Raw genomic sequence first — 59,482 nt, forward strand, 5'->3', positions numbered from 1 at the left:
TATCAGGCAATTAAGTATAAGTATATATGAACTTACTATAATATCAATATGTTCAATAAATCCAGCAATAATGTTTGTTGATCAAGATGAATCCAACGAAAAATGTGCTCTCTGTCGTCCTAGTTCAAAACCGGTTATGTTGATATAAGTCACTGATCAGTTTCCGGTAATGCGCATGAAGTTTTTCCGTACGGATTCACTGTCGTTGTCAAAATTCGGAATATATTCCTGGTTTCTACTTCGTCGCTGATGAAAGCTTCCAAATACGTTGGGCGCCAATGTAAAAGCCGGTTTCTTGAGGCTTTTAGTAAATGATAACTAAACTTCTGAATAGGGTTCTGTAACTTTTATTTCAGACTAACGAAGTTCAATAATGGTAATGTAAATAAAGCCCTGTAAAATATAAATGTACTTATAAATTACAGAAAGATAAATCTGTTTACTAAGTAATAATAATTAAAACTAATGTTCGTAATTCATTATCATGCAAACTTATTTAGCTGCATACATATGTATCTGATCACAAAAATATATAATGTGGATACCATAGCAATTACTTGTCTCAATTACAATTATACCAATTCGACTTTAAGTTAATGTATTACATGTTCTCATATGCTGTCTCATACCAAAGTCTATTAAATAATACTTGTGTTGGTAATCTAAACTACACAAAATGTAAGCTGCATGCTTGTTAAATCAAAAAGCAACTAATCACAAAAGTAACAATAAAAGCAAAGCAAATATAAAAAAACTAAAGCTAAGCGAAACAAGAATACAAATACACTTAGCTTACCTCACATATCGTGCAAGTGGCACATTTCCATATAAACCATATTACACACTACATCTTTAATACAGTAAGGTTTAAATATACCTGTATAACAAAAATGTTTATTATAAATCTTTGTTAAGCAATGTTTATTGTTTATAGTAAAAATCAATATTAACCTAGATATCTATTTTTAGTTCTTATATCGATTTACTTTAATTCGATTAACCTTTAAACATTACAACATTCTTTCGGTCCACTCGACACTCGCATTCATTCAAGTTATATGTAAACTTTATCTACAAATCATTATACCAGATTTAATAGGCTATTGAAGTATTATTTTATATGATCGTAAAATTCAACTCTTCTTATGTTTTAATATATATTTACGTTCTCTTTTGTTATGAAATTTAGCTCTCGTTCTCGACATTCAATCTCAACATGCATACGTGTAAAATATGAACTATAGGACAGTTATTGCAAAGTTAATAAAGAAAGATATAGGACTGACCTTATTTATGAAACTCCAAATCACAGAATTGTTATTGTAAAGATTGTTATTTGCAAACAGGTAAAAAATATAGGTGTTGACCACAAGATGTCTTCCCATAAGATATCGAACAAAAGAATTAAACCGCCAAAAGTACTGACCAATAGAAGAAATGTCTGAAAGCGCTCAAATCAACCGTGAAAATAAAGTAATAACTACAATGAAATCAGACTTAACCATTGCATAAGAATAGAATTCGTCCGTCAATAGTCCATGTCAATAAGTAAAAATAGAATAACACATAATACTAATCCTTAATTACAGAATGTAATTAATAAGCTAACAATATAACTTTATTCAAATATGTACTAATATCAATTATTAAGAATATAAAAATATACAAAATACATAAAATAACAGGCTATCACACTTACATCCACGTTAAATATAAGGACAATGGGCGGTGGATAATTATCATACTTGCAACTACACCACATCATATAAATAACTACTTTTCATTATCTGAATACCAGAAATAATGCAGTTTTTTTATTTTGTTTTCCAAAAGCCACTCAAATAAATTAAAAACGCAGAATAAAACACAATGTCGGCAAATTATGTATGTAACAACGTATTAGATTTGAGAGAGTGAAATTTATGTATCACTAAAAGATATATAAATATCCGGGTTTTCGATATCCCAAACTAGTCAAAACATTAAATAAATTTTATCATCGGTATAAGGAAATAATTCGTAAATATAACTCAACATGCAGAAATCTAATACGTTCGGGTATTTCACATCTAATTTTTTATGGTAATATTCTTTACAAAAGACAAAAATGTCAGTATTCACCTCAAAAGCTTACAAAACCTTTAAGCAGACTTATTAAGAAGGAATATAGTTACGATACTGTTGTCAGGTCATTAAAGATTGCATATTTTGGCTTTAATATTTATTCACTTATAGGGTCTTTGCATCGGAACTAAACACATTTATTTAAAAAAAACATGACACGGGTATTGTTCTTCTCATATATGTTATGATGGTATGATACTAAACCGGGAGATTGTGTCTGATATTCATATGATGAAGACATAATCTTTCAATCAGTTTAATTGAGGTCTAGAGCTGGCATGTCAGTTAACTGCTATAGTGCCTAACAAGATTTTGTGAGGTAGACGAAATTGACTTTAAAACGATCGTATTGACTTTTGATGTCCAAAAATAGGCAGATCGGACATATTTTGACTTCATATACCTACTACTTAAGTTTGGGAGTTATTGTAATTAACATATTCCAATGAGACTGAATAATGCTTTTTTTTTGTTATGATAACTAATAACTTTACCTGCCGTAGCTGTGCGTAAAATGTATTTCGTCATTTCTCTTAAGAAAATGACTTGTTTAATGGAACAAAACGTCTTATTTGTAAACTTTCCCTTTTATCTCCACAATAGGCTTTTAAAAAATAATCTATCAACTGTGTAGTCGGAAAATTTTGTGAAAATAGAAGAAGTGGCAATTCTTACCTTTCATACCTTAACTTTCATTGATAAAACATAATATTGACTCGTCCAGTGTCCAGTTTGAAGGTCATTTTAGTTACCGTACACATACATGCACGTTCTTATTATCAATAGTCATGTATGAAAAGCATAAACAAGTTTGAAGGTAAACTAATTACAAGTTAATCCAATCAAATTGCGTACGAATTAATAACAATGACCAGTCCACATCATAAAAAATATTAGGGGTAAACTGGGTAGGGAGAAAATGTCAGATATTTTAAGTTCATTATTTTGCAATAACGAATAAAAATTTGTAAACCAAAAGATTTGCTATAATTCCATAAACATGTCGTTCTGTATTGGTATAGTTTTTGGATCTTTTATTTGCGTATTTAAGGCTGTAGAAAGTTTGGGCTTCAAAAGTCAACATAATTATTGACTTTATACAGAAAATTCGCCTTTTTAAAACATTGAATGTTTCAAAAATAATACGCGACAACAAAGTAAAATCATTTTTTAAAACACTGCAAAAATAATCATACAGATTGATGCAGTGGTATTGTCATAAATTGCGTTGGAGTGAACAGTGGTACAGCAAACGTCGAATTCCCTCACACAATGTTATCACACACTATAGTAGTCTGTTGTTATTTATGTATTATTGTCATTTTATTTATTTTCTTTTGTTACCTCTTCTGAAATCGGACTCTGACTCGGACTTCTCTTGAACTGAATTTTGATGTGCGTATTGTAATGTTTTAACTTTTCTACATTGGCTAGATGTATAGGGGGAGGGTCGAGATCTCATAAACATGTTTAACCCCGCCGCAATCTTGCGCCTGTCCCAAGTCAGGGGCCTTTGGCCTTTGTTAGTCTTGTATGATTTTTAATCGTGATAGAATCAATGGTGCTAATTTACTAATAACGTTCAAATCACTAAATCATATTTGTTAATCGGAATGATAAAACAAATATGGCTTATAACTTGATACGTGCGTTTCTTATACATAATACGCATCAGTGACGCTCAGATCAAAACAGTCAGAAAGTTGAACAAGTAAAAAATTGAAGAGCAATGAGGACCCAAATTCCAAAAAGGTGTGCCAAATACAGTTAAGGGACTCTTTAAACTGATACACTCGAAGCTCGAATGTCAGACAGTTCACAAAAAATGTACCTCTTTTTGGAAAATCTTGATTGATTTTAGTCTTGATCGCACGATGTGTACAGAATCAACATGATCAAGACGACATATTTCATTTTTTTTTTTCTATTTTCCTGATTTATTTTTAATTTTGGTATGCCAGGAATAAAATGCATCTGTCTCAAAATGATTTACGGCTCTGAAGGCTGACTTCATGCAGGAACTTCTTAGGAAGAAAGATAAGAAGTTAGCAATATCCTTTAACTCCACTTTTCGCTATGATGATGTTCTTTCACTAAATAATTCAAAATTTGGTGACTATGTGGAACGCATCTATCCAATCGAGCTAGAGATAAAGGATACTACAGATACAGTTAAGTCGGCCTCATATCTTGACTTGCATCTAGATATTGACACTGAGGGTCGGTTGAAAACAAAACTTTACGACAAAAGAGATGATTTTAGTTTTCCAATTGTGAACTTTCCATTTCTAAGTAGCAACATTCCAGCAGCACCTGCATACGGGGTAAATATCTCCCAATTGATACGATATTCCCGTGCTTGCATTTCCTATCATGATTTTCGTGATAGAGGGTTGCTGCTCACAAGGAAGCTATTAAACCAAGAGTTCGAAATGGTGAAGTTGAAATCATCCCTTCGTAAATTTTACGGACGCCATCACGAGTTGGTTGACCGTTATGCAATAACCGTTTCACAAATGATATCGGACATGTTCATTACGTCGTAACTACAATCCCCTTCCCTTTCATGAATGTGACCTACCGAATTAGAATATTTACCGGATTTGTTATCACATAAGCAATACGACGGGTGCCACATGTGGAGCAGGATCTGTTTACCCTTCCGGAGCACCTGAGATCACCCCTAGTTTTTTGGTGGGGTTCGTGTTGTTTATTCTTTGGTTTTCTATGTTGTGTCGTGTGTGCTGTTGTTTGTTTGTCTTTTTCGTTTTTAGCCATGGCGTTGTTTTGGATTTATGAGTTTGACTGTCCCTTTGGTATCTTTCGTCCCTCTTTTATGTGTGTATACTGAGAACAATCACACAAATACATGAGACTTTTGTTTTTTGAATTTGCTAATGAAACCTATAAATTTGACTCTTTACTTTCCATCTTTCTTGGATCAGATCCCATATAATTGCAATGATATGTAGAGAAAACCGTGGATGACCAATTCTTCTTTTTTTCCCTAAAAATTCAAACTTTTTTTTTTTCAAATTTGATTTTTTTTCTTTTATTTTGCTCTATCATTATTTTTTTTTTCTACTACAAAATTTTACTATAGAAATAAAACAAAATATAGACAAACTAGTTTACAGCAGAAAACTCCAACTGTTTTTAAGAATTTGTAATTGTAGAATTGTTAAAATCAACTTAATTATAATTATCTGACAATGTATTATCTGCATTATAAAGAATAATCTATATACCTTTGTATATTATCATGATTATGCATTATGTGTTTTGATCAAATAAAATAAATATAAAAAAATGATGGAAACTCTGACCAAATTGTATTCTCTGGTATTTCATATCCCTGACAGCGACTGGTGAAACATACCATATGGGAGTCCATCATTTTATGCTTACTGAATTATCTGGTAGTGCATATGCCTGAAAAGGTACTGATGGAACATAGCTAATTGGAGTTTATAATTTCATGGCTGCTGGATCCTCTGGTATTACAAATCCCTGACAAGCTACTGATTGTAGTCCATTATTCTTTTGATTGTTGAAATTTAAAAATTGAACGACAAATATATGTGACGTATAAAATTTTCTGACGTCAGATACGTGAATCAATGAATGTGTTTGTAAATAGATGTTTTTGTGTTCTGTTTAAATGTTCCTTTTAAAATTGTTACACGATGATGACTGCTGTACCCATATTTTGACTATTTTATTTATTATGTCTGTTAGTTCACGCATCATTGTAAATATAACGGAATTTGAGTCATCAAAATGAGAGGTTTAGCGCTTTAAAACCAGGTTTAATTCAACATTTTCTACATTTGAAAATGCCTGTACCAAGTTAGGAATATGACAGTTCTTGTCCATTCGTTTTTGATGTGTTTTGTCATTTGATTTTGCCATGTGATTATGGACTTTCCGATTGGGTTATCTTCTGAGTTCAGTATTTTTGTGATTTTACTTTTTATGCATGGCTGCTGGATACAGGATTTTTTCAATAAAATGCTGAAATATGCATTAAAGTATTAATGCATTGCGAAAAACAAATATTTCATCAAATAAATGTAAGTCAGATATTCTTGTAAATATCCTTTTCATATCGGATACAAATTCTTTTGACATTTTGTAGTCAAAGCGTTATAAATAAAGGCAACAGTAGTATACCGCTGTTCAAAACTCATTAATCCATGGACAAAAACAAAAACGGGGTAACAAACTAAAACCGAGGGAAACGCATTAAATATAAGAGGAGAACAACGACACAACACGGGTCCTACTTAAATACGCCCGGGAGCGCCCGGGTGAAGAAAAAGCGCCCGGGGAAAAAAGCGCCCGGGGAAAAGAAAAGGCGCCCGGGGAAAATATAAAAAATATTTCATTGGCACGAGACAATTTTGTGTCGATGAAATAAGTTATGAACATTGGTTTTTTTTTAATTTTAGACAAGTATTTTGAAAATTCAAATAATAGACATTTGTAATAAAGCACAAAAACAAGTATGAATGTTTCAATTTTAACAATAATGTATGAATACTGTTTCGAGAGACAGACAATACTGGATCACAGTTTATGCGGAAGATTTATAAAATGTAAGACATCAAAAGACATGTTTTTCAAAAACGATATCAAAATGAAAAATGTAAAAAAACAACTTAAATTTCACTGAAAAATATTAATTGAAACAAAATTAAAAGAGTTGCACATAATAAATCAGCAAATAAAGCAGTACTATACATGTACCGTAGTTAAAACAAGGGACAAAGAGCAGGAGTTTGGTTTAAATTTAAAACTTAGCATTAAAACCCTGATAAGCAAATCCATTGAAACAGTTTAAGTTTTATACTCATGAAGTATATATATAAAAAGATATAATAAATCTGTATCAGTATCTGCATAAAAAGTGTTCACCATGCATGCAGTTGCGAAAATATAACACCTCGAACACTGATTATTTTTAAATAACAAAATATACGTTTTAATCGAGGACAATACCGTTCATGATTCTTGTAAATACTCTTATTTATATTTATTTACTTACTTATATACCATTTTGAAATCAAAATGTAAAAGTGCAACAACACAGTCACTTTAGATGTAGCATCGTATATATCCCCATTTATATTAAGGAAAAAACAAGCAATGATTATTTTTTCAGGAAAAAAAATATTGTTACAAAATATTATTATATTATAATTTTCTTCTCCGGGCGCTAATTTTCCTTCTCCGGGCGCTGTTTCTTTTCCCCCGGCGCTTTTTCTATTCCCGGGCGCTCTCGGGCGCTTTTCAGTAGGACCGCACAACACTAAAATGTAACACACACAGAAACGGACCAAACATCAGACAAAATCCCACGAGAATAACAAATATAACATCAAAACCAAATACATGAATTTGGGATAGACAAGTACCGTGACACGTCTTATCGCAATAGAAATTACACTAAAAAATAAGAGAAAACAAACGTATACTGAGGTACTACACAGGCGTCAATAATGAAGTAAATGCGGTGGCGTCATTATTGAGGAATGGGTAATACGAATGAAGTAAAGTGGATGGCGTCATTATGGAGGAAAGGGTAATACGAATGAAGTAAAGTGGATGGCGTCATTATGGAGGAATGGGTAATACGAATGAAGTAAAGTGGATGGCGTCATTATGGAGGAAAGGGTAATACGAATGAAGTAAAGTGGATGGCGTCATTATGGAGGAAAGGGTAATACCAAGGATTTGTAAAGTGGATGGCGTCATTATGGAGGAAAGGGTAATACGAATGAAGTAAAGTGGATGGCGTCATTATGGAGGAAAGTGTAATACGAATGAAGTAAAGTGGATGGCGTCATTATGGAGGAAAGGGTAATACGAATGAAGTAAAGTGGATGGCGTCATTATGGAGGAAAGGGTAATACCAAGGATTTGTAAAGTGGATGGCGTCATTATGGAGGAAAGGGTAATACGAATGAAGTAAAGTGGATGGCGTCATTATGGAGGAAAGTGTAATACGAATGAAGTAAAGTGGATGGCGTCATTATGGAGGAAAGGGTAATACGAATGAAGTAAAGTGGATGGCGTCATTATGGAGGAAAGGGTAATACGAATGAAGTAAAGTGGATGGCGTCATTATGGAGGAAAGGGTAATACGAATGAAGTAAAGTGGATGGCGTCATTATTGAGGAAAGGGTAATACGAATGAAGTAAAGTGGATGGCGTCATTATGGAGGAATGGGTAATACGAATGAAGTAAAGTGGATGGCGTCATTATGGAGGAATGGGTAATACGAATGAAGTAAAGTGGATGGCGTCATTATGAAGGAAAGGGTAATACGAATGAAGTAAAGTGGATGGCGTCATTATGGAGGAAAGGGTAATACCAAGGATTTGTATAGTCTTATACGAATTTATATTACTCAGTGGGTTTTACCGATTCAGTTTATGTACGAGTCTGCACCAACAACATTTAACTATGAAGCTTTGTATGTTTTGGATTTTCTAATAGTTCTCGTATGTGAGGCCATTGCATTTTGAGTATACCAAAGTATATAATATATTGGAGTTCGGTATTTCTGTATTTTTACTATTTTTTCTTAAAATGTGCTGTACGAAGTCATGAATATGGCAGTTGTTATCAAATAATTTGTTTCTATGTTTATAGACTTTGTTTTTGTTTTACACATAGGTATTCCTGTTGTTCCTTGTTTTCCTCTTATAATTGTTGTTCCCCTCGGTTTTAGTTTATGACCCGATGGATTAATGACTTTTAAACACCGGTATACTACTGTTGTATTTATTTAGCACACTATAGGAAATGGTGATTTGGAATGCATATTTGCTTCAATTTGTGCGTGGATATTGCATGAAGCCAATGTGACGTCCTGTATAAGCAATAATCTAAGAGCAGATTGCTTTGAGGGATACGATTGCCATTGTTTTCATTGATACATGTATTAGTATCATTTTCAAAAATAATTCAACTGCACGTGTAAAATGTTCGTAAAATTTAATTTACGCAATTTGAATAGTTATTCAACTTTTAAAAAAAAAGCCAATCATCAATATAAGTGTATGAACAATGTAATTATTATGTTTTATTTTTGTACTATCAATTCCAAATTTACTTTCAACAGCAGTCACTGCGAGTGAGAGAATGTATTTCACTTCGAACCTATCACCTATTTTCCTACGTGAATTCTAGGTTAATTTTTCTCGACGTATCGTTTGACGAAAGTTACTTACGGAAGGGAGACAACTAGGCGATAATACGGAAGACTCCATTTTGGCTGAAGGGGTGTTCTAGTTAAACCTTTACGTTGTGTACTACATTTATTTTAATTTAAATGATGCATATGATTTAAATTATGCAACAACAATAACCCTCAATAGCAGACAGACAATAGAAAGGATCTGGTGAGTTTCAAATTAATCAATGAAGTGGGGAATCCAGAGCAACCATTCAATATGATACCCCTACAAGTCAAGACAACCATACGTATGCGCACACTTACGTAAACAAACCCTGTACTTGTGATTTGTTATTTTGTAGCAAGGAGTCTAATTAAACGACCTCCATTTCTTTTTGGAAGTACAATATCAAATATCAGTTTCATAACGGTGACATATAAGAAAACTCCACTTCTGTTATGAAAGAAATAGATTTATAGATCGGAATTCAGAGAACTCTCGCATTTTATCAAAACTGGGGAATTCTGTCTGACGTATTTCTAAAGGAGTAGGTCCGGTAAAGACCGATTTTGGCCTCAAATTTCAGGTTCATCTGACGAAAGATTTTAACCACTTTTTAAACACTTAAGTAGATATAGGAAGATGTGGTGTGAGTGCCAATGAGACAACTCTCCATACAAATAACAATTTAAAAAGTAAACCATTATAGGTTAAAGTACGGCCTTCAACACGGAGCCTTGGCTCACACCGAACAACAAGCTATAAAGGGCCCCAAAATTACTAGTGTAAAACCATTCAAACGGGAAAACCAACGGTCTAATCTATATAAACAAAACGAGAAACGAGAAACACGTATATATTACATAAACAAACGACAACTACTGTACATCAGATTCCTGACTTAGGACAGGTGCAAACATTTGCAGCGGGATTAAACGTTTTAATGGATCCAAACCTTCTCCCTTTTTCTGAAACAATAGCATAACATCACAACAAAGAAAAACATACGATAAAATATCAATTGGCAGACTTAACTCAATCAAAAAACGTATGATTAAACAATGAACGAATAAATTTGATCTGCGATATCTGAATACAAATGCAGAGTTAATTAAATATTAGAGAAAACATTCATGACCAAAAAGCTAACAAACAAATTCAAACATAGGACATGACTGAGAAATATTTAACCAATCAATGTTCACTTTAGAAAAAAACCGGTTTTTTTATAATCTAGTTTATACAAATGTTGTAAGAATAAGTGTGTCTATTTCATTTGATTCGATTAGTTTATGTGAAAGATTTTAACTTATTTAGTCATTAAAAACGATCCGATGCAAGCCTAAATATGAAAAATCTACCAAATATGCCAAAAAATGTCACTTTTCAGATGGTTTTTGTCAAAAATGAAAGTGGCCGCATCCGTGTTCATCCTCAACCTTTATATATGTTATGTATAATCATAAAGTACAACTTACATTTCAATATTAAGGATGAACACGAAAGCGGCCACTTTCGTTTTACACGAAAACCGTCCAAAATTAAACTAAAATGCTAGAATTGTGAAGATTTCAGTAATTTAGCATGACTTAATGGTGCTAGTACCCGATTTATGTGCATTGTATTATCAAAAACAGCCCATATTTATGTAGCAGTAGCATTCTACTGTCCAATAAATAAATTAAAGTTTACATTTTAACAATTTTGTAAAACTGCTATATTTTGGGGCCAAAAAGGGGTCTTACTGGACCTACTCCTTTATAAAAACTCTTAATATAAATACTGCTTAATTCTGATATTCCGTGTTGTTAAAACACGCATACAAGTCAAGGGAAATATTGAAGCATGAAGATTATGAGAAGAACCTTATAGGACAGTTGTTTAAATTCAATTCTTTTGTTTTTATACCAATTAAAGCAAGACAATCTCAAGAATCTGAGATGTTTTTTGATGTTTAGAATGAAATAGTTGACGTGAGGGCATGACTCTGAGTCAATGGTATAAGTCTATAGATTGCTTAAAAGCAATTGTATCCTTAAAAGCAATCGTATCCCAAAAATTCTCTAGAGAAGCTTTTGATTTTGACATTTGATGGGACTTTTCATGTTGAATTTTCCTCAGAGTACAGTATTTAATGTGATTTTTACTTTTTATTGACTTGCAGACATTGTCTTTGAACAACAACTTTAAACCCAACTAGCTGGAAGATCTGTCAAACGGTTATCTGAGTATCTGGTCAGGTATTGTAATTGTTAGATATGACTACATTAGCATATAGAATTCATTAACCTTCTCTCATCGAGAAGTAAACAAATGCTAAAAACAGGTTGGCATTTGGCAGTATAAAATGTGTAAATGTGGTCAGATTGGGAAAGGTAGATCCAATTCCTTGTGTATGGAGAGTGCCAGGGTGTCTGCATGTTAGCATATATTTGCAATCACTCTTTGAATTGTTTTAAAATACACTTGTTTTATAAGAAGCTGTAAAAAAGCTGGAACTACAGCTCTTTTGTTATTCTTTGCAAAACTAGAATCTAGATAATGAATGATTGGTAATCTTTTGATTGATAACTGGAGACTGTTCCATGCACATTGAAGAAAAGAACAAATTGACAATAAGTTGCGTTAGAAGACAATAACAATCAAAACCAAGGAGTAAACAAAGACTCACAAAACCAAAGGACATTTACATCAACAGTTATAAATAATAATTGAGAAACAACACGAACTCCACTAAAAACTGGGAGTGAAATCAGGTGCTCCGGAAGGGTAAGCATTTCCTGCAACGTATACGGCAAGTTTATAATCATAATTCTGGTTCACTGCTTGATTGGAGATGTTTACGGATTGTTATATTTAAATGTTGACAGATCAAACAAGTTTAATACTTTAGCAGTTACTCACTTAAGGTTGAACAGAGAAACAGACAGTATTACCAAAACCTAAATTTAATCAAAGAACCTTGTAAGTAAAGTAAAATTCAGATGATTCTAGGTACACTGACATAAACAACTTAAAATCATTGTATACTAAGAAAATAGCTGCCCAATTGCTTTCTGAAAAAGGTATTGCTTAGTTAACATGAACAACAATTAATATATAAAACGAATCTAAGGAAAGACAGTTTAATAACACACTATCTAGTATAAGGATATTAGTTTACTTAAAATCTTTGCTCACAAAATATATAAATTGTATTGGTAAAGGTGCCTATAAAATATGTCATGTTAAATTAAAAGATCAAAATCAAATCATTCCAAAAACACAGATGCACAATAGTATGTAACAAAAGTTGTTGACACATCTAATGAAAGATTGGACTGATTAGCATCAGACAGACAGACTTCCAAATAAACAAGTTGATGTCAGTTAATAACCAATTCACTGATGACTATTTCAAAGGTATACCAAATGTTGGACTCCTGAAACTAATATACACATCTTTTATGGTTTTCAAAGTCAGAAGCAATGCTGTTTTTATTGAGAAAAATATATATATACAGAATTAAATGATAACTAATATAATGCAAGTAAAGGAAAGAAAAGAATCAGTCATAAACAACTTTACTACTTTTTTTCTTCATCTGTTGCAATTAACAAGTTATATTCCTAAGTATGTAATATTTGCCACTTGACACTAATCAGTCATCATTCAATCAATTATATTTGCAAAAAGGCTGATAATTGAAAGTACAATTATTGATTAATTCAGAAATTTTAGTGAAAGCTAAAAATCACTATATACAAATCAATATTCATGGTATATCTTTGAATCAATCAAAATAAAAACAAAGTAATGTCATCAAAAATTCTTAACCTACATACAAATTTTTTGTCATCAAACATACAATGTCATCTCTGATGATTCATTCATTCAATGACTCCCATGTCCACAACTGTAATTAATCTTTCACATGATCTACATGGCACATCATATCCATTCATACCCACAAAAATAAACAACAAAGGACTAGACATTACACAAATTACTTATAATAACATGCTGTAGTTTGATGTTCCATTTAAAATGCTACTCCAATTAAAAATCCCCCTGCAAAACCTCCAGCTAAAAACATATTCTTCTGTAGAAATCTCTTGGCCTGTCAAATAAAGAAGGAATAGACTGATTAAGATATACTTATTAGTCAGATATAAATGTTATCAGAATTACAATAACCATATTTATCACTATTTTACGAACATTTTCCTTTGATCTTGCTGACTAATAATTTCCTTTCTCAGCACAATAGAGGGATGTAAAAAATTATTGCTAGAAACTAAGGGGGCACTCTGCATTACTAATGAAATTAATGGACATAGGTAGTGATAAACAGATTATCATTGGTCATCTCGATTGCTTTTTCCCCTTTTGTCATACCTGCTCAAGCGAGAAAATCAATTCAAATCTTGTTGAGATGATCAACGATAATCTTTAATTATTTGATACTTAATTTGAATGTGGAAACATGAAAATTAAAAAGTTATAGCTTTCAACAGAATGGGCAACTAAAACATAAAATCTTTTCTGTCAGAGTTTTACAAATATATATGTTTTGGAGCTCTAAAGAAAATAAAATTTCTTTTAATACAAATGATAAACAGCTTTCATGCGCTTTTAAATATTGTCTTGATTAAAATGCTTATTGCAGATGTATTCACATTGATGCATCTCATGTTAATAGACATTATTTGGAACTGTTGGTATTGATTTTGAAATTTTACATGCTTATCTTCTTTTTATTTCAGTGTTCCAGTCAGTGAAAATTGCTAAAAAGGGTCCAAATAGGCAAAAAAGAAAGGAATTTGTGTCAAAGTAAAACTGGTTTAACCTCACCACAATTTGTACCTGTAACTAGTCAGGCTATCTAAACATGTGTTTGTGTTGTTGGTTTGTCTATTTTTTTAGAGGAGTGGCCTTTTGCTTGTGTTGCTCAGTTGTATTGTGAGGAATTTTGGGGTTTTCTCATTATCCTGTTTTATAGTTTCAGGGGAGAAAATGTTGGAAAAAAATGATATGTTTATGCAGTTGTACTAGAATTGGCTCTTATCATTTCTGTTTCTTTTTTCTTACAAACTGAACAAAATCTATCAAACATCTTTATTAAGTATTATTTTTGTTTAATTGTGCAATGAACATCATGCAACATCATGCAATTATAGAAGAAATAGAGGAGTTTATGTATCTAGAAAGCATTGGCAATATAAAAGGTGACATACACGCTTACGTTCATTCAAGAATCAACAAAACCAGTCACCTTTTACATTCAAGGGAAAGTATGGAGTGCCACGAACATCTCAAGGAGCACAAAAATGAAAATGTTAAACTTAAAAGTAAAATTTGTACTCATGTTAAACATGAAGAACAACTAAAGCAAAGTTGCCAAGACTCAAAAGATTCATCAACTAATGCCTAAGGAGAATGATGAACATCAGAAGGTATGACAAAGTAAGAAATGAAGACAGTTGAAATAGAATTGACCAAGAACCCCTTGTCATCCAAATCAAGAAAAGAAAATGGGTATGGATCAGACACACACTGCAAAACCCACAAGCATCATTACAGGGCTAGCACTTATGAAACCCTTAGAATAAGATGAAGACCAAGAAACACCTGGCACAGGGATACATTGTTTGAAATGAAGCAACAGCAATACTACTGGAACACTTTAGAAAATCTTGTGTTAAATCTAATTAGATGGAGGGAGTTTGTCAATAGCCTATGTTCCTAGTAGGAGCTGACAGCCTTAGTAGGTAAATGTGTATCATAATGATATTTGTATTTATAAAAAAAGTCTTAATTACTTAAAAGACTTTCAACAGAAAACTTAAGTGTATAATCATTTCTTATAGGTTCATAAGATTTTTTTACATAATGATTGTTTCATGTGTACATAGTCTTACTATGTTGTTTATGTTATGACAATCAATGTGTATATATTTATACTATGTTCCTTATTTTATGACAATCAATATTTGACATAAATAAACTATTTTTGTATTTTATCTCATCTAAACCTAACCCAGAGTAACAGAAAACATGTGTAAGCACAACATTCTAATAATATCTGAATCTGAATATTTCTTAGAAGTATTCATTCTTTATAAAAACAAATCCAAACCTCAATCTGAGACAGAATAATTCTAGACAAGTTCCAATGCAGTGGAACAGTAGTAGAAAGACAAGAAGGTTGAACTATATTTACATTTTGTAACTTACATTTTCCACCACCCCTGGGTAATGTCTGTTGGCTTCTTTGTTTATCACATCTTTTGTTTTTTTAATCTCAGACTGAATTGCTTTGTAGTTGATGTTTATATACCCCTGATGTTGTGCTACCTGAAATAGACATTGTTATTAATAATATGCAGCAAGTGATACAATAGTATTTCAATTTCTAGTTACCGGTATACTTAGATAAAAAAAAAATCCCATTTTTAGCCTGATGGATACCTTTAATAACTTGCATCTTGAAAATTATGACAATTTCATTTGATTTAGTAATCAATAATGGACCATGATTGTTTGAAACAAGTAATTAGTTGTCTATTATTATTTGGTTCCAGAAATCAATTAGTATTATCAGTGTCTAGTCGTATGTCTATAGATTAGTATTTCATTTTTGCAACATGGTTTATTTATTAGTTGAATACTCTTAGATCCGTACTTTGTGATCTTTGTTTCTTTTGTTGTGATTTGTGCTGATCTTATGGGTCAATGCCTGACTAGTTACAGGTACATGCTTTGGCAACTGATTTTATATTTGTTTCTTATTTTGCTCAGTTACTCCACTGTCCCAGTTTAAAATGGTTTACCCACGATGCTGCATAGCATCCCAATGACTCCCATTTTATTTAAAAGTCATCTGAAAAACAAACTGATTCAAAATGACGTCATTATTTTACATATAAGATATAACTGATGACTAATTTATGGTTTTATAAATTACAGATAATTAATCACCTGTAAAAGAAGAAATGACACACCTAGTGTACCAGCAGCTACTTTACCAACCCTTACAAACACAAATCCTGTACACCTGTAAAATACAATCACTGATAAATAAAACCTGTCTATAGTAAACGTAACTCTACATCACTGTATACAGGTTTCATTATACCTGTAAATCACAATTTACCTGAATTAGTACTAAACTCAGTCCCATAGTTACAACTACTGCTTTTGTGACTTTAATAAACAAAAAACCTGAAACCCTGTAAAAAGAGAGGGAAAATGTAATCAAGGTTAGGGAAAATAGGTCTTGTTCATAACATCTTTCATTTTGTCTTTAGGCATATATAAAGAGGATATATAACAAACCTCACACTGTGACTATTTTCACAAAAAAATCTAGTAAAAGTCATGAACACTTCAGAATATTAAACTTAATATGAATTTTGATAGTAAGTTTTTTTGTGAAAACAAACACTTGCCAGGAAAACACAGGGAATTTAATTGTATATTCTTCTATATCTCTGAAGAATTTAAAGTCAAAGAACTAGTTCTAGATATCTGAATTGGTTATAATCTTCTCCTTTAATCACTCTTTTTATATATGCACCATTGCATTGCATGTGGTCCCCTTTTAGATATACTGATGTTGTCTATCCACTCAATAATGCTCTTTTTGTTAAGTCATGAATTCTTCAGCACAAATTAATATCAATTTTGATCATAAGAATTTTTGTATATTTTTGTATATTTCCGATGAGTGTTAAGTTAAATAATGTGATACCACAAGAATTTCAGACTTGATCAGAGTATAGTCGCAATATGTGTTATGTATAAGTTTCATAATGGCAGGTTAAGACAAGCTTAAAGTTACAGAACAGAATCTAAGGTGTACAGACAGACGAACTTACAGATTGACATAACAGGGTCATAAAAAGATGATGTTTTAGATGAAGATTGTGAGCGTTTTCTATAGCCAATGGAAATGTTGCAGTATCATCTTATGACGATGAATAAGCCAATCAAATTAACTTATTTTTTGCATCACACTGTTTGATATGAATTATATTTATTCATGCGAGGTATAGATAACGGGCACCTTCCAAATAAGATTTTTTTATATCATTTGTGTGGGTTTCTTTTCAATAAAACATGTAAAATAATGTCATTACATTAACCAATGGGATTGGAACAATTTCTGTACCATGGTCAACAGAAAACTGTACATCAGTATATATAGAGATTATTATATATCATTGTATAATTTGAAAGTAGGCAAAATTACTTTGTAAACATGAATCATGATCGAACATAGATCCAATATGTCCAATGAATCCATAAAATGGATAAATGATTTCAAATACTATCATTATCAGTGTAAAGTAAGAGTATTTTCAGGTTGCAATAAATGAAATGACCAAAAAATAAAATTATATTTATGTGCTTTTAAACTTTTAAAATAAATTGGTTACAAATATCATTATTTATTCACTCACCATCCTGATACTCCACCAATAGTTATTTGTTGTGCAGCAGATCGTTTAGATATATCACCAAAAGCCTTCTGTACCCAGGTCTTATTACGTCCTAACGAACTCAGATCTAGTATTTCAAAGCTATTATCCATGGTAATGTCTTTGCTTGGTTTTTTTCCTGAAAATGATAATTCTTTGAATATAAGATGTTTCACTCTCTGAAAAATTTCAATTTTATAACAATGGTTATATACATTAAATCTGATTAATCCTTGAAAAACTCAATAAAAACAAATTTGAACTTGACCCTGATTGTAAACAGCAAAGCTTATTTTTCTTAAAATTAAAAGATCATATGACTCTAATAGCTTACTATACACTGCTATAGATCTATATATTTCAACAGTATGTGCCAAAAAATGTCATATTTCTATGTAAATAATGTTTTTCACCATGATTTAGTTGTTTTTACTCCAACCAAGCTAACTACTTGTATTTTACTTAACACCAAACACACATATCATGTATATATAGCAATAATACCAAATAAGCTTTGTAAAGACTAATTAGCAGTAATCTTAAATAAATCACAAATAAAAATTTTAAATTATCCAATCACAAACAAAATATTTCATTAAAAAAATTCATAATTTTTATTCATGAAAATATAGAAATATCTTCTAACTCAATTAGTACTGGAATAAAGATAGCTTGAGTGCGAATTGGACACAAAGGGTTAATGTGTGGAGTGAAAACGTTTACGGTGTACATGTGCTTTGGGAGCATTGAAACCAAAATCATCTAGACTATCCATCATGAAAAGTAGCAAACAGTCATGTCACTCCTTTATTAGACATGTGTTATTGTAGTTAGTCTGTATTTTGTTGACACAAGGTCATGTTTTTCTCTGACTGTTTATGACATCTGTACACTAAATCCATTGGATGTTGGATGTGTGCAGATTGATAATTTAGTCTTAGATGCATGATTTTTTTTATTAGTTGATTATTAGTGGTTTTGAACTAGCTGTCAGTTAACTGTGAGTACTCTCAGATCTGTTCCTAGTGTCGATGTACGATGTACAAGTACCTGGTCATGTTCACTTGAATTTTGTCCATCTGATGAGTTAAGTCTTTTTCAACTGATTTTATCGTTCTTATGTTGTACTGTTATTCTATTGTCCCAGGTTAGGGGAGGGTTGAGATCCCGCTAACATGTTTAACCCCGCCACATTTTGTATGTATGTGTCTGTCCCAAGTCAGGAGACTGTAATTCAGTGGTTGTCGTTTGTTAATGTGTTTAATACATAGTTTTTCGTTCTTTTTTTTATACAAATAAGGCCGTTAATTTTCTCGTTTGAATTGTTTTACATTGTCATTTTCATTTTATAGCTGACTATGAGGTATGGCTTTGCTCATTGTTGAAGGCCGTACAGTGATTTATAGTTGTTAAGTTCTGTGTCATTTTGGTCTCTTGTGGAGCGTTGTCTCATTGGGAATCATACCACATCTTCTTTTTTCTTAAAACCATTTATTGTTAATGTGTTTGTACTAACAAAGTTATCTTATCCATTCTAAAAAATGACACTGAAATTAGAATAAGCATTAAAATAAATTCAAGTGTATAACGTGTGTTGGTATGAAATACCTAGATTCTCCTTACAACTAATACAAGTCCTTTGAATAACCTTTAAAAAAAAGTATAATGCACAATTTTCTATATATATATGTGGATGATGATTTGTCAGTGCTATTTTTATAAAAAGAAAATGATTGTGTTGAATTGTATGATTTAGTTATTCAAATGCACACTTTATTGTTTATGATTATACAAAACTACCAGATGAATCAAAGAAAACCTGTAAGAAACCTTACAATGTTTCCAGTCTTTTAAAAATTCTCTCAGAACTCTACTTTCTCTTCATAGTGTAATTTTACGAATTCATATTTTCAAAACGAACTTTATATTTTCTTTCAATATTGAATTAGATATTTAATTGTTTATACGATTCTTTAATATCATCTTATCTATACATTCATTATAATATTTAGTTTACATTTTGATACATTGTTGTTAATTAATTCTTCGGAGATAATGTTCAATCCGATTTCGTTTCACAAATTATAAAAGGGGCACGTGAAAATGGCTGACAAAATGACAACAAAAATCAGGCTTTTAGTTTTATTTAATTTATTTAATTACGCCATGCCTTCAGCCTCCACACCTGCAACTATAGGTCCTGCAGATGCAGATACAAAAGAAGAGCTCCACGTTTTGGCCCAGCATAAAATTGACAGTCTCACAATTCTGATGTTGTTAGGACTGCTGATGTTGACCATTTTGACAATCTGGTTGTTCAAACATAAACGTTTACGATTTTTACACGAATCAGGATTATCTTTGATTTATGGTATGCATGGTATAAATTTCCAGAAATTATAGTGATAGACATTGTTACCTGTTAATTACACTGCAATTTGCTTACAGTTGAACATTTGGAATATTGAGGGGGTGGGGCTATATACGACAATGTATCCTGTTTCACCTTCTTTTATGGTTGGGTCATACTCAAACTCATAAGCGTGAAATGATAAATTTTCAGTGTAGATTAGATAATGTTGCCTATGCCCATGAAATGAATTTCAAGACCACTATCCATTAAAACGTTTAATCCCGCTGCAAATGTTTGCACCTGTCCTAAGTCAGAAATCTGATGTACAGTAGTTGTCGTTTGTTTATGTAATTTATAAGTGTTTCTCATTCTTGTTTTTTGTATATAGATTAGACTGTTGGTTTTCCCGTTTGAATGGTTTTACATTAGTAATTTTGGGGCCCTTTATAGCTTGTTGTTCGGTGTAAGCCAAGGCTCCGTGTTGAAGGCCGTACATTGACCTATAATGGTTTACTTTTTTAAAATTGTTACTTGAATAGAGAGTTGTCTCATTGGCACTAACACCAAATCTTCCTATATCCACATATAATTAGTTCAAATAATCTGAAAGGCTATTGTTTTTGGAAAATGACGCAGTCATTGTTCCATTACTGGCGACCTGAACTTCATTACATTTCTCTGCCTACCGCGCTTGGTTTCGTATTTACTATTTTCTATACAAACTGGAATCTGCTTGTGTTATCATTAATTATGCATGAGAGGTCATTGTGTAGTAATCAGCCAGGAACCAGTTTACAAACTAACTGGTTTCTGCTTGTATTCCACTACACTCGGACAAAGTGTTGTAGTTTGACGGGAACCAGTTTAGAATTTGTAAACTACAAAACGTAATCGGTTATTGTTCATTCCGTTTTGGTGTTTCATACCGACTTTTATGGTTTGAATAAGCTTAAGACCCTTCAAACATTAATGTGATAGGTATATTAAAGACTGTTTTACAAAAGGATGGAACTGTTTTGCTTTCAAAGTCGTACTATAGTGATATCTGTTATGTACGGATTTCCACTCTCACCGGTTAATTTCTTTTTTTACACGTGCTTTTGAAACTTCCTGTTTAAACATCGCAAGTTTTAAAATGTTTTTTGAGTGAATTTAACTTATTTTAACAATCATGAAGCGTTCCAGAATCATTTTCAAGCAGTTTCTTCTTCTCTTTGATGATGGAAAATAGGTTTTTCTCAAGAAAATACCGCAAACGATCGCAGAGGAATTGAAACGTACAAGTCAAGTCTGCACCTGGTTAAATTGGCATCTAGTCAAATCGGCACCTATTTGACGTCAATTCGGCATCCAATAATATTTGTTATAATATTTTCTATTCAATTAATAACTGTTACCAAGTACATAGTGAATATGTTGTTGTGTATTTAGGTAAACAACGAAACCAAAGTGAAATTATGTTGTTGTGTATAAAGGTAAACAACGAAGCCCTTACCCAAGCTGTTGTTTTAACAATTAGACAATTATTAAAAAAAAATGGAAAACTATGAGTCCCTTTCAATAAATCAAACTTTCATGCCAAATAATAAGAAAATTTAAGGTGTTTTTTTTCAGTAAAGTTTAAAAATCATTAAACAAACAATCCTGTAAAATGCTCAACTGGTTTAAATAATGCATAAAAATATCCAATATCTCATGTATTAGTCCAAATAATTATGACGTCTGGCAAGGCTATTTTATTTTTTTTCTGTGACGTCTTCCTACGAAGTTCGTAGAAAGGCTTTCTTAGGAAGGCGTCCCAGAAAAAATTAACATAGCCTTGCGGTCATTGAAAGGTGTCCCAGAATAAAATTAAAAAAGCCTTGCCAGACGTAATAATTATTTTGACTACTCATATATATATATCATTAAAAATACACCAAAAATGTCATTTAGTTGAGAAAAATAAATATATACAAAATGTACAATGAACACCCAAAAATGTGAAAGTTAGTATTTAACTCTTTTTGCTTAAATACTGAAAAAAATTCTGGCAACCCCTTACTTATTTTTACTCTTTTTGCTTAAAATACTGTTAAAATATATATTTAACATGGGTGACGAATTGACTATATCAGGTGTCGATTTAACCAGGTGCTGATTTGTCCAGGTGCCGGTTTGACTAGAATTCTTTGACAAATGTTTGAAATTACCTGAGTTTCATTAGACCTTTGATAACAGTAACAAAAAGATTATTTACTTAATATTTTGTGGTATCAGGTCTGTTCGCGCCCAATACACTTTCGCACCTCAGGTTCGCACCTCGCACGTTCGCACCCAAGGTCCGTTCGCACTCTACTCATTCGCGCTCAATTTTAATTCAAATTCAAGTTGAATAATTGGAAAATCATGATTGTTGTTTTAAATTGCTTTGGTGTAAATACTGAATGTATTTATAGCTTGGTATGAGTAAAACATTGAAGATTTTAAAGGAAAAACACAAAAGATAATTGTTTTTAACAGCTTGGTCCCTTTGATCTGAAACAACGAAACAATAAAATATAGGAACCAAAATATAGCAATCCACTATTATAACCAAAACATGATAAAATCTATTCAACACACAGAAAAAAACATAGTCAGAATCTCACTTCATTTTGAAAGAAGTCAATGAAACAAAGTTATAGCAATACACTAACCAAAACATGATTAAGAGTTATTCAACACAAAATAAAACGTTGACAAAATACCACTTTAATTAGAAAGGATTATTATTATTTTTAACAATACGCTATCCAAAACATGATTAAGATTTATTCAACACAAATAAAAATGCTGTCTCACTTTATTTTGAGACAATGACAACAATTATACTTATAAGAAAACACTTGCTTACAGAGTTATTAAACACAAAACCAATTAAGATTGAGTGCGAACATTTAGGGTGTGAAAGTGAAAGGGGGCGAACATGAGTGGGCGCGAACGGACCCGGATTCAGACTATGTACCAGTGAGAAATATACTTGTAAGCCTTTCTACGGTATTTATTTGTACAATTCAGGTAGTCTTGACCTATTCATTTGTCTTAAAAAAACAGCCAGTTGTCACCTTCACTTCACACACACACATATATACGAATATCAATTATATGCTTACGAGACATGTTGCATTGTTAAACTAATTACAGTATGTGAAAATCAAGACTTGCATAAAAACTATCCCAATATTAGAGACAGTGGCGTCATTTTTCTTCAGAGCTTTCAGCTCTTTGATTATTTTCTTTGACGCCTTACATCGGCAGGAAGGCGTCAAAACAAAAATTTAAAATAGCCTTCCAAGACATCATAACTATACTATAACAAAGAATAGACACTAACATGTTCATCTGAAGCTACAATGTACATCCTACATGTAACTTGTAAGTCTTGATGCTTTGATTACGTTTCCTCTAAGTTCAATGCTCTTCAACTTCATACTTTATTTGATCTTTAAATATTTTTTGATTCAAGCGTCACTGATGAGTCTTTTTGTAGACGAAACGCGCGTCTGGCGTAAATATAAAATTTTAATCCTGGTATCTATGATGAGTTTATAATTTCCTTACCATAGAAATTCCTCTAGATAGACAGAACTAAGTGACAAGTTTTATTTAACACAGAAATATTATCAAATTTGCTTAGATACTTGTTACCATGTCTCACAGATTTCTGCTGGAGCTGTTTAAAAGTTATGGTATTAATTAGACGCCATTGATTCAGTTAAGAGATTGTTTGACGCCCAAGTCCTTACAGTACTTGCTGGGGTTTTGGGAACATGGGCCAGTAATTCTGCTAAAGGCAGTCAACATTAGAGTAATCTTGGACCAGAATTTCTTACAGAATAATCCAGATCTGAAATTAGCACATCTGTTTTCAGATTGATATTTCAGACAGCTAACCAAAAACTTCAAGAAATGCAAATTACAGTCTTCAACAACAAATAACAAGTAAACAAACAATGTTTAGCTCTAAACCGTCAAGTTAAAACAAAGCCTTAAAATTGAACAAAAGAATCAAAGATCTGCCATCAGCCATGTCAGCACACAATTCTTCCAATATTGAAAATTATTAAGACAACAATTGGTACTGATATTTGATGGTTTCTGACTTGGGAAAAGCACAAACTGATAAATGGGTTCCTGAGTGTTAAAGATGTGTTTGTTTTACTTTTATGTATATATATATACATGTAAGCTATAAAGCAATTAGTATGTTGATTTCAGTTTCTAGCCATCCTTCAACTAAAGATTCAGCAGGTTTTATTCTGTCATGTCAATCCCTAGGTGTTTATGATAACAAAACAACATGAGAAAAGATCAGAGACAGATGCTAATGCTGATAATATCAAATAGTAATACATTTCAGAGCTTAAATAACTACATTTTTTACATGTCCATATACAAATGATATAGTTTCATGAAATTTACTGATTAATTATTACTTCTTTTTACTTATAAACAATGTATATTCAATAGTTTCATGTCGAGAAATCAATAGTGAATATAGTGTAAGTCAATAATAAATCTAAATTATTTAACTGTTTTAGGTATGATTGTTGGAGCAGTAATAATTATTTAACTGTTTATAGGTATGATTGTGGGAGCAGTAATCAAGTATACAGCATCAAACAAATGTGACAGTTCTCCATATGTTAGATTGAATGGTACAGCCTACTATACAGCGCCTAACCCACCTGCAGCTGTCTACCTGAAACTACCACAGTCCTTTAATAGTTCCAACTTAAAGGAAATCAAATATGACTTATGGGGGGAAGTTTCAGAAGATACAATTCACTGCACAGGGTCACTTGTCAGAGCGGTAAGCTAGATTAAGTTTTAAGGGAATCTATTAAGAAAAGGACTAATGAAATACAGAGTTAATAAAACTAATTAGGGATTATAACAATCTTGTGACGGTGTAAATTATTTGTATAAAACTGTATAGTGTATTTTAGATGATGTATAACCTTGTATGCAGATATATTATGTTGTTAAATTTATGTCTCATATATACATGTATATCCATTGTTCATTTGATCAATAATCAAGATTAAGTGTACATAGTTAAGTCTGTACTTCAGATGCTATAAATAATAAGAAAACTATATTAAATGTTTGGAATGATTGTAAGGTGTATTTGTCTGACTGGCAGGTTTCTTCTGACCTTGAATCTGTTTTCATGGTTCATAATTATCACATGTTAAGTTTATGTGATATTTGTAGTAAAACAGCATATTATAGACATTCATTATCAAATCAATCAGAAGTAAAGCAGGCAGGGGACTAACATTTTTCAAGATCTCTGAAAAATATGGATAAATTTTACTTTCTAAATTCTTATTTACCTTTATGAAGATTTTTTTTTATAAAGCTTCAAAATGCAAAGTAATTTTGATATCTATAGTATGAGCATTTAAATTCTAGGTAGGTCTTACTGTAGATACAGTGCAAAACATTAATAAACAAACAAAAAATGGAAAAGTAATAGTTTCTATTTATATCTGGATAGTGTATTGCAGCTTGTTTGTGAGAATGTCAATTTAATAATTACCTGTTACTTGTGGTATAATAGAATGATTTTATAGTTGGTCTTAAACTTGATAATGTTGAGTTATTTCCTGTGTGTAATTTCTAGATCTACAATCAAGGCTGAGCAACCACTTAATCTTGCAAATATTTTGATTCAATACATGTATGTTATGGTGAAACTAGAAAGTGCATCTTGACTCATTATACAGGTTTTGATTGCTTGTAATTTACAATGTATATGCAAAGGTTTTAAAGTCATATGAAACCTCAAATTAAACAAAAATGATGCATATGTTTTTTTTTATAACCAAATGGATAGTTTTCATTATAAAACTTGTGTACATATAATTTTTTCTGAAGAAAATTCTTAAATTTGTCCACATTTAGAAGTTTAGACATTGTTGAATATTAGTTACTGTAATTTATAAGATTAAAACCATGTTTATGAAGCAGAAGGTTAAATGTGTCAAAGAGGTGTATGAAATTGAAGAAAGAGCATATCATACACAATGCCACTTTTAATATTTTTTGTTTAAATAATTTTAATAATGGCCAGTAGGAAGGAAATTTGATTTTATTATATTATTCTTGTTACAATGTATATGATATTTTAAGGTCCATGCATTCTCTACTAAGGTATGACGTGTTAATGTTATCAAAATTATTTTTTGTTTAAACAATTTTAATAATGGCCAGTAGGAAGGAAATTTGATTTTATTATATTATTCTTGTTACAATGTATATGATATTTTAAGGTCCATGCATTCTCTACTAAGGTATGACGTGTTAATGTTATTAAAATTGTTCTGAGTGCATCAAAAATTTATAAAGATTCCCATATTTCTGTATAACTTTGTTAGTCTTTGTATGCCACACTCCAGAATTAATAACACATTATCTACATAAAAATATATCTTTAAACAATGTTAAATATTTGTTGATATGGATGACATTACTTATGAATATACATCATTTACAAAGGAGGAGGTGGTGGACTAAGGACTTTTTTCATTTAAAATGAAGTTTTACAACATTAAGAGATTGGCGCTTAAAGATCATCTTAAATACAATGTATATATGCAAAGTTTGAACTGTAATATATATTTGAAATATAATGAAGAATTAGTTAATTGTTAGCAAAGTTACCATTTTCTACAAAAAATGACACATTTTCACACAATTTTTAGTTTGTCAGGAAAATATTGAGCTATTGAGCACATGCTGGTACCACAAAATAATTACATGAATTTAATTGTTTATAAAGATGACATTGTAGTTAAAAGTCTCATGTGCTCTCTATTTTAGGGTCTAAAAACTATTAAAAAAAAATTACCAAAATATATCTATCACATAAACACTTTTCCTATCATTAAAATTACATTTATTGTGATGTCATGGATTGAAAACTACTCTTTTTTTTTAATTTTTTTTTTAAAACAGACATCAATGGAAATCTCAGATTAAAATCTCCAATTTCAGTACAGAATTAGACCAATTTATTTTGTAAGGTCCTTATTGCACCCTTTCCTTTAGCTTTTCCTACTAATAATCAAAACCTGGTATTTACTTGTAACACAAAACTTCATGATTCTTCTTTACCCTGTAATCTAATATGTTTTTTTCACAAAATACTTTGATACTTTCTATATCATGTATATTTTAATCAGGTAATAAAACTTTTTCTTTGTTTGTTTATTTCTTAAGTTTTGACTAAGGCCTGCTTTCCATACTTAAGTTTTTTCCATAATTTTGTTTTAAAAATTTGAAAATTTCTTTAACGTTTTAATTTTTTAACCCCTTTAGAAATTCAAATGCAAAACCTAAATTTTTAACCAAGAATCCCACATATTGTTCAATTTAAATTTAAAAGACACATGTCAATTTATGACTTAAATTCAAATTGAATAAAGAGTTTCCTTTGAATTAAAGATTTTCTTTAAATGCCTTGAATACTTTGAAGTTATAATTTGTGCATGTTGTGTGTAAAGGAAAGTTGAAAAAAACAACATATTTAATGCTGAACTGGAAGATTTTAAAATTTCAGTATGAAATGAGTAAGTTTCTTCAGACTATTTATGCTTGGAATTCCTTCAATGTATATGGGCTATGGCTCTTCAATAGCAAACAGGCATTTATTAAGCTGCATGATATGACCTTGATTTACACTAAGGTCACCCCTTTACCTGATTAATACCCCTAACACTTATACTCCAAGTATAAACCTAAGAATTAATGATGATATTGCATAGTACATATATATTCCTCCATTGATACAAAATCCTGTGTATTATTGCTTTTAAAATAATTGTTCCTCAAATTGGTTTATGTTTATTTATTTGTTTAAACTGCAGTATTGGATGAAGGACAATAACTCTTCTTAAACATCATAGGTATCAATTCTCTCAACAAATATCTTTATGAAAAATATGACAAAACATATCGATCTAGTGTGTCTTTTTGAAGTAAAGACTTCCACAGAACTAGGTGTTGGCATTCTGTTAAAATTTGTATTTCCCTTTGCAGGTGACCTTTGACCCTGAGTTTTTCTTCAATGTTTTATTGCCGTTTATCATATTTGAAGCTGGCTACAGTATGAAAAGGGTATGTCAAATTCATTACAATTACAATTATACAAGTGAAAATGGAAATGGGGAATGTGTCCAAGAGACAACAACCCAACCTTAGAGCAGAAAATAGTCGACGCCCACCAATGGATCTTCAACAAAGCTTGAAAATCCTGCAGCTGGAGGTGGGTTAAACATGGTTAGTGAGACCTCCCCCTATACATCTAGCCAATGTAGAAAAACAAACATACTGTATCAATCAATAAATGGAATGTTTAAAAAAATCATACTGCTTGCATTACAAATGCATTATGTAATACTTTGGAAGTTTACAATATGAATAATTTGAGATATGGGGTATTTGTCAGTTGAAAACTGACCCAACACCACGAAAAAACAACAGAAGACTTTTGAGCCATAATGGGCTACATATGATGACTTAAGCCACCAATTTAGGTTAGTACTAATGTGATACAGGTGTACACAGTTTTGTTATGGTAGATTACCAAGTTTATTATAATAATTATGCCACACGATGTAAATATATGAAACAATGGTAGACTTGTACATTTAATCTTACTTTCCTTTTCTTCCAGAGACATTTTTTCAAAAATCTAGGAGCCATTATGGCATATGCATTTATAGGAACAACAATTTCTTGCGTAGTTGTTGGGTAAGTATAATGGTAGTTGGAAAGCCTTGTTATAAAGCTTTGTTATGCATATATTGTTAGTTTAAAAGTGAAATGGAGAATGTAAATGGGGAATGTGTCAAAGAGACAACAACCTAAAAAAGAGCAGAAAACAGGGGAAGGCCACCAATGTGTCTTATCCTAAAGCTTTATCATAAAGACATTAAAGTAGATCGTTTATAACTTGTTGTTTATGTAGATTCTGTATGTTGTAACTATTTTATCTCTGCAAGCAGCATAATAGATTAATAATTCTTATACTTAAAAATCAAAATATAAACAATGTGAGCAAGAACAAAAAATGAAAAAAAACCTGATGAAAATAATTGTTTTCAGTAAAGATTTTCCTGTTTTTCTGAATTGAGATGTTTATTTTATAGTCTAATATCAGTTTTACTCAGGATGCATTGATACATCTATAGTTAAACTTCCTTTATATATTACAGAGGTATAATGTATGGTTTGACGAGATTTATGAAAGACATTGTAAAGGAGTTTACTCTAAATGATTGTTTTTGGTTTGGAGCGATAATCTCAGCGACTGATCCTGTCACGATTCTGTCCATATTTAGTGATCTGAGGGCTGATGTAGATCTGTTTGCTTTTATCTTTGGTGAAAGTGTCTTAAATGATGCTGTAGCTATTGTTTTATCATCGTAAGTGTCTTAAATGATGCTGTAGCTATTGTTTTATCATCTTTAAATGATGCTGTAGCTATTGTTTTATCGTCGTAAGTGTCTTAAATGATGCTGTAGCTATTGTTTTATCGTCGTAAGTGTCTTAAATGATGCTGTAGCTATTGTTTTATCGTCGTAACTGTCTTAAATGATGCTGTAGCTATTGTTTTATCGTCGTAACTGTCTTAAATGATGCTGTAGCTATTGTTTTATCGTCGTAAGTGTCTTAAATGATGCTGTAACTATTGTTTTATCGTTGCAAGTGTCTTAAATGATGCTGTAGCTATTGTTTTATCGTCGCTATTGTTTTATCATCGTAAGTGTCTTAAATGATGCTGTCGCTATTGTTTTATCGTCGTAAGTGTCTTAAATGATGCTGTCGCTATTGTTTTATCGTCGTAAGTGTCTTAAATGATGCTGTCGCTGTTGTTTTATTGTGGTAAGTGTCTTAAATGATGCTGTAGCTGTTGTTTTATCGTGGTAAGTGTCTTAAATGATGCTGTAGCTGTTGTTTTATCGTGGTAAGTGTCTTAAATGATGCTGTAGCTATTGTTTTATCGTGGTAAGTGTCTTAAATGATGCTGTAGCTATTGTTTTATCGTCGTAAGTGTCTTAAATGATGCTGTAGCTATTGTTTTATCGTCGTATTATCGTTGTAAGTGTCTTAAATGATGCTGTAGCTGTTGTTTTATCGTCGTAAGTGTCTTAAATGATGCTGTAGCTGTTGTTTTATCGTCATAAGTGTCTTAAATGATGCTGTAGCTATTGTTTTATCGTCATAAGTGTCTTAAATGATGCTGTAGCTATTGTTTTATCATCGTAAGTGTCTTAAATGATGCTGTAGCTGTTGTTTTATCATCGTAAGTACATTGATATCAGGAAAGACCACATCCTACATTATATTGTTATACTTATTTAATGATAGTTATGAATAGAATTCGAGGGGTCAACTAGGAGTGTCTTATTTCTTTCCCCCCTAGCTGCTTTGTTACTTTAAATACTCCTAATCTTGTTTATCTATCAATCCACTTACTCACCTCAACCAATTGTTATAAAACTTATACACAATGCTTATTACCACAAAACAAAGATTAAGTTTGAATTTTGGCATGGTTCATCTGATATTGACCTCATTTTCATGCATCATTGATTGTGATAAGTGTATGGAATACTGTAGTAAAACCTCTGCATTACAGACTTTAAATATAAATTCAATCCTGATGATTAAAACAAGAAAGACTTTTCAACATGCACTATTTGTTATAGCTGTAGTATGAGTAATTTGATATGTACCATTTTATTGACTAGTTTACTTTTCTTTCAGGTCTGTTGATAGTTATAGATTGAAGAGTAATCAAGAAGGTTTCAATGCCAATGCATTCTTCCTGTCTATTGGAAACTTTGCTAAGATATTCCTTGGAGCATTTGGTATAGGATCAGCATTAGGATGTGTTAATGCTTTAATATCCTTTGTAATTTTCTTTATATTAACTTTTTAGTTGGTATACAAACTGTATTATGAAAGGAAAAGTTTGATTATAGAATGAAACCAAACTGAATATTTCATTTGTCACTTTTTTGGAATTTTTCATTGGAAAGGTAAAAAATCTGCATAATAAGTGTTTCTTCTAACAATTTGTCTAGAAAGTATTTATTTATTTTCAACATTTAAAAACTGTTTTCCTTAACAATATAACATAACAAAATTCACAAAGATACGTGATTTCCCACTTTTAGAGACAGCATTGCTGTTTCTGATGTCATACATGTCATTCCAGGCTTGTGAAGCTGCTGAACTCACAGGTATGTAATAGTTCAGTCTCAATGTTATTTTTTATAATAACCTGGTCCTAGATGTTTTGTTATAGCCCATTCTCATGATAATGTCATTTCTCTTATTTTTGTGCTATTTTGCCTGAGCCATGTGAGAAATATAGATTCCTACACTGCAACAAGTGTATTACGATATTTCTCCACTCGAGACAGTTAAATTTTATTATTTAAAGCATGAGGCTTGCCGAGCTCTTTAAATAACTAAAATTTAAAACCGTCGAGAGTGGAGAAATATTGTAATACACGAGTTATAGTGTCGGAATCTGTTTCTCTAATGATTTTTATCCTTTTCTTTTTCAAAGATTTTTAGAAACTTGTGTTCTTTATATGCGACGTCATCAGGCATGGTCGCCTTTTTTCATGACGTCACAATAGGAAAATTAGGAAGAAAACAAAACATTTAGACGTCATAAACAAATTTCGACTAATCATTTGCAGAGAACAGATTTTTCACTAGTGAGGAGAAATATTTTTCTCACACCGGTCAGGAAATGTGAGAATAGCACAAAAATTAGAGAATAATATATCTCATCACTATATACACATATGTTGCAGTGATGGAATCTTAATGAAATAGTCTCCTTGTACATTGTGGTCTATGTTTATTTTTCAGGTATTGTTGGTATCTTGTTCTGTGATATAACACTGTACATTGTTGTCTTTTCAGGTATTGTTGGTATCCTGTTCTGTGGTATAACACTGTACATTGTCGTCTTATGTTTATTTTTCAGGTATTGTTGGTATTTTGTTCTGTGGTATAACACAAGCTCATTATACATACAATAATTTATCTGAAGAATCTAAACATAGAACAAAGCAGGTGAGTAAAACAAGATAAATGCTGGATGCCCTGATTACTGATCAGCTAATCTTTTAGTTCACTTAAGATTGTGTTGCTCCCTTTGTATATCAAGTAAAATCACTAAAACACTAAACTCCAAGGAAAATTCAAAAAGGAAAGTCCCTTATCAAATGGCAAAATCAAAAGCTCAAACACATCAAACGAATGGATAACAATTGTCATATTCCTGACTTAGTACAGGTATTTTGTTATGTAGAAAATGGTGGATTTAACCTGGTTTTATAGCTAGCTTAACCTCTCACTTGTATGATTATACACTTTTGACTGTGTTGCTCCATTTATGTATGTTAAGTATAAATATGATATATACCTTTTGTTGTCCCAATGTTTTATGATGAGTGTTCCTGGTGAAAGTTGATACAAAAATAAAACCAATTAGATGTTAGATGAAAAGAAAGGAATTTTAATATACCGGTTTGTGTACTAAATGAGACAACAGCCCAACAAAATAAATAACCAAATGAAGAATCTTATCACACGATAACCACATGATTACTTGATGTAGTTAAATCATACAAAGGATAGTAGAAGAGCTTGCATATAACACATGTAAAAACATGTTTTGATATCAGGAAGCACTCCAACCATTCAAACAAAATGAATCAGTAATAAAACTTGCTACACTGCATTAAATGAACAACCATTTTATACTTATTTGAAGAAAGATGATGTATATTTGTAGCTGTTTGAGTTGATGAATTTCCTGGCAGAGAACTTTGTATTCCTGTACATTGGAGTTTCCATATTTACATTCCAGTACCAGTATTGGCATGCAGGATTTATATTTGCTTCTGTTGTATCCTTTATCTCATATCATTTAGTTGATTTCATGTTATCAGAACTCATTAGTTTTTCAGGCACTGGTTCTGAAATGCAATGAAACGTAGATATATCAGGATCATGCTACTGGAAGCTTTTCATCGAGACTTTTTATATAATGATGCTCACACAAGATTTATATATTATTGTTCCCATACTTTCGTCTAAAGCATATCTGATGAAGATTTCAAGAAACATATTTTGACCGTGTTCCTACACTACCATGAAAACTGGAAAAAAACATAGAAATATATTTGTTGCTAAAAGAATGGGAATCCTATAGTTTAAAATATCATTTTATCATTTACAAAATATTTGCACTTCAATTAAGTTGAGAATTGTAAAACCAACAAAATAATTATATATATATGCATGTTAACTTTCCTTAACCTTATCTCAGTTTTCTATTATTGTTGCCAGATTTTGTAATATATATCCATTATCACTATTATTAAACATTGGAAGGAAAAATAAAATCAAGACAAGCTTCATGCACATGATGATGTTTTCTGGTGAGTATACTGTATAACATATAAGAAGATGTGGTATGATTGCCAATGAAACAAGTATCCATTTCAGTTCAAATGAAGTGGACGTAATATGAAGGAAGAGAAACATGCAACTCCTTAAATAAACTTATTCTAAAAGGTTACCTATTCAACACTGTAATAAGATCATTGAATATTGTGTTTATTGGTATAAATATTGATTTTGTTATCAGTAAATTAAAAGCTAACTAAATATTACTAGTATGTTATATACATATATATATATTCATGGATCTACAATCTGTCGATACCTGTAACTTGGCATTGCACAAGGTCATGTTTTTCTCTGGCTGTTTATGACGTCTTTACACTAAATCCATTGGATGTTGGATGTGTACGGATTGATTGTTTTGTCTTAAATGCATGATTTTTTTATTAGTTGTTAGTGGCTTTGAACTAGCTGTCGAATAACTGTGAGTACTCTCAGATCTGTTCATTGCTTCTTTTTGTGTCGGGATGTATAAGTACCCGGCCACGTCTACTTGTATTTTTGTCCATCTGATGAGTTAAGCCTTTTTCAACTGATTTTTATAGTTCGTGCTTATGTTGTACTGTTATACTACTGTCCCAGGTTAGATGGAGGGTTGTGATCCCGCTAACATGTTTAACCCCGCCACATTATTTATGTATGTGCCTGTCCCAAGTCAGGAGCCTGTAATTCAGTGGTTGTCGTTTGTTTATGTGTTACATATTTGTTTTTCGTTCATTTTTTTTTAACATAAATAAGGCCGTTAGTTTTCTCGTTTGAATTGTTTTACATTGTCTTATCGGGGCCTATTATAGCTGACTATGCGGTATGGGCTTTGCTCATTGTTGAAGGCCGTACGGTGACCTATAGTTGTTAATGTCTGTGTCATTTTGGTCTTTTGTGGATAGTTGTCTCATTGGCAATCATACCACATCTTCTTTTTTTATAAGCTATAGTCTAGAAACAAAAAAGTTTAAATTAACCTGAATGAACTTAAGGATGAGTCATAGTGAAAATTGGCAAAGAAGAAATGTTTTAATTAACTACAAATGTTAATGCTTATATTCTCAATTAATAATACTTTGTAAAGACATATTAAAATATATATTTTCAGGATCAACAGGTGATATTGCTTATGCTTTATCTATCAGATTCTAAATAGTTTACAATAACATGTGAAAATGTATATTTTTCAGGATTAAGAGGTGCTATTGCTTATGCTTTATCTATCAGATTCTAAATAGTTTATAATAACATGTGAAAATGTATATTTTTCAGGATTAAGAGGTGCTATTGCTTATGCTTTATCTATCAGAAACACAGCAACAACTGCCAAAAAGTTGATGGTTTCATCAACAATGTTTATAGTACTAATAACTGTGATACTTTGTGGTGGTCTTACAACACCCATGTTACAATGGCTCCAGATAAGGTATGGTGTCAGAATTATTACATGTTTAAGTGGTTCCCAATAAGTTTATATCACAAACAATGATATTTTTTTTCTTCAAATGATATAAGTTCTCTAATTAAATTGCAAAAGTTTGATCCAAAATCACTTCAAATTTTTACTTAATTCATTGAAAGATTTGGTTTTAAAGTTTTGCTTGACCTGTAAAAACTGAATACACACAAGATTTCATATTCTAGTTTTGACAGTGATGTTGTTTAAAGAGCATGGAAATTTAGATAGTACCATCAATATGATCTAATTCATCTATTTAAAAAATCTTAGAACATTGTTCTGATTGGTTCTAACATTGATTTTGTTTTGGATAAATTAAAACATAACTCAGTATATAGTGCTATACAAAAAAGAAAACCTATGGTCATACATCCTACATAGTTTATTGCATTGCACACTGTTTATAACCTCCATACACTAAATCTGTTGGATGTGAACATCTTCTTCCAAATTTTCTTTGCTTGACTTCAATGAATTATTTTCATCCTTTAACTTTCAATCAAGTAAAGTGTTTATATGTTCGTCCAATTGAATAAAGTTTTGAAAATCCTCTTCAACAGATATGCTTCAGAACATATGTTTCCTCAATCAAATGCATGCAGCAACAGGTCCATCCCTGGTATTGGTCTTGTTATATAAGAAATTAATTAGGATATGTTACTTGAGTTAAATATCCTACAATGTAATAATCATGATAAATTGATGTTTTAGAGTTGGAGTTGACGAAGATGTTGAAATGAAAAATATAAAAGAGTCAAGAGAGGTAAATTTTTAGGGCAAATAATTACATTAATAAAAAACAAATTTCAATAAATTTTGAAGAAAGGGAAATCTAATAGAAAAAAAAAATAAAACAGAATGAATAATTGTAATGTCAAAATAGTGTTTATTAGATTTGAACACACAATTATAAAACAGTTGGCTATATACCAGTTTTAATAGATCACAAAGTATTGTTTCAAAAATTATATTATAGTCATTTTAAAAATGTTAATTATTATTGATTAAAACCTTTGTAATATGAATGAACTATTATATCTCAACTTCAGCCATTAAGCATGAATGCTAACTAACTTGGTGCTACGCTTTGGTATTTAAGAATTCTGTAAAGTTACATGCAAGATAAAATTATATTATTCTGATCTGTAATGTGTCAACAGAGCTTGTGAAGGTCTATGGCTTTGTTTTACTCTTCATTTGACGATTCCATTGTTCCCAGATTCCCTTATTTTTAGGTTGGATGCCAGCCTTATGCTTCAACAGGAGAAGTTTGGTTTGTTTTCTCAGCTGTTTTATGAGAACTTTCATTGATTGATTGATTGTTGGTTAATTAACATCCAGTGACAAATATTTCATGCCTGTTTAGGAACATCCTTCCACTGAAATTAGTTCTTTGATTGTTTGCTCTATCTTTGGATACCTTATTCAAGACTTTTAAAAAAAACCTCTATTAGCTTAATGGATGTTATGACATTGATAGTACCAGTTTATGAGTGAAATTGAGTATTACACAAGTTTACATGATAGAACATATTGTGTAAATGCCTCATACCGGTATATATTATATATAAAACTCCATTAACTTAAAGCTAGTGATTTATATTGATGATTTGCTTGATAATTAAAGTATACTGCTTAACCTTGGTCAGTCCCATGAAACCTTCTTAGAATCCTTGTCAAACTTTGTATAAAGCTTTCATGTTATCATGCTGTACTGTTGGTTTCTTATTCACATCCCCCACTTATCAACCCACTGTTTACTGAATTCTCATATATTCTTAAAACATACTGACCATGTATGGAATTTACATTTTTTCTCATGATATTTAAATTGGAGCTTCTTGAAATTTGGTATATAACTATGAATGAGAATGTTATACCATGTGATAAGTTTTCACATCCATAAGACTATTGAGCAATAGGTCACAGTTCTTCTTGTTGTAAGTTAATTAGGAGGTTTGATAACTCTGTTGACACATTTGTAACTATGTTAGCAATTTGTAATAAATCTAAGTCATTGATGGCCAATTCAAATTTAGACAATCTGAATATATTTGATACTTCTTGAACACCTTTACTACTGGCTTTACATTATAACTTATTCTGGTTTATATCATGCTACGTGGGAACATATTTTGGTTGAATGTTTCAATCACTTATTACTGAAATTAAAGAACATCAATTACCGCCTCATATTATATTCCCATTTATGTGTTGTAATACATCATCAGGGTTCTGGTCGTGGCGCCACCTACCAAAGTATGGATAACCATAATGAAAACAACGCTTCACCGGTTTGTTATTCTATCTTATTCTTTGTTTAACTGCATGACATTAACTAGTAGTGAAATCTTTTGACGAACATTAATTAATACGAATAGTGTTATGTACTGGCTAAAGGTTGAACAATGCTGTCAAATTGTTTGCAAACTTTATTAAGTATTGGTTGGGTACAAAGAGGTTTAAGAAATGTTTTACCTGGACAAGACTCCATACAGCTTGTCTGAATTGCTGTAAGGATAAGATAAATTTATTGACAAGAGATTTCACTACTTCCTTTATGCTAACAATCAGGTTGCATATAGATGTTCACTGTTAATGACATGAGACTTTCACTACTTCTTTAATATGCTAACAATCAGGTTACGTATAGATGTTCACTGTTAATGACATGAGACTTCACTACTTCTTTAATATGCTAACAATCAGGTTACATTTAGCATTAGCTGTATATTGTGATCGACATCTTTATATATAATTTACATAACATGCTAACAGTTCAACTTGTATTTAATTAACAAATTAATGAATCTTTAAATGTTGACACAGTGCTGAAATATAAAAGTCAAAATTAATTTATAAAAGGAAATATTTCTCAACTTTTTCTAAACTGCAGACAACAATTTGAAGATTCTTTTTTTACCAAAACTACTTTAAGATTAATTTGTATTAACTAATGCTCCAGAATTTGAAAACACAATATTTTATTAGTTTAATTAGGTAAGCTTTATTTTAGTTCCTCACTTTTCCAATCTTGCACACTCAGCCAGTTATCTGCAGCAAATTCTGTCCTGTGTTTTCCTAAGAAAAATCTGTTCCCTTGAAAATTAAATCACCTAAAGTGTCTCTTGTGGCTTCTAGTGTAAAAAAGTCCTACTTACCTTCATTTCATGCTTCAATGACTTCTTACATCAATATTTCACACTTACAGTCATATCATATCATAAGGTGTGTAAATACATTTCTTAATAGAATGGTAACTAAACCATTGTGTTAAAATCATTATAGACCTACATTTTCTATACAATCAAAGACTGAATGTGTTGTATAGAGATACTCACATTTTGTGTTATCTTAAAAAAAATAATTTTAATGATGATCTATAATTCAGTTTGGCTGTATTAAATATGAAATTAGATAAATGTAGGCTATTTGATAATAGCATATTTAAGACCTTTTAAATTGTTTTTTTCAGTGAATTGAGTGTTGCAGGATTCTGGAGATTATAAATTACTGATATATGTATTAAATCACCATTGTTCATGTTTTGACAGTATTTGGCCATTTTTCCATTTTCAGTTGCATGTTTTTGAAGATAGGAGTTCTAGTGCTGGCTCTCCATTATTAGAGGTATTCATCATCATTACGCTTCTGTGCTTGCTAGTGATTAATTTATATTTATAATTATTTTTTTCTGCCAGACATAGGTATTACTTTTAAGGCAGAGATACTAAAGGTGTGGTATGGGGGGGGGGGCTAATCCTCCCCTAACAACATATGCATTGTTGCCTAACAGTAATCTGTAACTGTTGTTACTCTTCTATTTGTCATAACAGTAGTCTGTAAAAGGTCACCACAGAACCTACTTCTATAACACACCAGTAGTCACAGAACAGGGGGCTATTTCAGCATGTTCAGGGGGTTAGTCTTTACCCTCCCCAACAACATATGCATTGTGTCCTAACATTAGTCTGTAAAAAGTATCCACTGTGCTCACTTCAATAAAGGACAGTATCCAGGGGTGTTGTTTTACCACCCTCCTCCAATAACATGTGCATTGTTAATTTTCCTGGTCGAAACAGTAATCTATAAAAAGATGAACCTATTTCAATAAAACTTAGTGGTCAGTGGGGGTGGCTATACCCCCTCTACCCAACAACATATACATTGTGGCCTAAGAGTAGTCTGTAAACGGCATCCACTAAACCCATTTCAATAACATCAGTGGTCAGGGGTTAGGGATTTGTCCCCTCCCCAAACAACATATGCTAATAGTAGTATGTAAACTACATCCACAAATCCCACTACAATAACACACCAGTAACCAGGGGGCTCAAAGGGTTCATCCTTACCCCTCTCCATCGTGACTTCAATAACCTTTCTCTGACCCATCTTTACTATTAACCTGAAAATATAATGTGTTTTATGCAAAAGTAACTATTACTGCAGATCAGGGTATTGGCTTACAGGGTATTCTTTTTTCTGGGTTTGATAAAAGCAGGTGAGACATTGATCTGTTTTGATAGTTAGTTAGAAGTTTTTGGAATGGTATTTTTATGCAGTTAAGCTGCATTATGCGATCACCCTAGATTTGTGTTCTACCTAATAAATGCTGAAATACTTGCCATTGTTATTATCTAGCTGGCTACTATGTTATATATAACTAATTGAACACTTTTTTAATACTTTTAATTCTGGATTACAAAAAGATATGACCAGAAAAACCTTAAATGATCGTCGAATAACCAAAAAGTGTTGAAGTTGCACATAGGAAGTAGTGCTCATTAAGAATCCTTATGTAGTTTATTATCGCCTGTGCTTTTGGCTAAGATGTCAACGAACAATTGTATGAAATATTTAAATGCCGAAAATCTCTAAAGACAAGTAGTTTAGATTTCCGAAATGGCAAAAGTCGTAGGAATATTGTTTGTCATCAATACGTAGTAAAACTACGTCAGTCATAAGTTCAACTGTTCATGCTGTTGGCGGCAATTTCAAATTAGAAGATGAAATTTTCGTATTTTTATACGCCCGTCGTCTTTTAGACGGGACGTATTATGGTATACCGTTGTCCGTCCGTCCGTCCGTCTGTCCGTCCGTCGTCCACACTTCGGACAATAACTCAAAAACACTTTCACCAATTTCCATGAAACTTAAGTGAATTGTTTATATCTATTGACGTAAGCTCCCTTTCGTTTTTTTTTTAATTTCAGATTTTAAGTTTTGGATTTATGGGGCTTTATTCATAAAAAAGGGGGGATTTTCAACACTTCGGACAATAACTCAAAAAGGCTTTCACCAATGTCCATGAACCTTTGATGAATTGTTTATATCTATTGATGTAAGCTCCCTTTCAATTTTTATAAATTTCAGATTTTAAGTTTTGGATTTATGGGGCTTTATTCATAAAAAAAGGGGGATTTTCAACACTTCGGACAATAACTCAAAAAGGCTTTCACCAATGTCCATGAAACTTTGGTGAATTGTTTATATCTTTTATTGTAAGCTCCCTTTCAATTTTTATAAATTTCAGATTTTAAGTTTTGGATTTATGGGGCTTTATTCCTAAAAAAAGGGGGATTTTCAACACTTCAGACAATAACTCAAAAAGGCTTTCACCAATGTCCATGAAACTTTGGTGAATTGTTTATATCTATTGATGTAAGCTCCCTTTCAATTTTTATAAATTTCAGATTTTAAGTTTTGGATTTATGGGGCTTTATTCATAAAAAAGGGGGATTTTCAACACTTCGGACAATAACTCAAAAAGGCTTTCACCAATGTCCATGAAACGTTGGTGAATTGTTTATATATCTATTGATGTAAGCTCCCTTTCAATTTTTATAAATTTCAGATTTTACATTTCCGTGTTATGAATTTTTATGCTTAAAAAAGGGGGGATTTTCCAGTTTTGGGACAATAACTAACACTTTCACAAAATTTTATGCAACTTTTATAAATTGTTTATATCTATTGACATAAACTCCCTTTCCATTTTTATAAATTTTAGATTTTACGTTTTCTTAAGTAATGAATTTTTATACTTAAAAAAGGGGGATTTTATGAAACTTTGGTGAATATATTAATGTAACATCCCTTTTGATTTGTATATATATTTCTAGTTGATCATATAAATTCATTTAAAGCATAAAAGACAAGTTAAAAGAGCAACGGGCGTATCATGCGCTAAAGCGCAGCACTTTATTTCAATTTGGAGCACGTCACAGGGGTTCAAATTAGCGGTGGTCCGAGGTCCGCGACCTTACAATTTTGCAATCGGACTTTCAACTTGGTCACTGGCTAAGCCTGACAGGACCTTCCACTTGAAAGAAAATAAAAAATAACTTTGCAATCATTTTCACAAAAGTCTCCAAATAAACGATCTCAAAACTTATTTTATTCATTATTATTCATGACAGCGATGTTCTTTTTGTTCAACCGCTAGCTTTATACAGAAAATCGCTGACAAATAATGTGTAATTTGAGTAAAATTGCATCTGACTGACAAAAACAACATTAAAACACTATAACAATGGCTGCCGTGAAGACAATTACAATGATATCGGATCCGATTCTGGAAGCGGATAAGGGTAATTCTGTGTTTTGGCGATCAATTACCAAAAAAATCCAGGCAGGTGACAAAATACATCTTTGCATGGTAAATGAATATAAACACTAGAATTGAAAAACAAAAGATATATGTAAAAGAAAGGAAAAGCAGAAAATATTTTATACAGAAACTCAAAATTACTTTTTGACAAATTTTAATGTCAAAATCCAAAACAATGTGACAGCTGGGAACAGTTTATCTAACAATATAAATGTTCCTGGTCACAGTATAAATTTTCTTTATCTGTGGTAAATGTTGATAATGCATGGAAGATTCTTTTAAAGTGTTAACATATTACTGCAATTTTGAAGGGTATTTTTTTCTCAATTTTGAAGGATCAGTGGTTAAAGTAGCTGAAAGTTTCTTACTTTATGTTCACAAAAGATTAATGCAACTATATTATATATAATACCTGAATGTAAGCAAATCATATGATATATAGGTGGCATCCTTTGGGCCAGTCTTCCCCCTCCTGTTTGATTACTTTGAAACGGATGAGACCCCTACCTCTCAACCATATACATTCATGTATGGGACTATTTAACTAATCAAATGAAATATAGGATATTTCCTGGGGTCACCCCACCCCCTCCAGTTCGGGAACTTTGAAAGGGTAGGGATCCCCACCCCTAAACCATATATATTCAAGTACGGGACAATATAATAAATTAAATGAAATATAGGGGGAGTCCCTGTGGTCAGCCACCCACTCCTGTTTGAGAATTTGAAAACTGTTAAGATCCCCACCCCTTAATCATATATATTCATGTATGGGACAATATAACAGGTCAAATGAAATAAAGGCGAAGTCCCTGGGTTCACCGTACAGCCTCCTGTTTGAGAACTTGGAAATTGTGAAGATCCTCACCCCTAAACCATATATACTCATGTATGGGACAGTATAGCATATCAAATGAAATATAGGGGGATTCCCTGTGGTCACCCCACCCCTCCTGTTTAAAAATGTGGAAAAAGTCGAGATTCTCACCCCTAAACAATATATATTCATTTATGGTCAATATAAATAATTAATTGAAATATAGGGGAGTCCCTGTGGTCACCCTACCCCCTCCTGTTTGAGAACTTGGAAACCGATGGGATCCCCACCCCTAAACCATATATATTCATGTATGGCACAATGTAACAAATCATTTACATGTACTAGTACTGTGGGCAGGTCAGACAGACCTCACCTTTGATCCCTGTAGTAGTGAACATTTGTCTGATTTGTGTCCTATGACATTTGTACTATAGAACACAAACTCAGTTTTCTTTCCAGGGAAACCAGTCCATTCATACTATTACATGTTCATACTAAGTCAACTTGTACTACTAACAGTAAACTAAAACCAACGTTAACTATTAACTAGAACAACTACAATCATTGCAAACTTGTACCACTGCAGACTCACCATAAAAAATATACATTGATATATGCATTGCTTTTGAAACCTTGATAACATATAAATTATTTGCCTTAATAACTTTAAAATTCATTAGATTAACATAAATGTACAAAATATGAATGTTTAATGTTGAAGCAACATATGAGTGCCACTGTTTTCATAATTACGTTTGTCTTGGTTTTCGGTTAACTTCCTTCAGCGCTTACAGCGCTTTGATTTTATTTTGAGGTACCCCCTATTTAATTTTGTTATTTCTAATTACATTGTTTTTGGAAAATGACGCAGTCATTGTTCCATTACTGGCGACCTGAACTTCATTACATTTCTCTGCCTACCGCGATTGGTTTCGTATTTACTATTTTCTATACAAACTGGAATTTGCTTGTGTTATCATTATGCATGAGAGGTCATTGTGTAGTAATCAGCCAGGAACCAGTTTACAAACTAACTGGTTTCTGCTTGTATTCCACTACACTCGAACGAAGTGTTGTAGTTTGACGGGAACCAGTTTAGAATTTGTAAACTACAAAACGTAATCGGTTATTGTTCATTCCGTTTTGGTGTTTCATACCGACTTTTATGGTTTGAATAAGCTTAAGACCCTTCAAACATTAATGTGATAGGTATATTAAAGACTGTTTTACAAAAGGATGGAACTGTTTTGCTTTCAAAGTCGTACTATAGTGATATCTGTTATGTACGGATTTCCACTCTCACCGGTTAATTTCTTCTTTTACATGTGCTTTTGAAACTTCCTGTTTAAACATCGCACGTTTTAAAATTGTTTTTTGAGTGAATTTAACTTATTTTAACAATCATGAAGCGTTCTAGAATTATTTTCAAGCAGTTTCTTCTTCTCTTTGATGATGGAAAATAGGTTTTTCTCAAGAAAATACCGCAAACGATCGCAGAGGAATTGAAACGTACAAGTCAAGTCGGCACCTGGTTAAATTGGCATCTAGTCAAATCGGCACCTATTTGACGTCAATTCGGCATCCAATAATATTTGTTATAATATTTTCTATTCAATTAATTAATAACTGTTACCAAGTACATAGTGAATATGTTGTTGTGTATTTAGGTAAACAACGAAACCAAAGTGAAATTATGTTGTTGTGTATAAAGGTAAACAACGAAGCCCTTACCCAAGCTGTTGTTTTAACAATTAGACAATTATTAAAATAAAATGGAAAACTATGAGTCCCTTTCAATAAATCAAACTTTCATGCCAAATAATAAGCAAATTTAAGGTGTTTTTTTTTCAGTAAAGTTTAAAAAGCATTAAACAAACAATCCTGTAAAATGCTCAACTGGTTTAAATAATGCATAAAAATATCCAATATCTCATGTATTAGTCCAAATAATTATGACGTCTGGCAAGGCTATTTTATTTTTTTTCTGTGATGTCTTCCTACGAAGTTCGTAGGAAGGCGTCCCAGAAAAAAATTTAACATAGCCTTGCGGTCATAGAAAGGTGTCCCAGAATAAAATTTAAAAAGCCTTGCCAGACGTAATAATTATTTTGACTACTCATATATATATCATTAAAAATACACCAAAAAAGTCATTAAGTTGAGAAAAATAAATATATACAAAATGTACATGAACACCCAAAAATGTGAAAGTTAGTATTTAACTCTTTTTGCTTAAATACTGAAAAAAATTCTGGCAACCCCTTACTTATTTTTACTCTTTTTGCTTAAAATACTGTTAAAATTTATATTTAACATGGGTGACGAATTGACTATATCAGGTGTCGATTTAACCAGGTGCTGATTTGTGCAGGTGCCAATTTAACCAGGTGCCGGTTTGACTAGAATTCTTTGACAAATGTTTGAAATTACCTGAGTTTCATTAGACCTTTGATAACAGTAACAAAAAGATTATTTACTTAATATTTTGTGGGAGAAGGGGGTTCAGACTATATGGTATCAGGTCTGTTCGCGCCCAATACACTTTCGCACCCTACACGTTCGCACCTCGCACGTTTGCACCGCACCCAAGGTCCGTTTGCACTCTACTCATTCGCGCCCAATTTTAATTCAAATTCAAGTTGAATAATTGGAAAATCATGATTGTTGTTTTAAATTGCTTTGGTGTAAATACTGAATGTATTTATAGCTTGGTATGAGTAAAACATTGAAGATTTTGAAGGAAAAACACAAAAGATAATTGTTTTTAACAGCTTGGTCCCTTTGATCTGAAACAACGAAACAATAAAATATAGGAACCAAAATATAGCAATCCACTATTATAACCAAAACATGATAAAATCTATTCAACACACAGAAAAAAACATAGTCAGAATCTCACTTCATTTTGAAATAAGTCAATGAAACAAAGTTATAGCTATACACTAACCAAAACATGATTAAGAGTTATTCAACATAAAATAAAACGTTGACAAAATACCACTTTATTTAGAAAGGATTATTATAATTTTTAACAATACGCTATCTAAAACCTGATTAAGATTTATTCAACACAAAAAAAAATGCTGTCTCACTTTATTTTGAGACAATGACAACAATTATACTTATAAGAAAACACTTGCTTACGGAGTTATTAAACACAAAACCAATTAAGATTGGGTGCGAACATGTAGGGTGTGAAAGTGAAAGGGGCGAACATGAGTGGGCGCGAACAGACCCAGATTCAGACTCAGACTATTATGTACCAGTGAGAAATATACAAGCCTTTCTACGGTATTTATTTGTACAATTCAGGTAGTCTTGACCTATTCATTTGTCTTAAAAAACAGCCAGTTGTCACCTTCACTTCACACACACACACATATACGAATATCAATTATATGCTTACCGTTACGAGACATGTTGCATTGTTAAACTAATTACGGTATGTGAAAATCAAGACTTGCATAAAAACTATCCCAATATTAGAGACAGTGGCGTCATTTTTCTTCAGAGCTTTCAGCTCTTTGATTATGCTTATTTGCTAAGTTTAGTTTAATCAAAATAAATGCATTAATCTGTGATACATAAGTCCATTTATTTCATTAAAATGGTTCACTGAGCCTGCACTTAAGAAATATTTTTCTGTTATCCCATTTTTCATTATTCGTTGAAAAATAGTTAATACAACAAAATGTGTCATATAGGATAAGTATGAAAGCAAAAATTCTTTTTTTTTAATTTTTAAATCATTGAAACAAATTCTTTCCTTTTAAGTAGACGTTTGCTACATATACCCTGCCTTTCTTAAGTCTCCAGCAAGCAAACATTAGAGCGAAATTCCAATAATTTAAAGATCAAATGTTTTCACTTCATTAACACAGCTTTCATTTTCATCACACTTCTACTTTCATGTTCCCCATACTTCTAATTTCATTTTCATCACACTTCTACTTTCATTTTCATTTTCATCACACTTCTACTTTCATTTTCATTTTCATCACACTTCTACTTTCATTTTCATTTTCATCACACTTCTACTTTCATTTTCATCACACTTCTACTTTCATTTTCATCACACTTCTACTTTCATTTTCATCACACTTCTACTTGCAGTACATATTACAGATAGTAAGATTTCTGTAGTCTTTTGAATAGCTTCATATTTAGGTGGCTTCATGGTAGTGATAAATGAATTCTCGGGCCATCAAATGCACATAATGTCATACATGGAGTACTATACAGAGAAGAAAAGATTTGGTGTCAAAGAAGAAATGTAAATTACAATACGGAGTTGATAGAAAATGTTTAATCAGTGGTTGCCTACTTATTTCTGCCATTTCCTTTTTTATGTAGGAAACCTCATACATTAAATGTCCAGTTAAAAGTTTTAGAACACAAAGAAGAGAAAGTCATTTTTGGCTAATATTATTTCCACTATTTTTCCTGTTTTTAATTATCCACTGTGTATAGCTGTGTTGTATGATACTTATCTTATCATGAACATCTAGTAGGTATAAACATAATGTCTTGAAAGTTGAAATACTTAGAGTCTGTTATTTAGAAAAGTGGGTCTAGTTTGAATGTGGTTAGAATCTGTTATTTTGAAAAGGGGACCAGTTTGTATGTGGAGTCCAAGTGGACAAGTTATATGAAACATTATTTGAGTTGTGATCAACTCTAAAGTAAGCAGGTCTCCTTGAAAACCTATTTAAAAACATTAATATAGATTTACCAGTTGCATGATTAAGCATATCTATTTCTGAACTTAAGGATGATATCTCCCGCCAATTCTATTTCTACATGTCTATAAAAGAAACTCCTTGTTGATTTTAAATGATTCTATAAATATTTACTCATCCCCATCAGCTTAAATAGACTTATAAAATGAAGTTTTAAATTATTCTACTAATATTGACTGTGAAATTATTCTATCATAGACCTTGAAATTATTTTACTAACACTGACCTTCAGATTTAAGCCTTTAACAGACCAGTAAAAGTTGGCTGAGTTTGCAAGATATAACAACTATCAGAATGTTTGCATCAATAATGTATATGTTCTTCTCTATGTATAGTACAGGAAAGTACTTATTTGTTTTATATTACTCTTTTCATTTTCCCTTGTAAAAAAAACAAACTGCAATTAATTTTAATTTCTGAGATATTGCATATTGTGTTGATAAAAAGTAACTATTTAATTTTATAAAGATGTCAGTAAATTACAAAAATGATTTATGTTGAAATTACATACTGCATAGCTCGTATAGATATTCTAAAGGTGGTGGATGTTGAAATTATATTTATAGAAAATGTTTTTAATTGTATAAGAATTAAAAGTAACATTATTACAATTGCGTATTTCAGTTAATATTTTAATTTTAAAGTGTATCATACTTGTCACAGATTTTATCATTGTACTCATAATATGTAGACATTGACATTTGCAGACATGACCTAGACCTCATTGCATGGGTCATTGATAATCATAAAGTTTTTTTTAGATAGATGGATGAATTTCTTATCTACTGTACTTAAAGTAATAATTTAACAATATTTAGTGTATAGAAATGCCTAGTATGGTTTATCTGACCTTGACCTTAAATTCATGCAGACCGTTGTTTAATTTCTATATCATAAACACTGATTTCTAAGATGATTGACATAGTTGTTCTGAATATCAATAATTATATTAAAAAAACTTATTTCCCATATACATTATATAGAATTGGGTACTTTTTAATTAGATTTTTTTAATTTTGTACAGAGAGATACAGAACAAATAGAACAAACTCCACCAAAGAAAAAATATGACAAAGCATGGCTTGTGTCATTGTGGCATAACTTTGATATAAAGTAAGTAAAGCATGGCTTGTGTCATTGTGGCATAATATTGATATAAAGTAAGTACTGTAAAATTCATTTGAATTGACTACAAAATGTGGTCTGACTATTTCCAAATAGAAATTGTTTTACATGCACTTTAGACATCAATTCAAATTTTCACTCACATGGTCTAAAGGACTTAGTTAACAATATAATCCAAGTTTCATTTAATTAACGTGTGGTTCTTTTAATCTCAGTTTGCCATTGGTCAAAATTTGATGATGACGTCTAATTTTTTTGCTTTCCTCTAAAATTCCCATTGTGAAGTCATCAAAAAATGCGACCATGCCTGATCACATCAGATTGAAAGAACACAAATTTTTGCAGATCATTCGCAAAGAAGGATTAGCATTGTCTGCATATCATCTTAAAATCATTAGAGAAACAGATTTCACCACCAAATCTGGTACAATACAATATTTATCCACTCTTGACAGTCAAAAATTATCTCAGTATACAGCAAATTCCTTTTCCAAGACTATCATGCTTTGATCTTAATTTCTAATGCATTGTTTCTTTGTGTTATGCATTTGAATAGGAATATCCATTTATACTATTCGTCAAAGACGTCAAGTCACCACTCAACAATTTACCTCAGTAACTCTTCAACTACAAATATGTTATGCCTTAATTGACTGATTTAAATCAGGGATGTGAATTTATAGAGGATTTAAAGTCATGACAATTTGTCAATTAGAAACATATAAAGAACTAAGGTTTGATTGAATTATTTCCGTTTGCATTATGGTTTTTGGTTAAACTACTAGCTGTTGAGGATACTTTACCATGAACAATGGCCATATATATAATATTGTATACTATTTTATAGATTTATGAAGCCACTGTTAACAAATAGTACTCCCAATTTGATGGAGACATTACATCCATGCTGTATGCCATTGTCAAGACTTCTTACTACAGAAGAACAAATGACAAATGTAAGTTATAACAAATAGTACTCCTAATTTGATGGAGACATTACATCCATGCTGTATGCCATTGTCCAGACTTCTTACTATAGAAGAATGAATGTCAATTGTAAGTCATGACCAATTATTCTCCCCAGTGCAATTGCTGTGTGATGTTCGGAAAAATAAATATGGAAGGCTATATATAGCCCTAAGATGAAGTATGATTGCCAAAAGACAACTCACCACTGGAGAACAAAATACGGTTAAGTAAGCAAAGATAGGTAACCATGAAGCCTTCAACAATGAGCAAAACTCAACCTGTATAGCAATCTATAGTAAGCTAAACAAAGACAAAGGTATAACAATTTAAATGAGAAAACAAACAGACTGGTTTATAGAAAGGATAAAAATGTAAGCAAATTTTTTGAATCAGTTTAACTGCAAACCCAACATGAAAGTTTTAAAGGTTTTTATTTCGCCATACATGTACTATGATAGAGATCGTGTATATGACTTTGTTTATATTTAACAGCCATGTGTACACATAGAAGCCGATTCTGATACAGATATGATTATAGACCACCGAGAGCTTTCTATTGGAGAAAGTATTAGCACTGTGTCACATGGTGCCACACAAGATACAGACAAACATGATATTACAGAGGTATAACCAAATTGTCTATTTATTCTTCTCCTTTCTTTTTTAAAAGTACATGTATTATATGATTTTTGTGCATTTTGCTTTAATATTTTTCAAAGTTTCTGCCTGTATGCAATTATTCTGAAATCAAATCAAAACTTTTTAACAGAAAAAGGTTAAAGAATGGTACTGATATAGATATGAGCATTTGAATCTTTATCATGGTTTTCTGATGTAGATCTAGTTATTGACTAAGGTTGTAAAGTGGTTGGGACAAAGGCTCCAGATATTTTTGTCATGGTTTTCTCATGTAGATCTAGTTATTTATTAAGGTTGCACATTGGTTGGGACAAAGGCTCCAGATAATTTTGTCATGGTTTTCTGATGTAGATCTAGTTATTGACTAAGGTTGTACATTGGTTGGGACAAAGGCTCCAGATATTTTTGTCATGGTTTTCTGATGTAGATCTAGTTATTGACTAAGGTTGTACATTGGTTGGGACAAAGGCTCCAGATATTTTTGTCATGGTTTTCTGATGTAGATCTAGTTATTGACTAAGGTTGTACATTGGTTGGGACAAAGGCTCCAGATATTTTTGTCATGGTTTTCTGATGTAGATCTAGTTATTTATTAAGGTTGTACAGTGGTTGGGACAAAGGCTCCAGATATTTTTGTCATGGTTTTTTGATGTAGATCTAGTTATTGACTAAGGTTGTACATTGGTTGGGACAAAGGCTCCAGATATTTTTGTCATGGTTTTCTGATGTAGATCTAGTTATTGACTAAGGTTGTACATTGGTTGGGACAAAGGCTCCAGATATTTTTGTCATGGTTTTCTAATGTAGATCTAGTTATTGATTAAGGTTGTACAGTGGTTGGGACAAAGGCTCCATATATTTTTGTCATGGTTTTCTGATGTAGATCTAATTAGTGATTAAGGTTGTACATTGGTTGGGACAAAGGCTCCAGATATTTTTGTCATGGTTTTTTGATGAAGATCTAGTTATTGATTAAGGTTGAACAGTGGTTAGGATGATGGCACCAGATGTTTCCATGCAACAAATGATCAGCCATTCAATTTAACTTTTCTATTTAAAAAGGTTATTACAGATGGAGGTCAAGTTTGTTATTTGATATTTTAACTTTTGGTATTCAGGAATAATGGTGCTTGATTGATTTGAAAATGGCACTTTATGTCATTTTCCTGCAATACCTTATGAACAATCAAATATCTTCAAATTTTAATATGTTGTTCCTAATGACAAAATTGAAGTCATGTTTTACATTGATGATTTTCACATTTGCTGGTAACAGTTATTATTCAGAACTTTTACATTGAAACTTACAATGTATTAAAATCTGGTTTGGTGCCATTTTGACATTTTGTAGTTTGTTAAGGTTTTTACATTGAAGATCATTGTATAATTAGGATCTTATATCCAATATAACTAGAAAGTTTCACATGTAGATTGTTGTCAAAGATGGTCTGTATCTTCGATGATTTCTCTTCCATTAATGTTTGCCTTGCAGCTACCTGATCAGCAAATTAAAATTCCTGGTACAAAAATAGTTAGCATTTTTTTCTCATTGCAAAATTATTTTTTCACCTGTGAAATTTAGTTAAAAAAGACTTAGGTCATTATTTGGTTATGTAGCACAAGATGAAACAAAAAACCATATATACTTGTTTTGTTGTTAGAGAGTGTATATGTTTGGTTTGGTTTGACCTTGTTTTATGATTTGAATTACAATAGTTTGTGTGCATTATGGCTGTATTTATAGACACTATATCTGATTTATATAGCTTTGCTTCATGTTCTTTCGCCATATGTTTATTTGTGTTTTTTTGTTTTTTTTCTGTATTTTTTTCTTCTTTTTATTGAGGTCAAGGCAGACTTGAATGGTCTATCCCAGGGTGCATTTCCTTCCCATAATTCTATGTCAAGTGATGATGTACCTTTGACACCCTGACCTTTGACCTCCAGATCTGTCAAGTAAGGCAACTTTTGATTGGCCATTTTTATCTGTCACTTCTTCCGTAACGCCTCAATATAATCAATATCATTATTAAATTCTTTCCATATGAGCAGGAAAAATTCAGTCTGCTATTTATAACTGACTTTCAATAGAAAAGATAAAGCTAAACAACGTATCAAATAATTTAATATTGTTCAAACAGGATACAAAAATACAATTGATGTGGCATTATCTTGTATTGTTTTGCCAAAGCAATGATTTTGAATGAAAACTTTGATCAACTTTGATCAGTATTTCTAAATCAAATCTACATGACATGCTATTCACATTCTTATGACAATGTAATATTTTAACACAATGTTATGATGTAGAAGTGACAGTGTAGTGTGTGTTTACTGTACTGCTTGATATAACTCTCTTTCCTCTTGTCTTTTTCTCAATCATGTTGTACTGAAATGCATGCTGGGAGTATAATTGTGTAGTATCTGTCATCATATGAATATATTTCTGATCATACTTACCTGTATCTGTGATAAAATCACACAGGTGTAGCTTGGGAAAGGTATATCGTAATGTAAAACATTTTTAACCTGATATCAGAGGTTAGGTTTACACATTAGAAAAACATGATGCGTTATAATAAATATATCTGTTGTGTGCAAATTGACTAGAATAAAACAACATGCTAGAATAGCTGCTAGACATTTACCTTGTGACCACCTCAATGGTATAGTGGTAGTGTCTTGAGTTGGGGAAATCTTCCCTTTACTCCCGTGCCTGGTCAACCATATACTAAAAAATTGATTATACAACTTTGTTAACCACTGAAAAACAATATGATACTGATTATTGTAGCTTAAATTTTGTAGAATGGAAAATAATTTATTAAGAGTAAGTACACAAAAATGTATTCCAAAGTTATAATTCTTTTTTTTTACAATCAATACCAGTATATGTTCCGGATCATATCTTCACTAAAATTTGTATGATGTTTTTCCTGTTCACACATTTAATTAAAAAAAATGTCCAATAAACAAAAAGAAACGTGAAAAACTTTGAATTTTGCCTGTTGTACTTACTTACTTGCTGCCCTGTATGACATCTGTCTAACATGTCTATGATAAACTAATGGTTATAGGTTTTGTAATGATATTTGACAAGAAATTATTTATTTTTTCACCAAGGTTGAATTAGAAACCAGTAATTCTAGGTAAAGGTTTTTATTTTATTTTTGTTTTGGTTTGTTTACCATATGTAGACCGTGATATCTGTGAAATTTGACGTTGTGGTGTAATATTTTCACTTATTTAAATATTGTCTTCTAATTCTCTTCAACATGTTGTCTTCTATGATATTTAAAGTAATATAGTATACAGGACAGTATAACAAAATCTCAGTACACCTTCAAAGTCTTGTTTCATAGAGGTCATTGCATACAATGGGTATTAAGGACAAATATACTTGCAGGGTTTATCTTATTAACAGCTATTTATGGAATTTGCTTGAGAATTAGATTTTATGACCAGTAGGAACATCTTGATATTTTTTAATTGCACAGGTTTTGCACAGATAGTCTAAAAATAACATTTATTCTAATTGAATAATGAAGGATTTTTACTTTCTTATGGAAATTCTTTTGAATGGATTCAAAGAAAAATTCCTGATAGTTCTGATTCACTCTATTTTGATATGATGATAGTAGCTCACTTGGCCATACAGGCCAGCTATTGCCATCACTTTGAATCTGTCATCTTTAAATTAACTATATTAATTTTCTCTCTGAAACTATGGCATTTGTGTGAACCAAACGTGGCAATGTATATAAAATCCTATATAAAGGTTCCATATTTTGTTCTCATTCATAAAAAACCTTCATGTTTAAACATCACTTCGTCTTTTTCTACACATGTGATTCACACAAAACTTGTTAGAAACAATTTATTGGAGGAAGATTTATTTTATAAATATATATCATCTGCCAAGGAAAAAACATGGCCAACAGAATAATTGTTAATTGTAATTGAGAAATTTTTATAAAATTTATTCACTTCATAGTTGATCATGAATAAAATTTAAGAATTTTACCCTCAAATACTGTGGATTCATGAATATCGTTGGGTATCAATTTTTAACGATTTCATTTTTACAGGGAATCACAAATTTAAATGTTCAACAAAAGACAATTTTTCTACATGAATGTATGCATACTTTAATTAAATATCCAGGAATATGTCAGTTTTCCTCAATCCACAAATATCAATGAATCCACAGTAGACCTGTAATACCTGGATAATTATGTTTTAAAGTTTTTAAACATGGACACTGTTTAAAGGAGCACCTGTTAAATATTTAGAGTAGTTAGTCCAAAGGACTGCCTTTTCTATGAAGCTGAAAACATATCTAGCTTTAACAACAGGATAATCTGATTTTCTACACTTCTACAATTATTAATATGATAACCATCATCTTACAAATTATATCACAAGCTTAACTAATTTGATTATATGTTCAGTTTATATTACCAAGTATTTCAAAGTATGAAAATAGAAATAAAGAGTCTTTTCAATATTTTAAGTTGTTATCCAGTTGACATTTATGTTACTGTTAAACTTTTTTGCATAGTTTCCTGTAAAATTCATTTACTATAGTAATATTTTAATCTGATTATTTCAAACCATATGACCTTCAGATCTTGTGTATTTTATAGGATTCTCTCATAGATGATAACATTCTTGGAGATTTAGGACACGGACAGCCAATGAGATTACAGATAAATGTGCCTGGACCTCTAGGAGAGAATGTTTGAACCAATCATAATTTTTTTAACATATACCATTGGAAATGAGATTATGTATTGATATCTTTGCTCCCAATGGAAGTATATAAATGTCATGCAAATGTATTACATATATTTCAGATTGAAAACTCAATGTGTATAAATCTTTCAATGTTCAAAACTTTCGACATTATTTTTGCCAGAATTTTATTATGTTTTATCATATTAAGATTTTGCTTAAGAGTTTCATCATCAGTTATGTTAATGTTATATGTAGATGTGTTTTCTAATAATTTTTACAAAGCCTATTGAATTAAGCCATGTGATATAAGTGTTTTATTATCAAATATTGTCTGATGTAAAGCATTTTCAGTTATTGCATTCAAATCTGAAAACTTATTAATGGGATATCTATAGTAAACTACCTAATTAACAAATATGTCTATTTCCAATGAGTTAAAGAAGATTTGTTGATACAGAAATTTGTATTTAAGTATTTAATAGTATGTTTTTTCCTGTAGTTTGCCAGCAGCCTTCAAATTAAGCTGCAATTATTGAAAATAGTTGATCAATAAATTGATTTATACACATTCTACAATTATAAAGTTAAGATCTCTGGACTATACCAAAGACTATTATTTCTTTAAAAGATGCATTACCGCATACAGCAACTATTAGACATGTAAATATTAAGGTTTAAACTTGTATGACGGATCAGATGAATACAAATCTTCAGGTATTTGCTGCCTAGTCTAAATCCTAAAGTCTCTTAGACTAATTATATCAAATAACTTTAATACATGAACCATCCGCAGCAAACAAATAAATTTTGTAGACGAAACGCGCGTCTGGCGTATAAATAAAATTTAGTCCTGGTATCTATGATGAGTTTATTCTAATACATTTTACAGCCTTACATTAACAGTATTTTATCTGTCAGCAAATTCCTGTCTTTTTATGGGTATCATTTGAAATTCATTCAAAAACTGATCTTTTGTTAATTGTTAAATTGTTTTTAGACAATTTTGGTTGGTTGTTTATCAATATACATACATTTTGAAAGTGTGCAATATATTTAAGAACAATACTTTATATAGTTAAGTTATTTAAGACAAATGTAGATATTAAGAAATATTTAATCATAAAATAGTATTATTAATTGTATAAGGCTTGGTTTACATTCCTGTACTGGATCCTTCAACATTTTATGTAAAACTAATAACATGGCTGTTTTTAGAACAACAGTGTCATAACATCATTGTATAAGTGATAACTAAATAGTAATATTTTAGACACATCTTTTTGTTCAAAAGAGAGAAACATTTTTATAATCAAAACTAAGTCATAAAACTTTTTAAGTATGTTTATCGTACTCAGACTCAGAAATTTACAATAAAAATACTGGATTTGTCATATCAAACACAAACTTTGTACAGTGAGTACTGAGTATGATTGAAAGACAAGGACTGTGGAGAAATTGATTGTATTGTTTTATAGTTAAAATATATTTTGTAGTGAATTGTTGTTTTACATAGAATATTATCACAAAAGGTATCAAATACAAAACGTGTGGATCCTGATCGTGTGGAGCTTTGACAACATTAGTTCTATGTACAAAGCTAAATATTGTAAGATATACCTGGAGTATTTTTTATATAGAAAGCCTATGATCTGAAGTTTCCATCTGGCATTTATCAATTGTTTTTTTTATCTTTTTTCATAATTAATTGAACAAAGTTAAGTTAAGTGCATTTGTTCAGTTTAAAAAATGTAATAGGAACAAAATCAACAATATTTGGACTATAAAGTAATTGAAAAGTGTACAAATCTGTATATTTGTATCCTAACCTATATTCATTGCCAAGTGTTCAGCTTTTATACAGATTTCTGTATGACAATCTAAGTATTGCTTTGATGGTTTTGAAAAGAGTAAGACAAAGCATGTGTTTGAAGTTATGCCTTAAATAAAATTCTTGGGAATAAAAGTCTGTTTGTTGGGCATTACTTTTGATGGCTTTGTTAGTGTTGTGATAAGGTAAAAACTACTTAATTGAATATTTTCAGTTAAACATGTGTTATTGTCAATTATTGTAACTTGTTTCAAATAATCACATGTACTTATCAAGGTTTCTCAAAAGAAAACTTTGATAACAAAAAATTAGATTTGTGTATGTTCCTGATTTCTTAAATTTGCATTGATCTTTTTATGTGATAATTGTCAATCTGAAGTGACACTACTCAGAGATGTTTCTGGTAGAGTGAGAACATGATGGATGTAATAGCCAATGTCATTGATGTTCCCTAGGAAGATAATGAACAGATTATCTTTGGTTGTTCATCTTGAGAAATGGTCTCTACTACATCTCATCTTGGGACTATCCCACTTCAATGTGAATGTAGCCAAGAAATTTCTCTAGTTTTCATTACTAGAACTAATCTATAATTAAATTCTGCAAACAAATCTTTTTAATTGGTTCTGGATGGTTTCTGTAACAACCAGATTTTTTTCACTTTTCAAATGAATTTCCTCGCTTGAATTTGGAACATTGCACTACTTTTGTTTACTTTGAAAACAAACCCTGTTGGAATGTAAAATGCATAATATTAAAAAATCAAAAGTGCTAGGAAATCAATTTGCTCATGTAGAAATTTGTAGGTGTTAAGAATAAACTTTATTTCCAGCAATGGACTGTTTGAGTGTTCTGGTGTACTTTTTTTTATAACTCTGAGTAAAAGATTTCTTAATTTTCATTTCCATCATAATACCAGAATTTCTCTTATGTAGTATCAGTGTTTTTTCTTATACAAACAACCATAGTCTGATTTTAAAATGAGAAAATAGAATAAGAATCAATTTGTACAATGTACAATATAATTTAAAAATTCAAAAAGAAATTTGTAAAACATTTTACAACCAATTTAAATGAAGAATCCTCAAAATATGCACATTTTTACAGGTAAATTTAAATTTGATTAGAAAACATTTAAAAGAATGAAACTTGTTCCGATTCTTGTTTCTTCTTAAAAAAAATTAAGAGGGTTGTCATTGTTGAAGGCCTTATTGGTATAATCATTATTTGATGTGGTGATTTCTGATGATGAAATTATCCACGAATGACCACTTGACAAAGAGGTCATCATATAGCCTTCAGCAAAACTATACCATAAAGCAATCTATAAAAAGGTACAGGGATAAAAACTCAGGTCAAGAGGTTTTAAAGGTCACCTTGGCTTTTTCCCTGCTAGAACAATTATTGTGTTCTTACAAAGATTTAGCACTGTCATCAAACCAGTGGTGGATCTAATAACTGTCTAAGACGGGGGGGGGGGGGGGGGGCATCTGGTCATGCTTTAGCGATTCCCTATATAATCAACCAAATGTTTTCTCAGAGAAGGGGTCCCCCTATAAATCCGCCTCTACAATCTCTTTACCATGGTTTCTGACCTCAGAATCTGTTATGAGATTTCTTAAGTCTCAGTTGTTGTGTGTTTTTTACTTTGTTATATTTTTGCAAAAAAAGTTTATTTATATTTATATATATGTATGTATTTATTGTTTAATATATTATTAAACCATTGTATTTTGATTGAATATAGATAACGACTATTCAGATCAGTCAATGATTTGTGATACACATGATTGGTCTTCTTGTGCACAATACATACATACTATTATTGTCTTTAAAAATTGTGTTTCTATTGGGGTATGTAAAATGTGTGCATAGCTTTGAAAACACTATTAAATGTTTTGTTTGAATATAGTAAATGTATTTTTATGCAAACTTCATGTTGTTTTCTGCACGTGTCAAGTGAAATGTGTTAATTTGGGTTTTATATTGTACTCCAATGACTTGTAAGTGCTAATAAAATATCTTGTTTTAATTTTGGTTGATGTAAAAAAAAAATCAGTTTTTGGTTCATTTCTTTCCAAATCTCAAACCAATCTTACTTTAAACTGTTAAGACACATCTCATTGCAAATTGAAAAAAATAGTTTCTTTAACACACAAGCTTTGTGTCAAATCCGTTTGTTTTATATGCAAATGATGTACAATTATATTTCTTATTGTAATGATGCATGTAGGGAGGAGTTTCAGCTTTAGATTAGAATAAGGGTCTGATTTACATTCCATTGACAAATACATTTAAATCTGCATTTATTACACACGAGATATCTGGATGGATCAAGAGGTCATTGTCAGTTATAATCTACTAAAAGCTCTCCTTATATTTTCTAAACTTCACCAGTGTTAATAAGGATATAATTTTTTTTAACAATTTCGATAACAGAAGGCAACATTTATAATTGTTTACAAAATCTCATATTCCTGTAATGCTGAATTTTAAGCTATTGACCTATTGATTAATAAATGTTACAAAAATGCCATCTTTGTTTTATTATTTTTAGCTCACCTTGCTTAAAGGGTCAAATGAGCTAATGGCATCACTTGGTGTCTGTCCTCCTCCTCCTCCATTGTTGTTACATTTTGTCAAAGATCTCCTCTGAAACTATCTGACCAATTTCAACTTAAGTTGGGGTTAATGGCTAGTATAAAGATTGTGTTTTTTATTCCAGTCTGTCATGGCCAAAAGTTAAATACACAGTTTTTGGCTTATATTTCAAACAAAAGTGCACACACTGAAATGAGTCTGAAATATAAAGCTTACTACAACTATCACAAAATCTTAATAAGATCCAAGAAATGAGTCATGGTCAGATAAACCAAACTTGAAATATATAATAAACCTAACAATCATTCTATACACCAA

The 59,482-nt window shown here is 31.2% G+C and overlaps 2 protein-coding genes across 13 annotated transcripts; one reads left to right on the forward strand and one right to left on the reverse strand.

Moving 5' to 3' along the window:
- Positions 1–12,751: 12,751 nt before the first annotated feature.
- LOC143066956 (FUN14 domain-containing protein 1-like) lies at positions 12,752–19,683 on the reverse strand. Of its 3 annotated transcripts, none has more exons than XM_076239831.1 (5): positions 19,608–19,683; positions 17,755–17,911; positions 16,446–16,521; positions 15,527–15,646; positions 12,752–13,409 (listed from the first exon to the last, which is right to left on the reverse strand). In XM_076239831.1, the coding sequence occupies exons 2-5, from the start codon at positions 17,883–17,885 to the stop codon at positions 13,332–13,334; spliced, it is 405 nt and encodes a 134-aa protein (XP_076095946.1). In that variant the 5' UTR covers positions 17,886–17,911; positions 19,608–19,683; the 3' UTR covers positions 12,752–13,331. The 3 variants fall into 3 exon arrangements, with proteins under 3 accessions (XP_076095946.1, XP_076095945.1, XP_076095947.1); XM_076239830.1 differs by lacking the exon at positions 16,446–16,521 and adding an exon at positions 16,271–16,346 and having other exon boundaries at positions 19,608–19,678; XM_076239832.1 differs by lacking the exon at positions 19,608–19,683 and having other exon boundaries at positions 17,755–17,961.
- A 185-nt stretch (positions 19,684–19,868) lies between these two features.
- LOC143066958 (sodium/hydrogen exchanger 9-like) lies at positions 19,869–59,099 on the forward strand. Of its 10 annotated transcripts, none has more exons than XM_076239835.1 (21): positions 19,869–20,143; positions 24,730–24,959; positions 26,285–26,305; positions 28,193–28,270; positions 28,830–28,906; positions 29,371–29,580; positions 30,926–31,069; positions 31,304–31,404; positions 32,166–32,254; positions 32,979–33,092; positions 33,516–33,627; positions 34,910–35,063; positions 35,808–35,859; positions 37,328–37,390; positions 38,676–38,726; positions 48,290–48,378; positions 49,238–49,346; positions 49,852–49,983; positions 51,845–51,954; positions 53,122–53,147; positions 54,645–54,737. In XM_076239835.1, exons 1-19 carry the CDS (start codon positions 19,876–19,878, stop codon positions 51,929–51,931), a joined length of 2,181 nt encoding a protein of 726 aa, XP_076095950.1. In that variant the 5' UTR covers positions 19,869–19,875; the 3' UTR covers positions 51,932–51,954; positions 53,122–53,147; positions 54,645–54,737. The 10 variants fall into 10 exon arrangements, with proteins under 10 accessions (XP_076095950.1, XP_076095951.1, XP_076095949.1 ...); XM_076239836.1 differs by lacking the exon at positions 53,122–53,147 and adding an exon at positions 52,807–52,828 and having other exon boundaries at positions 54,645–54,678; XM_076239834.1 differs by lacking the exon at positions 53,122–53,147 and having other exon boundaries at positions 54,645–59,099.
- Positions 59,100–59,482: the final 383 nt, after the last annotated feature.

This window comes from Mytilus galloprovincialis, chromosome 3 (assembly GCF_965363235.1).
Source record: "Mytilus galloprovincialis chromosome 3, xbMytGall1.hap1.1, whole genome shotgun sequence".
Classification (NCBI taxonomy): domain Eukaryota; kingdom Metazoa; phylum Mollusca; class Bivalvia; order Mytilida; family Mytilidae; genus Mytilus; species Mytilus galloprovincialis.

What these genes read in the sequence shown, in the direction of transcription:
- LOC143066956 (XM_076239831.1), bottom strand. Translation starts at nt 17,885, where the DNA reads ATGGATAATAGCTTTGAAATACTAGATCTGAGTTCGTTAGGACGTAAT. An exon ending in ATTGGTGGAGTATCAGGATG is followed by an intron (nt 16,522 to 17,754) that starts GTGAGTGAATAA and finishes CTCTTTTTACAG; the next exon opens with GGTTTCAGGTTTTTTGTTTA. An exon ending in ACCCAGGGGTGGTGGAAAAT is followed by an intron (nt 13,410 to 15,526) that starts GTAAGTTACAAA and finishes TTTATTTGACAG; the next exon opens with GCCAAGAGATTTCTACAGAA.
- LOC143066958 (XM_076239833.1), top strand. Translation starts at nt 19,876, where the DNA reads ATGGCTGACAAAATGACAACAAAAATCAGGCTTTTAGTTTTATTTAAT. An exon ending in CTGGCTCTCCATTATTAGAG is followed by an intron (nt 38,727 to 48,289) that starts GTATTCATCATC and finishes AATTTTGTACAG; the next exon opens with AGAGATACAGAACAAATAGA. An exon ending in ACAAACATGATATTACAGAG is followed by an intron (nt 49,984 to 54,644) that starts GTATAACCAAAT and finishes TGTATTTTATAG; the next exon opens with GATTCTCTCATAGATGATAA.